General features: G+C 45.1%; 5 protein-coding genes, 1 long non-coding RNA gene and 1 pseudogene across 9 annotated transcripts; 2 read left to right on the forward strand and 5 right to left on the reverse strand.

Moving 5' to 3' along the window:
* The first annotated feature begins 3,424 nt into the window (after positions 1 to 3,424).
* LOC123451858 (mucin-1-like) lies at positions 3,425 to 7,070 on the forward strand. 3 transcript variants are annotated; one of them, XM_045128402.1, is made up of 4 exons: positions 3,425 to 3,569; positions 5,049 to 6,105; positions 6,184 to 6,267; positions 6,372 to 6,464. In XM_045128402.1, the coding sequence occupies exons 2-4, from the start codon at positions 5,079 to 5,081 to the stop codon at positions 6,374 to 6,376; spliced, it is 1,116 nt and encodes a 371-aa protein (XP_044984337.1). In that variant the 5' UTR covers positions 3,425 to 3,569; positions 5,049 to 5,078; the 3' UTR covers positions 6,377 to 6,464. The 3 variants fall into 3 exon arrangements, with proteins under 3 accessions (XP_044984337.1, XP_044984335.1, XP_044984336.1); XM_045128400.1 differs by having other exon boundaries at positions 3,430 to 3,569; positions 6,412 to 7,070; XM_045128401.1 differs by lacking the exon at positions 3,425 to 3,569 and adding an exon at positions 4,314 to 4,427 and having other exon boundaries at positions 6,412 to 7,070.
* LOC123451859 lies at positions 6,807 to 8,838 on the reverse strand. Its single transcript, XR_006632506.1, has 2 exons — positions 8,654 to 8,838; positions 6,807 to 8,129 (listed from the first exon to the last, which is right to left on the reverse strand). It is a non-coding gene; the product is annotated as an uncharacterized LOC123451859 (long non-coding RNA).
* Positions 8,839 to 12,081: 3,243 nt separating this feature from the next.
* On the forward strand, positions 12,082 to 16,981 carry LOC123451857 (annotated as a pseudogene).
* A 2,149-nt stretch (positions 16,982 to 19,130) lies between these two features.
* On the reverse strand, positions 19,131 to 20,194 carry LOC123451860 (U11/U12 small nuclear ribonucleoprotein 31 kDa protein). Its single transcript, XM_045128403.1, has one exon. It carries the CDS (start codon positions 20,054 to 20,056, stop codon positions 19,238 to 19,240), a length of 819 nt encoding a protein of 272 aa, XP_044984338.1. The 5' UTR covers positions 20,057 to 20,194; the 3' UTR covers positions 19,131 to 19,237.
* A 3,724-nt stretch (positions 20,195 to 23,918) lies between these two features.
* On the reverse strand, positions 23,919 to 27,574 carry LOC123451861 (50S ribosomal protein L18). 2 transcript variants are annotated; one of them, XM_045128404.1, is made up of 2 exons: positions 26,990 to 27,574; positions 23,919 to 24,282 (listed from the first exon to the last, which is right to left on the reverse strand). In XM_045128404.1, exon 1 carries the CDS (start codon positions 27,365 to 27,367, stop codon positions 26,999 to 27,001), a length of 369 nt encoding a protein of 122 aa, XP_044984339.1. In that variant the 5' UTR covers positions 27,368 to 27,574; the 3' UTR covers positions 23,919 to 24,282; positions 26,990 to 26,998. The 2 variants fall into 2 exon arrangements, with proteins under 2 accessions (XP_044984339.1, XP_044984341.1); XM_045128406.1 differs by lacking the exon at positions 23,919 to 24,282 and adding an exon at positions 25,687 to 25,707.
* Positions 27,575 to 31,894: 4,320 nt separating this feature from the next.
* LOC123397076 lies at positions 31,895 to 37,777 on the reverse strand. The gene is made up of 17 exons (XM_045091765.1): positions 37,756 to 37,777; positions 37,553 to 37,674; positions 37,163 to 37,426; positions 36,947 to 37,083; positions 36,402 to 36,475; positions 36,202 to 36,312; positions 35,980 to 36,110; positions 35,601 to 35,888; positions 35,301 to 35,437; positions 34,665 to 34,744; positions 33,790 to 33,963; positions 33,584 to 33,711; positions 33,232 to 33,507; positions 32,965 to 33,095; positions 32,530 to 32,571; positions 32,369 to 32,431; positions 31,895 to 32,277 (listed from the first exon to the last, which is right to left on the reverse strand). The coding sequence occupies exons 1-17, from the start codon at positions 37,775 to 37,777 to the stop codon at positions 32,148 to 32,150; spliced, it is 2,310 nt and encodes a 769-aa protein (XP_044947700.1). The 3' UTR covers positions 31,895 to 32,147.
* An 18,037-nt stretch (positions 37,778 to 55,814) lies between these two features.
* LOC123397819 lies at positions 55,815 to 62,239 on the reverse strand. Its single transcript, XM_045092351.1, has 19 exons — positions 62,204 to 62,239; positions 61,829 to 62,031; positions 61,612 to 61,710; positions 61,394 to 61,515; positions 61,037 to 61,300; positions 60,836 to 60,972; positions 60,271 to 60,344; positions 60,071 to 60,181; positions 59,851 to 59,981; positions 59,471 to 59,758; positions 59,176 to 59,312; positions 58,578 to 58,657; positions 57,700 to 57,873; positions 57,490 to 57,617; positions 57,133 to 57,408; positions 56,864 to 56,994; positions 56,440 to 56,472; positions 56,281 to 56,343; positions 55,815 to 56,192 (listed from the first exon to the last, which is right to left on the reverse strand). Exons 2-19 carry the CDS (start codon positions 61,902 to 61,904, stop codon positions 56,096 to 56,098), a joined length of 2,421 nt encoding a protein of 806 aa, XP_044948286.1. The 5' UTR covers positions 61,905 to 62,031; positions 62,204 to 62,239; the 3' UTR covers positions 55,815 to 56,095.
* Positions 62,240 to 70,576: the final 8,337 nt, after the last annotated feature.

Consider the following 70,576-nt stretch of genomic DNA (forward strand, 5'->3'; position numbering starts at 1 on the left):
GGATACAAGCATTGAGAATCTAAGTTTTTAAATTCAAAACATTAAAAAATGCTCTGAAATACATGAAAATATGCATGATTTCTCGACATGGGCCAAGATGTCGTCTTACATCCATTACCCACCACCCTTTGACAATAAGAATAGAAGATATCCTTTATATTTAGTAAACCATTTCAGAAATGTGAATTGCCCAGAGATTATTCACATTGAGCCAAAGATTTCCTTCTCACATATTTGGTTCTAATCATCTCCTGCCAATCCCCTTCCTCATTCTCTAATCTCCACAACCACTTACATAAGAGGCTCATGTTTATAACCTCCAGATTAGTAAACCCCAAACCCTCTGATCCCTAGGCTGGCAAACGTCCAACCACTTGACTAACTGATACTTTCTCACTCCCTCCCTCTCTTGCCAATCCATACGTGCACGGACAAAGTCCATTCTCTTATCTACACCTTTAGACAATTTTAGAAAACAAAGTAAATTGCTAGGAATATTACTCATACATGTTTCAGCGAGATAAGGAGCGAGCTGGGGCCGTGGGTGCACTGATTTAGATTTTTTAGAAGGGGGATAGCGAAAGAAGAAGAGGAAGAAGCATAGAGAATGAAGAAGATGAGGTCCACAAGAACATGGGCATTTCTTATGGGCCAGGCTACAATCACCACTAATGCAATGCATAAGTTTTTTTTTTGCAAGAATCCTGGGCGAGCAACTGACTGATTTGTCCCCTAAGTAGCTTCGTCAAAACTGACAAGGAGTGTGGAAAGTGCTCCAATGTCACCACATGTTGTGCTTTGGGCACATCAACACAGAAATGAGAGGTTTTGTGGGAATGAAGAAAGTTACATGTTTCTATTTCTAGTTTTTCTTGGTTTAATTTTGGTTTCCTGGGTTTTTAGTTTTTTGTGTGTACTCTACATATGAGGCATAAAACATGTGCTCTCACCCAAAGCTCAGCGGTGCTACCGCGGACAACACATGTGTGTCTCCTTACATAGCACATTCATGCTCCTTGTGTTTCTACATGCAATGCAGGTGTGCTCCCACACGAAGCACACTTGTGATCACAAAATAGTGCAGTTGTGCTCCTCATGCGGTGGAGCACAACTAAACCTGAATAGAAGAAAATAAAAGTGTGCTCACGAAATATATTTGTTCTTCCACATGCAGCGCAAGTGTACTCCCTACGATGAAGCACAAACAATAGAAAAGAGAAAAAAGATTATGGTTCATGTATTGGAGGACAACCACATCGGAATAGAAGAAAACAAAGGTGTAGTCTACATTAAAATACACTTGTGCTCTCAGACGCAACACAAAATGTACTCCTTACAATGAAGCAGAACCAAAATATTTTAAAAAGAAAGTTGTGTTCCATGCATTGGATCACAATCAAATCAGAATAAAAGAAAATGAAGGTGTGCACTGCACCAAATACACTTGTGCTCCCACATGCATCGCAAGTGTTCTCCTTATGGTGAAGCAAAACCAAAAGATAGAAAAAAATATTATGCTTCATGGGGTGGAGCACAACCAAAATAGCGAAATAGGAAAAGGAGGTGCGCTTCCACGCGAATCACTCATGTGCTCTCACCGACAACATAGACACGTCTCGTGCAGGTGAAGCACATCAAAACGAGAAAGGAAAAAAAGTATGCTTCCATGGGCGCCGCGTGTGTGTGCTCCATGCGGTCCAACACATCCAAGGAAAGGAAAAGGGGAAAAAATCTATGCGGTCACCTCTTCTTTCACCACTTGTTGAACACGCGTGCACCAGGGATCCCTTGAGGTTCCCCTTAATTAGTGCTTTTATATTTCAGAAAACAAAAAATCCCAATGATTTTGTCTTTTTTAAGTCGAACTAGAGTTTATTTTAGGGAATTAAGGTTGAACTAGTGATATTATCCTTTTTATTTAGCAGCCATTTCTCCACAAACGGGCTTCTTTGTTGCAGACCCAGGACCAGCAGGCCCATGATGTCCACAGGGCGCCCGACTGCCACACTCCCACGGAAAATCCTATTTGACTCTCTCTACATCCAAATGTCGACCAAACAAACCGGTGAGGGAGCCATCGCTTCAGATTGGGCTGGTCCATTAGAGCGTCCAGATTTCAGTCGATTTTTCCCCGGTTTTAGGAAACTTCTAGAAGGTTTCCTGAACCAGTTTTTTTTTATCTTTCTTTATTTTCTTCTGTTTATTTTTTTCTTTTCTGTTTTTGTTTCAAAAAATGTTCTGGATTCTTAAAAAATGTTTGAGATAAAAAAAATCTTCAAATTCGAAAAATGTTTTTCTTGTTAAAATAATGTTCTGGATTTTTTTTAAAATGTTCTAAATTTTCAAAAAAAATTCTGAGTTTTCAAAAATGTTCTTCAATTTCAAAATATATTTTGGATTTTTTAGATTTTTTTTCAGGATTTTCGAAGATTGTTCTTCAAATTCAAAAAATGAAATCTATATAGGAATTTGGAAAACAATATTCCTGTTTCGTAATATCGGTCAAAATATAGAAATGATTTGGAATTTAAAAAATAGCTCCTGTTTTTGTAAATTTCATCAAAAATATAAAAATGTTCCGGAATTTAAAAGATAGTAACTGTTTTTGTAAATTTGTACAACAATCCAAAACATATTTTCAATTTCGAAATATATTCACATATTTAAAAAATGTTCATGTTTCCTTTTTCTGTATTTTCTTTTGTTTGTATTTAGTTTTTTATTAATTTAAATTTGTGCACAATTCAAAAATGTTGACGGTTTTAAAATTTGTACACAATCCAAAAAATGTTCAAAGTTTCAAAATTTGTTCACAAATCGAAAAATGGTCATGTTTCAAATTTCGTTCACAATTTGAAAAATGTTCGTGGTTTCAGAAGTTGTTCACATATTCAAAAAATGTTCATGGTTTTTGTTCATGAATTTGCAATTTGTTTATGTTTATAAAAAAAACCAGAATTCGAAAATGTTCGCAATTTTAAAATTTTGTTCACGAATTTGAATTTTTTTCGCAATTTTAAAAATGCCCGCGGTTTCAAAATATTTGCGCGGATTTGAAAAATGATCATGGTTTAATAATTCTGTTCGCTGAATTTAAAATGTGTTCATGTTTCAAAATGTGCTCATAACTTTAAAAATGTCAGCGGTTACAAAAAATGTTCTGCATCTTCAAAAAGTATTCTTAATATGCGAAAAATGTATTCGTTTCAAATTGGAAAAGAAAGGGAAAAAAGAAAGAGAAATGAACCAAATAAAAAAGCAGAAAAGAAAGAGAAAAACATAAAAAAGAGGAACAACCGGGCGGCCCAGTCTGGGGACCCCCTTGTGCGTCCGCTCGGCAGTTGGCCGCAACGAGCGGCGCATAGGAGGTCCCCACTCCCACCACCTCCGCTCCATTCCCCCCCACAGCTCCAGTCTCCACCCCAAAAAAGAAAAAAGAAAAAAAAAAGCTCCAGTCTCCACTCTCTCCAGCAAGCCTCAGCTACTCTCCCCCTCCCCGCCGATAAACCCTAGCCAGCTCCCCCCCGGACCCGCCGACCTCTCCCCGACGCCGCCGCGCTGTCCACCAGGTGAGTCACGCGACCGACTACCCCAACCCCATCCCCTCCCCTCCCCTCCGCAACCCCACGACGCGCTCGCCGCCGGCCGGCCGGCCCCCGGCGGCGTGGTTCCTGCTGGAACGCCGCCGGTGGTGTGGTTCCCGGTCTCTCCCCGGGTGTTTTTCCTCATCCTCGGGACAAAAAGGGCACTTGCATTTTTGCGACACGGACAGTGGATTCGATTGGATTGGGCTGGGCGCTCGCCCTCACACGACTTGGTCTGCATTCGCTTAATTACGTTCTGCTACTGTTTCTACTCCCTCCGTTTCTAAATATAAGTAGTTTTAGAGATTTCATTAGAAGACTACATACGGATGTATATAGACATATTTTAGACCGTAGATTCACTCATTTTGCTTCGTATGTACTCCACTAGTACAATCTCTAAAAAGACCTATATTTAGGAACGGAGGGAGTATATGTTCCTGATTGATCATGCCTCGCCCGATGCTCTTCATCTTTGGGGCCAGAGACGACATGTAAAACCGGCGTTTTTTTTTTTTTTTGACACAGGTAGTGGACGATTGTATTGTGTATCGGATGCTCTTACATGAGTTGATTGCATTTGCTTCCTTACATTCTGGTGCCCTTAATCCTGACCGATAACATATGCATAGAATTGACCTGACTGTGGAGTGGGCAACACATCCTCTAGTTACCCTAGCCGTGGCCTACTTGTTTTCACATAAAAAACTAAAAGCGAGTCTTTTTCAGCTTTCAGGATATATGTATGGATGAACAGTTTTTTTCAGATATGAACTGGGATCATTCTGCGTAAACTATATCATTCGCCAGTTGCTATGTACAATCTGAAATTGCTAATCACAGGTAGGTAGTAGAGGGAAGCTGGGTTTTTTTATTTTTTGTACTGCAATGTACAATGATTTCCGTCCGAACTCTGCACTTAAACCACACTAGCATTTTCTGGATAACGGCACAAGTAAAGGTCGTGCTATCTTATAATGAGTATTCGACTGTGACTGGAAACTGAACAACAGATGTAAAGAAAATTGCAAAACTTTTAAGTGCCATGTAGATGGATCTTCCAAGTTTTTTATTTCTAACTGGGAACTGTGTGGCAAAAAGGCCTAGCAAGTTAATACGTGTTGGGTAACTTGTTGGCTGTGAACATCCGTAGTTATGTAGTGCCTGCTTTACGAATTCAGCACTGATGTGATGAGTAGACATTGGAATGAACCCAACCAGGCTGATTAGCTGCACTAGCATTTAACGGACAGCTGCATAAGCAGAGGTCCTGTAATCGTGCAATGAGTATTGGATTGTGACTGGAGACTGCACAACAAATGTAAGCAAATTTTACAGAATTTAAGTGGCGCGTAGACATACCTAGCAAGTTGGTACATGTTGATTTAATAGCTTGTTTCGCTGTTGATATTCGTAGTACCTACTTTGCAAATTCATCACTGATGAATAGATATTTGAATCCAGGTTGACTGGCTGCAGTTCTGCAGAGGCACCATGCCTGCTAGTGACAACCCACATTCGATCTCGGAGAAAAAGGCAGCACCGAGGGAGTCACCTAAGCAACCCAAGAATGATGTTAATCAGCAGGCCAGAGCTTCTACATTTCCTAAAGACAAAGTTGCTGAGACCGTTGGCATCAAGAGGCCGCAACCTAATGCCCCCCTGAGTCTAACCAACAATCATGTGCCAGGGAATCCCGGGGCAAATGGCCATCTTGTGTATGTGCGTAGGAAGCTTGAAACAGACCAAAACAAAGGAGGCGCATCTGCTGGTGCAGAGAGTGCCACTGCTCTAAGCTCAAACAAACCTGCTACTGGTGGACCGCAGGAACAAAGTTTGAAGCTTCAGAACAGTGCACCTCATGCTCAATCAGCTCCTGTTTCCACATCTCCTGCTGCCGTCAATGCGTCTCATGCTCAATCAGCTCCTGTTTCCGCTTCTCCTGCTGCAGCTGCTGCTACCCTCAATGTGCCTCATACTCAATCAGCTCCTGTTTCCATGCGTCCTCCTGCTGCTACTGCCCCTGCTTCGCACCCTACAAGTTTGCCGGCTCACCTTTCTCTTGCGAAACAGTCTCCAGGAGGAGTGGTTGCTGCTACTGCCCCTGCTTCGCACCCTACAAGTTTGCCAGCTCATCTTTCTCTTGCGAAACAGTCTCCAGGAGGAGTGGTTGCTGCTACTGCCCCGGCACTGCACCCTGCAACTTTGCCAGCTCACCTTTCTCTTGCGAAACAATCTCCACGGATGGCTACTGCCCAACCAAGTGTTGTTGTGACTGCTAGTCCACAGCACCGCAGTGTTGTGTCTACTGCCATGCCTCAGAACTTTACGGTTGCTAATACGTCACCTTGTAAAGTCGTGGCTACTAGTACAGCACCTCGTGATGCTGTGGCTACTGCTACGACACGTAACCCGACTGATTCCCAAAGATCAGGGGATCAAGATTGGAAAGCGAGGTTTATTCGGCTGCAGGCATTCCTGAGAAATAATGAGCAATCAGAGCAGGAAGAATACATCCGCAGTAAGTTCATTATCCTTAGTTGACAACAAATTTATCACAACTGTGATCTAAAACATGTGTCCTTTGTCTGAACTGTAGCGCTCCAGTCTTTGTCACCTGCTGGCCGGAGCAAGCATGCCATTGAGCTGGAGAAACGAGCAGTCAATCTCTTGATCGAAGAAGGTATTCTTCAGTCTGAACTTTTTGCAGCTTTGTGCTTGCATTTAAACATTGCACCAGTCATTTCTATTTTCAAATGCTGATCATCATGAATCTGTTTATGATAGCTTGAGCGGTTGGCTTCACTTATTCCCTTACCTCCTTCAGGAAAGGAGCTGCAAAAGATGAAATCTCTGAATGTACTCGGGAAGCTTCCGCCAACCGACCATCCATCACTTCCAACTCAGACCACTTTCGGCATGCGTCTGCCGTTCCAGCCATTCCCAGCCCGCCGCTGAAGAGCAAAAAAAACCAGACATGTCACCGCATAAGGAGTGTTCTGAAGCTTTTATGAAATCTCTGAATGTACTCGGGAAGCTTCCGCCAACCGACCATCCATCACTTCCAACTCAGATCACTTTCGGCATGCGTCTGCCGTTCCAGCCATTCCCAGCCCGCCGCTGAAGAGCAAAAAAAACCAGACATGTCACCGCATAAGGATTGTTCTGAAGCTTTCTCATGACGAAATCTTGCCACCCGAGTGCTGCAACATGGTCAGCATGTTTTTGCATGTGTGAGAATAATCCTTTCATGCATATCTCCAAGACTTGATGCTAGCTGAACAGACAGGCCCTGTCATGGTGCCGAGAGCGCATAATAGCGGCGCACCTTGCCTGAACTTTGATGGATCTAATCTACTGTAACCATGAACCCCATAGGTAGGTAAGACAACTGCTGTTGAACATGGGGCATGTGGTTCACAGTCTCCCCTAATCTCTGACCAGCATATTCAACGGGTTGCACTGACGTAGGCTGTGCCAGTATTATTCGTGTGTTGCATCTTGTTTAATTGCACGGGTGGGGGATCAAAGCCACCAGAGTAGGAACTCCGTCAGCAACGAATAAAAGAAATGATAATCTGACTAAGATGCTTCATTATTGATGCTTATATATACAAATGCACCATAACCATGACGACACCACGACCATTAATAACAAGTTTATCGTTTAAGTACAGATCGGGACAGGCATGCTCCCTCCCAACCAGCATATCATATTTGATCTTATGTTTATGCACAGTAGCAATGATACAGTTTTTGGTCTTCTCTCTATCTTCTCATCACTAGTTCCTACAGACCAACAACTTCTCAATGATACAGAGAAAAAGAAATTAAAGTTTATATGATGCCTTCTCACGCAGCGGCGAAAATGGGGCTGCTTTGTTTCACGTCTTACTTTGTTGTCATTTCTGTAACTTCACTGGCACATACTGAATCTCTCGGTCGCCTGAATTGAGCATTGCCAGTGGAATATCAGATATTTTCAAACCACATACAACCATTCTAAGACTTCACGCCATCGACACCGTCAAGGAGATCAAACTAAGCTTCGGAGCGTGCCATTGGCGCAACAAAGTCATGTGGGAATAAGCTTCCAAGCATGCCATTGGCGCAGCAAAGTCGACAAGGAAGAAAGTTTCAGCAGCGAGCTGAGCTCCATGGGGGGTACTTGTCCCGGTAATGGAGCGAAGCTAAAACTAAACCCATGCATGAATCATCTCCATTGACCTGGAATATCCAAATCCCCAGAGTTCGATGCAGTTCAGGCACAGCTTCCAGCCTAGTTGTCAGATTCCCAAGTATCCGTTATTGAGTGCATCTCCCAGTTGATTATGTGATCCAGCCAGCTTTTTCTTGAATAACCCCAAGGAAGAAAAAACACTATACATTAACAAGTGGCAGCCTCTGAAGAAATCACACACGCTTTAATCTTCTTCTCGGTAGCCCGCCATCGCCATTGGCAAGCGAAGCCACTTCTTGAATACCAGTTCCGAGCAAAAGAGCAAAGTCTATTCTTCGATGCCGGTTCCGAGCAGAAGTTTCCTGCTGTACAACGTTATTGAACAGCTTCAGCAAAAAAACACTACAGATACCAACAAGTGATGCAGCCTCCGAAAAGATCACACAAGAGAAAACTCAACGAACCCAGAGCGCAAACCATTCGCCGAAAGCTAATCGCTAAGCGACGATGGCACCAACACTAGTTTTACAGGTTCTGATGCCGAGATTGGATCTGTGTTGGTGGTGACTCGTCGCGGGCCCCGCGCGCATTAGGTGTCCACTGGCTCGGGGCCCGCCAGCCGGAGAATTTTAACAGCCAAGCCGGCATCTGATTGGTGGGAATTAACAAGACCTTCTCCATAGCTGGTGGAGCTGATGGTGTTGGCATGCCACTAAACAACAACAGGGCTTTTGGTCAAATATGAGACAAGTAGCAATTAGATCTATTTGCAGTGGGCTCTAGGCTAGTGACTGAACCAATATATAAAAAGGAGAAAGCAAGAGAAAAGGTGGGCACTGCATTTGTTTTCGTTTCTAGTGATGTCAGGGTAACAGGTAACTCAACTCACAGGTGAGCATTTGCGGTGCGGTGCCTTGCACTTTTAAGAATCGGTGTCACCTCCAACTAGTGTCTTCTCCGTGTTGATCCAAGGGCAATGTACACCTCCATATGCAGCAACAAATGGATGCTGACATAAACAAGCGCATGTGGGCAAAAGAAAACAGATTAGCTCATGAGAAATAAATATTGCAAATGGGCGTGCTTCCATGCTCCCCACAATTATAAATGAGGTTATGATTAAATGAAAATAGCAACAAAGTGAGCTAATCACAGTTCACATGGTTCTTTTTTTTTTTTCCTTTTGAAATAGCACATAGCACACTCCAAATGTAAAAAAATATCAGATAGCACCAGTTGTACCGTGTTGCCTTTGTTGCATTGCCAAGAGGCATCAAAGATTCCTAGACATGTCATGGAATAATGAATCAAGGCAGTATTTTAGTGCCTTCCTCCCTGATCAGGGCGCAGAAACACGTTCTCGTGGGAGGAATCAAGCAAATTGCAGTTAGCAGCACTTACATAGTAAGTTGTAGCAAATTAACATTCTGACAATCTTTAAAGCCCTCCCAAAAGGGAACAGCATTGGGAAGAAAAATCTATAGCCCTGCCATAATCAACCTCTCCAATTGGACTTTGGTATTGGGGATCACATGTATCCCCACCTAAACCACCATTATTTTGGCTCACTAATTGATCCTTGTTCTGAACAACTTCCTACCCTTTTAATATTCCCCAAGTAAACAGGCATAGAAAACTGAGCAAGGTAAAGATCTAATAAGAGGAAACCGATTAAACTAAAGCACTAACCAATCCCATATAGATACGTGACTGGCCGTACATATGTAGCTTTACAAGATGCAGTCCTGGGAGCAAGCACAGTCCATATTTAACTATGCAAGTGCATCTGGGATCTCTAGAAAAAGGAAGCTGCATAGCTCATAAAGCATCCACGGCTAAAATAAAATTTTGGTGCCAGACAGCCCACAACTCATAAACCTAATTAGGATCTGTGAAGTTTCCTCCCTGATAGAGTCGAAAAGATTTTTATGGCATTTCTTTATGATGCTATTTAAGCACTTTTTTTACGGGAAGGTACACAACCACTTTTAGCCTCTCAGGATATTTCTTGTACTTAATTTTTTGAAGGCTTTAGAGAATTTCTCGGGACACTACTTTTTGTGATGCAATTTGTTGGCAGAGGGAATCATGTGGCGTGTGTACGCAACGGTAGTGGGAACTGGGAAGATACTAAAACGCCTAGCTTTCCAGATAAGTACCCGGGAATCTGTGGTTTCCCGTTCGTTGCACAGTGGTGACAAATTTTATAGACCCTACACAACTATATACACCAGAATCTCCAATTAGTGCACCCTCCCGGATCCCCCTCTATGCAGTGACATCACTGATGCAAGACCTGTGGCCTGCATCTTAGTGCCCTTGCATGTGGCCTCTAACCACAAGGACTGGTTCACATAACAACAAACCCCCTTAATGGAGTGGTCACATCAGCAACTGTAGAACAAAAAGATCTCTAATGGCAATGGTCACTATAAAAATAAGGCGATGGTCCATTATTAGTTCCGTGAGCGAGAAAGCCTTCCTTAGTCTATCCCCCCCCCCCCCCAACATCCCACGTAACCACCCATGGTATATTGGTACCACGAAAGAGAGGAAGACGGCTTGACGCAATTAGTTCCGTGAGCAAAGGAGCCTTTCTTAGTTTATGCTCGTCATATAACCACCTATGGTATATTGGTATTGCGAAAGATAATAAGACAGCTTGACGCAGTTAGTTCCGTGACCAAAGGAGCCTTCGTTAGTTTATGCTCGGCATATAACCACCTATGGTATATTGGTATTGCGAAAGATAGAAAGACAACTTGACGCACTTAGTTCCGTGATCAAAGGAGCCTTCGTTAGTTTATGCTCGGCATATAACCGCCTATGGTATATTGGTATTATGAAAGATAGAAAAACAGCTTGACGCAGTTAGTTCCGTGATCAAAGGAGCCTTCCTTAGTTTATGCTCGTCATATAACCGCTTATGGTATATTGGTATTGCGAAAGATAGAAAAACAGCTTGACGCAGTTAGTTCCGTGAGCAAAGGAGCCTACCTTAGTTTATGCTCGGCATATAATCACCTATGGTATATTGATATTAAGAAAAAGAGGAAGACAACTTGATGCAATTAGTTCCGTGAGCAAAGGAGCCTTTCTTAGTTTATCCTTACCGTATAACCATTCATTCATGGTATATTGGTATTGCAAAAGAAAGAAAGACAGCTTGACGCAATTAGTTTCGTGAGCATAGGAGCCTTCCTTAGTTCATGCTCGTCATAAAGCCGCCTATGGTATATTGGTATTGCGAAAGAGAAGAAGACAGCTTGCGTAATTAGTTCCGTGAGCAAAGAAGCCTCTCTTAGTTTATCCTCGTCATACAACCGCCTATGGTATATTGGTATTGGTGGAAAAGAGGAAAACAGCTTGACGCAATTAGTTCCGTGAGCAAAGAAGCCTTCCTTAGTTTATCCTTACCGTATAACCATTCATTCATGGTATATTGGTATTGCGAAAGAGAGGAAAACGGCTTCGCATATATTCTTGTTAAAATTAGAAGGGTTTATGAGGGACAACGCGCCCGAGCGCCATTTCTTTAGCTTTATCTAGATGATATAAAAACCCAATAAGCACAACTTAGACCATTTTTTTAATTTTATGATGAAGCACAACCTACACAGCTGATTGGAGGAGACGCTGCAGGTAACCCTTCTGAAGCCAGGCCACACAAGTAGCCACAGAGTTGACTTTAACAGGGAAGTGGGCATAGTTGGAATCCTGTGTGGTGCTGGGCCCCCCAGTGAGAGGGAAAGATTCTAACAAAATAAAGAAATGAGAAATTAAAAAACGCAGTGGTGGGCCCCACAGGCTTTGTTCTTACGACAAAGCCAGACAATGAAAGGCAGAAGCAAAGCGAGGGCAGGGCCAAACAAGGCCAGGACAAGCACAGCAAATTTCCAGTTTTCCTTTTTCCATCTCGCAGCAGCGGCAGCGGCAGCGGAGAGAGCGAGCAGGCAGACAGGGGCGCCTTTGGAAAGGAATGGTGGGGGTGCGGCGCTCTGGTGGAGCACTGAGCCTTTTCTAGAGCTGCTACTTGCCGGCGGAGGAGGCCAGCGTAGAGCCAAGGAGGAAGAGGGAGGGAAGAGCAGGAGGGGGACACACCATACGATTACCAGTGAGCAGCTACCAATCTCTTTCTTTGCTTCCTTTCTGCAGAAAATGATGTCTTCTCCCCTACAACCACCCTCGCCCCGCAATCCAAACACAAACGCAAACGCATACGCATACGCAAAGATCTTCCCTCCCTCTAATACTTGGTTCGCCCAAGATGCGCTTCTTGGTTTCGAGCAGGAGAGCACAAGTATTGTTTGTGACTTGCATCCTCTCTTGCTTTCAATTCCAAGGCTATCTATCTATCTATCTTTCTTTCTTTCTTTGAGGATGTAAAACTGATGCAGTGTTATGGTGTCAAATTGTGTGATCAGGTTCTGAAGGAAGCCTTACCTGTATGGAAGGGGGAGACGCCCAGCCCGGCATCTCCGTGGGGCGCGCCTTGTCGTCGGAGGGCGACCTGGACCTCCTGGAGCAGCTGCTCTCCGGCGACAACGCCTGGCTTGAAGTGGCGCCCAACACTTCACGCTCACCCAACTTTTTTGCTTCTCCCTCCACCTTCCTCTCAGATGCCACAACCACCACCACGATGCCGGCAGGTGCAAGCAGCGCCCTGTGGATTCAGCCACCCTCCTCCACCGTCCGGCAAAGGTTCGAGCAAGCCCTGGATCACATCAAGCAGATGCAGAGAGATGCCGGCATGCTTGTGCAGCTATGGGTGCCGCAAAAAAACAGTGATGGGAAGCTGGTGCTGACAACGAGCGGGCAGCCGTTCACGCTGGACAACACCTCAGATAGACTCATACAGTTCAGGGACGTGTCCACGCATTACCACTTCTCTGCAGATGCTGGGTCTGAGGCCTCACCGGTTGGGCTCCCCGGGAGGGTGTTCATTGGCAAGCTACCTGAGTGGTCGCCGGACGTTCGGCTCTTCACCAGCTACGAATACCCCAGGGTAAAATATGCACAGGATTTGGACGTCCATGGGACGATGGGGCTGCCGGTGTTCGAGAAGGGGAGTTACTCGTGCTTGGGTGTCATGGAATTGATCATGACCAGGCAGAAGCTCAACTTCACCTCAGAGATCAACAACATCTGCAATGCTCTCCAGGTATTCAACTATTGATTCCTCACTTAACCTGAAAGTTTTCAAACATTAGTCTGCAGCAAGTGTAGTTGCACAGAAAGAGAGTGTTTGGTGTCATCTCTAAGACACATGACAAATGCCTACAGTAGGGAACAATCATGTTCCTTTTCCTAGATGTGAGATCTCTTAATGGCAATGCTCTTTGCAGGCAGTTAACTTGAGAAGCACAGAAGTTTCAAGCACTCCACGCGCCACAAAGGTAGGCAGCAAGAAAAAACTCAAAGATTTGTATCACTGCTGAGTTTTGGTTTCATTACAACTGAACCTTTAATACCCACATACTAGTGAGAAAATTTACTCCTCTCATCAAAGTCTAGATCTCTAGTACAAACTACATACCCAGTTATTTAAACTCTCAACCCAGTTGTTTAAACTCTCCAACATCGGAAACTCGGTGGTTACAGAGCGATTTTACCATGTTGTCTTCCTACATGGCATTCCAATCAGTGTCGGATAACCTAGTAAAGCAGGACCCACCAGAGAGGACAAATGAGAAAGAGAGGAAGAAAAATGTTTTTTTCTTTGTTTTTCAGTTAAGTTAATTACTATGTGAGGCAGCTTCCTGGGATGGCTCATTGTCTTGTAAAATAATTTATCAACCTAGTGTGTACCACATCTCACAGTACTAGTAATTGTAGATAAATACCTTCAAATGAAATAACGGTACTGATATCTTCTCATGACTTCCATGGCTGCTCTTGCTGATTATCAATCAGTTCAACAGTGCTTCCTACAGAGATGCTCTACCAGAGATACTAGAAGTCCTAAGAGCAGCCTGCGTCACCCACAATCTCCCATTAGCTCAGACCTGGGTCACATGTGCTCAACAAGGGAAAGGGGGAAGCCGCCACACCGATGAGAACTACCCGTACTGCATCTCCACCATCGACACAGCATGCTACGTCAATGATCCCCAGATGCAGAACTTCCATGACTCCTGCTCTGACCACCACCTTCTGCGTGGACAAGGGGTTGCAGGGAAAGCCTTTGAAACAAACCAGCCATGCTTCTTACCAGACATTGGATCTTCAGCTAAAGAACACTATCCATTGTCCCACCATGCCAAGATCTTCAACTTAAAAGGTGCCGTGGCAATTCGGTTGAGGTGCACACGGACTGGGACAGCGGACTTTGTGCTAGAGTTCTTTCTGCCGACCAACTGTGAAGCCCTCGAGGAGCAGAAGGCAGTGCTGGACTCCTTGTCAGGCACCATGCGCAATACTTGTCGAACTCTACGTGTGGTTACAGACAAGGAGATGGGTGATGAGGCAATGCTGGACAGGAATGAGCTGAACACATTCGGTCCTCAAGGGAAGAATAAAGTTGAAGAGTTGTCCTTTGGAGATCAAGCAACAGAACATAGAGAGGAGGCATCATGGACAAGTCTAGCAGGGACTTCAAAAGAATCAGATTTAGCTGAATTAAGTATGCATGGTATGCTATCACCTGAAGGACAAGGTCTATCTCTAGCTGGTGCTCAGACAAGTGCACAAGGCAGCAAAGGAAAAAGGCGCACAAAGACGGAGAAGACTGTGAGCTTGCCAGTTCTTCGGCAGTACTTTGCTGGTAGCCTGAAAGATGCAGCAAGGAGCCTTGGAGGTTAGTAACCGTAACTTGTCACGTAAATGCAAGATTCAGCTATGAATAGTTTACTGTTTTAGTAGATACCATCAGTCATTAATCTATGGTGGCCCAAGCCATGGACCCAGCATGCTAAATTGAATGCTCAATAAGAAAATGTTGTCTCCACATTGTGATTTTTTTTAGTGTTGTCTCAACAAGAAAGTCAACCTCTGCATGCACCTCATAATAAAATACGAACATTCTTATCACCTTTTGTTGTGTTTTGTGCTGTTACCCTGAAGGGGAAAAGAAGGCAAATCTTCATTAATCACAATAAATTGAACACAGTGAGAACTAAAACAGGTATAGAGCAGTATAGCCGACTCTCAAGAGCTGCCATAACATGTAAATTACTACTCCCTCCGTAAAGAAATATAAGAGCATTTAGATCACTAAAGGAGGGGATAATTGACGATAACCCCCTTTGTTGGCCTAGAACTGATCAGTATCTCGTAAACTTGCATTCATCCTCCGCAACAGATATTGTGCAGTGTTCTGTCGCACAGACAGGCATATGTAAGTCATACCAGACGAAAAATAGGACTCTGAATTCATCATGTTGACATGCTATGCTGCTTTCTATAAGTAGTACAGCTAGCATTGAAGTTCATGAGTCAAACATAGCTAAACTATTCCTTTCAGATAAAAGAAAGAAGACAAACATTGTGTCTCCAAGGTGTGATCATACGTTTTGTGTGAAAGAATACTTGTACTGTCATGTACACTTGATCTACTGTCAAACAATGAAAAATAAGAACCCTATTTTAGCTTGGGTGGATACATACTCACCACACTTTTTTGTCTCTTACAGTGTGTCCTACCACCCTCAAAAGAATATGCAGGCAGCATGGCATAAATCGCTGGCCATCACGAAAGATCAAGAAGGTAGACCATTCTCTAAGAAAGCTGCAGCAGATCATTGATTCAGTTCATGGAGGAGAGACAGCTTTCCAGCTTAATACCCTGTACAAGGATCTCACAAACACCTCTGTATCATCTGACAACAATTTATCAGGGAGCATCACAGTTCCTCCACATAAGCAGAGCAATCTTACTGATTTTGAGAGGCACGGACACCACAGGCTAAGCAATAATGTGCCATCAACCTCACACTCACACTCATCATGCAGCCAAAGTTCTGATTCAAGCCCGTCATCGTGCAGTGGTGGATCAACAAAGTATCCACCTCAGGCTGGAGTTGATTTGCTTATGTCAGGAAATCCTGTAAATCACAGCCCTGTCCAGACTCTGCAAACAGAAAATGCATCAATAATAGGACATTTCCCAGTTCAGGAGGCACCAGATCTGTTACATAATCTGAACCAAAAGGCTTTAGGTGGGCAGCATTCTTCTCGAAGCCCATCACCCCCGAAACAGAATGCAGATACAGGTATGAGAATAAAGGCCGCATTTGGCTCAGAAAAGGTCAGGTTCAGATTGAAGCCTGAGTGTAGTTTTCAAGAACTGAAGCAGGAGATGGCAAGACGTTTGAGTATAGTAGACATAAGTTTTTTGATTGTAAAGTACCTGGATGATGATTTAGAGTGGGTCTTGATGACATGCGATGCAGATTTACAGGAATGCCTTCATGTATATAAACTAGCAAATCTCCAAACAGTGAAAATTTCAGTTCATCTAGCTCCTATTCCAGAGGCGAGGGTCACTGTTGGTCGCACTGGTTTGTCATGAAGACACCGTAGGCCTCATCAGCTTGTGGGATTTAATCAGAAATCTATGAAGAAACAGTGCTTGGTTTTACCAGAGGGCAGTCCAGAACCCATGATTGGCAGTCCATGCTAGGTAGCAAGTAACATCACTGCTTCCAGTTTTGCTGCTAGCTGGATTAGCCTTTGATTTGATTATCAGGCTAGGAGCTGCTGATGACACTAAAGCCAGTTTCAAGTATTAGAATACACTGAAGAAAACATGCATTGACTTGTAAATACTCTCACTGATGTACCGCAAACTCTGAGCGACAGTCCAACTTGATTGTGTTGATAGGGTGGATATCTCGAATAAGGTTTGCTCAAGATATATTTTGGTTCTTGGAATGTTGATGTGCAATAATCCCCAATGGCTTCATCTGATTATTGATCAACTGAGGATATGACGGCATTCGATGGCCTCACCCAAGTGACCAGCACCGAGGCTTCCAGTGTTCAGTGTGTTTTGTCATTCAATGGACATGAAGCTCTATTTTTGTAACAAAAATTCTGCAGTAATTATTCTGGATTAGTTCTAGACATTGGAGGATAGGATACTTTGTTCAATTTTGTTGTCCTTACAAAACTAAATATCAAAATATGTATGGTACACTCGTACCACAGAACTGTCTCTTTGCAAACACTGTTTGTTGCCGTAGACAGTGTTTTATTTAAGAAGCTTTCAGTTTGGTGACTGTATCGTCAAATGTTATGCAGATTGAATTATATCATCGCTCAAATAACTTTGAACATGAGGTAAGGTAATTCTGTTAATATGCCTAAAATGCAACTAACACCAATTAATTTCAGTTCATGCTAATAGGTAAACATGTGCTTTTGTAACGATTGATGAGGAATTTTTAAATCTATATGGAGGATGAGAATGAATACTTTTCAGTTTGCCCTTGCTGATGACACAGACTACACAACAACCAGCAAACTATGCAGCTTACAAGATGGAACATAGTAGAAGCATAAGTAGATGAACAATAATAGAACAATAACAAATACAAAGAACAGAATTATGTCACAGCTACATTTGGCACATGGAACACAGATCAAGCACAGATCTAAACGCTATGTTCACTGAAAAGTTATCGAGTTAAGAAATATACCTCTACATAATCTACCAACAAGGCCAAACAACAGACAGAACATCATACCGTATCATATAATGTAAGACTTACAGTCTTACACTAATGTAATATATCTCAAATGTGCAGAGGTAGTATATCTCAAATGCAGTAATTACAAGATGTATTCTACAACTGAGACGATGAATGTATTCCAGAGCTGAGAAAATGGTTTCAAATGATAAATGTACAAGGTATGCAACTATTACTACACAACTACACAAGTAGCAAACATTTAAATGGCTAAGATTGCTTCCAAAAAAGAAGACTATGATTTACTTCTCTGCTGGATTGTCATTGATTGTTTAGCCGTCTCCTCACGCTTCAAAGATATCGCCCAAGACATGTTAAACTTTTGTTACCCACCCTCTGATGCTTGTGACAGACATCCATTGCAAATCCCAAGAGATCACCAAACACACTAACATGAGAGATTGAGTGAAGGACAGCTGGAAGCCATCCTTAAAAAGTTAACTTAAGCTCCTCCAGATGAGGATATCTGCAGATCCTTTCTGACAACAGAGAGTTGCCTGTCAAATTAAATGCCATGGGCCCAAGGGTAAGGGACCATAGAAAGGATGCGGCCTGCCATTATTCTCAATATTTCCATCAGACTCAACATCAGGTCATCTTCAATGCAAAAGGTGCCAAACCATTGATTCCTTGAAAACAGGCTGCTTGTCTTCACAAGTTAGCAGCACGACAAGATGATGTTACATCCAAGTATCAATACTACAGCGAGCAGGATAACATAATGCCCTCAAGTGCCCTCCATTGTAGCCATGACTTAGCCTAGCCATAATTTTTCAGGCATAAGCCTGGGAGCCAAATGCCTTGAAACCACAAGGAACAACTCAGTCTTGCCATATCCTAGTAATTGATCTTGTCCCAAGCTCAGCACAAAAAAAATTATACTTTATTAGAGAGAAGGCAGACCATGTTTATATGCCAAGCTCACAGTTGGCATTCAGGTGCATCTACATGGATTTCAGAACATCAGTATCGAAATAAAAGGGAGAACATTCCAGGACAGACATCAAAATGGACAGCAGAGACACATTTATCAACAAAAACACTAGTGTGATCGACTACAACAATCAAGAATGGGCAACAGACAAGATTAAGGTAAGAGCACAAACTGTTTTTCATCAACTGCTGATTAGTAGCATGACTTTGATAGACAGACTGTACATTTGCTTCTTAAAATCAAGAGATATATCCAAATAAGACTCGAATTGAAGAATGAGCTTAAATGTATCTCCACGCTAGCTGCTATGGCCCTAACAAAAATTAACATATATAATTCTGCCTCTATGTTCTTAGATTATTTGAGTCTTAGCACACAACTTATTGCTGCAAATAGTTCTTAATGTAATATATGATTAGGGAGAAGAGTTCACAGCACACAGAATGAAAAGAACACATTAAGGTTGCAGGGGAATGCATATCACATATGGGTTCACCAAGTACACACAGGTAACAACACCTTATAGTCTGCCACAACCCACAAGTAACAACCAGCAATATATCGAAAAACGCTGTAATGAGGACACTGGCAGTAGGCCGATAGCTCATCGATCTAAACCCTACATGACCCTAAACAGAACAATGCAAGCGTGTTCACTATGAGCGATGAGAAAGTAAACCAGGGAAATTGTTCATACTACCTGATAATAAGCACGATAACACGGCAGGGATAATGAGACCAGGTTTGCAACAAGAAATTATTCATAAAATTTCTGGGAACAATTATCTTAGAATACACAATACAGACACTATAACTTAGAAGCGCGCTAGAAGGAAGGATACGCTGAAGCTCAGTCATCGTCCTCGTCGCTCTCGTCGCTGAAGTAGCCTTTCCGCTTCTCCTTCCTCGCCGCCTTGGCCCTCCCCTCCTTCTCGGCGGCCTTCTCCTCCTCCCCCCTCGTGTCCACCACCGACGCCCACCTGTCGTCCTCGAACGCCGCGGCCACGGCGTCCTCGTCCTCGTCCGACTGGCCCGCGGGCTCTTCCCCGTCCCCGCGCCCGCGCCCGCGACCGCCGCCACGGCCACCAGCAGCCCCGCCCCCGCGGCGCGACTTCTTGGAGGGCGGCGGCCGCTCGCGGGGCCCGAGCTGGTTGCGGGGGCACTCGTAGGAGAGGTGGCCCTCCCCGCCGCACTCGTAGCAGTGGGACTTGTCGCGGTACTCGCGGCGGCGGATGAACTGCGCGGCGCGGCCGTTGTCCTCGGCGATGGAGGCGGCGAGGGTGCGGCCGTTGAGCACCTTGCCGTGCATCTCGGCGGCGGCGGCCGCGGCGTCCTCCCGGCGGACGAAGAGCACGAAGGCGACCCCTCGGCTGCGGCGGGACTCGCGGTCCTTGAGGACCGTGACGCGGGCCACCTTGCCGAAGCGGGAGAAGAGGGTGTGCAGGTCGGAGTTGGTGAGCGCGAAGTCCAGGTTGGAGACGTACACCGTGGACTTGGACGGCGCGAGCCCGCCCGAGCCGCTGCCCCCGCCCCTGCCGCCCCCGCCGTGGCCGCCCGACGCGGGCGCGCTGGAGGGGGCGCCCGCGGAGGAGGAGGGCATCGGGTAGCGGTAGAGGAAGCTGTCGTCCTCGCCGTCGGAGTCGGAGCCATGCCGCCGCCGGCGAGACATTTTCGCCTGCCTGCCTGCGGCTGTTCCCCCCTCTCCTCCGAGAGGCGAGAGGAAAGCCTATGCCTCTATGGGCCCATAACAGAGCAGAATGGACCCGCAGGGGGTAGCTACGGGCCTTCGCAGAAGAGTGGGCGGACTCGTGCTACCTTACATTTCAGCCCATGGTATATTTTCTCTCTGTTCTAAAAAATAAGAAATCCTCTTTTATTGATCCATCCATCCATGGCATCAGACTATTCATTTATTATTAGTCTGACGGATAGTTTAAAAATATCGAAACGGCGAGGCTGTTGGTTCAGGTTTTCATCGGTCGGACCGTTGGCTCAGCGGTTCCTTTACGGCAAAAAAACAGTATATTTAAGTTATTTTAAAAAATGCCCTTAAATCAAATGAGTACACATAATATTGGATGTAATCTATCAATGAATCACAAGGTGTTGCTAGCCTAGTTGATTATTTGTCCTTTAGCATGCCTGAGCTCATGGTCAAGGGTTCAATCCAAGTTCGAGCCCTGGCGCCGTCGGCCAGACATTTTCGACTGGCTGCCTGCCTGCGGTTGTTCCCCCCTCCTCTCCTCCGAGAGGAAAGCCTAGTCTCTATGGGCCCATGACAGAGCAGAATGGCCCTGGAGGTGGTAGCTATGGGCCTTCGCAGAAGAGTGGGCGAACTCGTGCTTATATTTCAGCCCATGTTTTATTTTCTCTTTGTTCTCAAAAGTAAGAAATCCTCTTTTATTGATCCATCCATGGCATCAGACTATTCATTCATGGACAGTACTACGTAACGGCACCGCACCGATGCATTGCCGTACGGCGGCTACCTAATCAGTTTCCAACGAATAAATAAACGTCGCGTGTCCCCGTTTAATTTCGTTTCTACTTGCGCACATCATCGTTGTCCTAGGCCATAAGCACGTCTTTTATGCATGTATGCAAATCAACACATCAGCTTGATGTAAGCAAATATTCTCCTAATTTTGAGTTTTTAAATAGTTTTATCTTTTAAACCATTAATTTAATTAATGAACTGCTTTAATAATTAGGTTTCACGCGACAAGATCTTCGAATCCAGATACCATGTTGATATGTTTCAACAGCTTTTTTTTGTCGTTAATTACCAAATTACTATCACTTAGTTATCGGTATATTACCAACTTAGTGACCAGTTTAAAAATTAACTTAGTTGCCATCTATTTTTACATTTTAGTTGTGTCAAGTTACCATTTTTATTTCATGCAGCTTGCCAAAAAAATAACATTACACACTAGTTTTAAAAATATAACTTGATTGACACTTAATAATGTTGTTTCGTACTAAGTTTTGTAGCAGTTTTTATTATGCATGATATAGAAAACATGTCATAAGTTGTTTGTATTTGTCAGTTTGATTATGTCTAGATGTCATATTTATACGCAATTTCCAAAAATATGGCAATTAAGTTATTTTTTATCGGACAAGTAAATACTTACTAATATGACAAGTAAGTGCAACAAATGTGGTAAGTACGAGCAAAAAAAATGTTGTCGAAACATGTCGACATGGGATCTAGTTTTGAAGATTTTGTCGAAACAAAGTCAACAGCGAAAATGGATCATCGTTCGAATTAACGGTTTAAGAGAAAAGATTTTAAATTTTGGCCATAGAAATGAAATCTAGCGTGAGCCCGCCGCATGGGAGCATCCGTGTACGCACGCTTTTTCTTAGATTTTCCCTTCATTCATTATTAGTTTGACGCATAGTTTAAGAATATCGAAACGACAAGGCTGTCAGTTTAGGTTTGGCTCAACTGTTCATTTCCGATAAAAAAACCAGGATATTTTACGGACATTCTCTCCTCTTTTTTAACTAAAAGACCGGTGCATCTTATCTTAAACAAAATTGACAAGACATCGGTTCTTGTTTTTTTCTTCGATCGGACCGCCGGTGATATGCTCCAATTTTTGAAACTATGGTTGGACGAGGTCGGGTTTCTGTACCCCCCCCCCCAACCCCCTCCCCCCGGACCATTTGGTGTTGAAATAAAGTAGTTCTTTTCTTTGGAGAAGTTGCCAAAAAAAAGTTATTTTTTCAAGGGTTACTACTTACTAGTCCATGGATATATTGTTGCTAGCTTGTATATTGCCAAAAGAAAAATGAAATGAATACTACAAAGAAGGGAATTCGTGCTTCCCCGAAAGGGGAATAGCTTGACTGATCCCCCTCGAAATATAATGGGTTTCACGTAATTCATCTACATCCATCTATATTTGTATTTCCATTCATTCATACCCCATATGGCCTGCTTTTCGCCGTCGGGTATGGCATGCCATGAGTCTAGGCCCATGCAATGCAATGCAATGCAAGAGGAAGCCATTATCCAAGAGAGGGGAGAATCATCATCATCATCAGTGAAGACTGAGAGGGTGCTTGGATCCAAGGGATTAAAACTAGTCTGACTAAAACTAGTCTCTTTAAAAGGCTAAAGTTCCAAGCACCCCTGACTAAAGGGAGGCTAAAACTAGTCTTGAGGCTAAAATCTTTTAGTCAGGGGTACCCCTACTAAAATGTGCATTAGTCCTCTCTCTCCTCATTTAACTCCTCATGCAAGTTCTGGATTGGAGAGTTTGGAGGATAATAAATGCTTATTAACTTGGTTTTAGTCTCTTTAGTACTTGGATCCAAGCATGGATGAGGCTAGCAAATTTTAGTCTCATTACTTTTAGTCATGGGACTAAAACGTATCCAAGCACCCTCTGAAGAAGGAGAGCCAATACGCAGTTCTTCTGCTACTGGAAAGGACAAGTTAATTTGACGACTACAAGAACACTGATTTATATTCCTCGCAGAAAAAGAAGAAGAGCACTGGCTAATAAATATGAACGGGGTGGAGATCCAGGGCACGCGCATCGGCCTCTTGTCATTCGCCCATTCACGCCGCCGCATGGAACTTGGCGCCCTTCAATCCGGTTCACTGGCACCGAGACGTACGACTGGCTATGGCCGCCTTGACCACACGCCTACTACTACTACTACTTAAACCACCCCTGACCTCCACCAAACCCCACGCGATCCGTCACCAGTTCACCACCGGCCGGAGACGAGCTCTGAACCCCGCCGGCCGGCCGCCATGGCAACGGTGAGCAACCAATCTCACTCACCTTCACCTCCTCCGCCTTCTTCTTCTATGATCCATCCATGGATTCCGTCACGTACCCCCATCTTGCTCGGTGCCGGTGGGGATCACCTCCTTCAGTCGACCTGACAAGCATGGCCTCACTTAACCCGGTTCGTCTTCGCAGGAGGGAGCCAAGCACGAGCACGAGCACGCGCACGCGCAGTTCAGCCTGCAGGTCGACATGCAGTGCCGGTGCATGGGCTGCGTCGGCAAGGTCGACAAGGCCATGGCCTCCATCGCCACCTTCCCGGGTACGCACGCACGCACACACATTCTTCGATTCCTGACCCCCCCCATCTGTTCTTCCTGACAATGCTTAATTTGCCTGATTTTTGGTTTTGATATGTAGGGGTCGAGACGTCGGCGGGGGACGTCGAGGCGGGGGTCATGGCCGTGGCCGGGAAGGTGAGCCCGGCCGAGCTCTGCCAGTGGCTCAAGAGGAAGACGAGGAAGGACGTCAAGATCGTCTACCCTCGCCCACCGGCTGAGAATCGTATGCAGGTATGTATGTGTGTCCCTCTGCCTCTTGTCCACAGTACTATCTTCAGACTGAAGGGCTCTGTGGTGTTCTGTGCAATATATCTATGTAATATCCAGACGATTGCACTTCTATATAAATCTTCATATGTGCTGTACTTTATTGGCCTCTCTGAATAGCAACAAGGATCGTGTGTAGGCTGGAAACACCAAAACTGCATGATGAACCATGTAAAAGAACAGATAGAATCTACAGGTCCAAACAGTGGATTTGATTCACACATCATTTTACATGTTCAGAGACTGGCTTTTTTTTTCCAGTTTCCACAATTAATTCCACGACTCAGACTAAACCTACTGCTACTTGTTTGCAGAAAATGATACTGGTTCTGGGAAGCAGTTCAAGAACCGGGGACGCGACGCCTTCAGCTCCGCTGCTACCGCAACATTTCTCCAGCGCTCTGGCGCCATTAGGAGTCCTGTCAGACAACGAGGATCTGGATCTGATCGAGGAGAGGATCAGGGACCTCGAGAGGGCCAGGGACACGTTGAAGATCAGGAGCCTGAAGGACGAGCTGACTGCAGCCAGGTCCGAGCTGAAACAATCAAGGGAAGTCATCAGCAACAGTAAGAAGGCTCTGCTAGATAGTGCACTGAGCCAGCTTGACGCGTTCAAGAAACTAGAATCACTCACTCAGATCTCCATGTGACTGAGCCTATTCAGTCCATGGTTTCGCCGTTATACTCTATGTATTATCGGTCGGTGTAAGCCTGTTGTTATCAAAACTTAAGATGTTTTCGTGCTTCTCTGAAGCCTGATGTTGCTGTATTGCCGTCTGAACTCTGAAGTGACAACAAGACATGGGGTGTAGATTTCCATGCCGGTACAGCAGTTACCCTGCTGGATGTTTTGGTATATCTGTCACTGTGTTTCATTTCATTCACTGAAATATGAACAAGGAACACTGCAGAGTTACCTCTGTTGAGATATAAGTTAGGTTTCAGCGGTGACCTTGTAATAAATCAAACTAAATGTGTCATTTTACTCTGTAGATGTTCACTGGTTCAGACTTAATAACACGATTACACGAGTATCAAACTAGCTGGCAGCTGAGAACTAGGGCAGTGAGGCAAATTGCAAATGAAAGCGCGCACACACACACCCAGATGACAGGCACCGAGGCAGAATTCAAGATCTTTGATTGACGGTGACACTCGGAGATCCATTTGCCTGGTTTTTGGTTTGACAGGGGTTAAAATGTCGGTGCGAGATGCCAATGCACGGGTCATGGCTGTCGTGGTGAAGGTGAACCCGGTGGAGCACTGCCAGTGGCAGAAGGGGAAGACAAGGAAGGATGTCAAGATCGCCTGCTCTCACCCACCATCTGAGAATCATAAGCAGGCATGTGTCCCTCTTGTCTACTACCTTAAGATTGAAGGGCACTGGTGTTCTGTGCAATATATGTAATACCCAAACGTTCCACTTCTAAATTTTGATCTCTACTAAAGTTAGTGCAATGTCGAGTCACTTATTTTGGGATGGAGGGAGTACCTTATTAACCACTGTGAATGGCACGAAGGATCATGTGTGCCCTGTACTTGCCAGAATGAGAATACAAACACCAAAATTGCACGAACCATGTAAAAGAAAAGATAAATCTACAGGCCCAAACACTGAATTTGGTTGACAGTTTTTAGAAGTTCAGAGAGTGACTTCTTTCCTGTTTCCACAACACGGACTAAACCACAGTACTTGTTTGCAGAAAATGATATTGGTTCTGGGAAGCCGTTCAAGAACCGGGGACACGATGCCGTCAGCTCCACCGTTACCGCAACATTTCTCCAGCGCTCTAGCACCATTAGGAGTTCACTCTGACCATGATGATCTGCACCTGACCGAATAGAAGATCAGGCACCTCAAGAAAGCCAGGGATGGGTTGAAGATCACAGACCTAGAGAAAGCCAGGGATGGCTTGAAGATCAGGAACATGAAGAAGGGACTGACTGCAGCCAGGTCCGAGCTTAAACAGTCAATGGAAGTGATCAGCAATAGGAAGAAGGCTCCGATGACAGTGCTCTGAGCCAGCTCGACACACTCAAGAAACTAGAATCACTCGGTCAGGCCACTATGTGACTGATCCTATTCAGTTTCATGGTCTCGCTATTATACCATACAGCATGGTCCGTGTAAACTTTGTCATGTCATTACCTAGCATGAAAATTAAACCTTTCATTCTGAAGCCTGATGCATCGTGTGAAGTGCCACCAAGCCATGGAGTGTAAATTTCCATGCCACTATAGCAGTGATCCTGCTTGATCCTTTGGTGTATTTCTCACTGCATTTTGTTCGTTCTTTAGTGTAAATTTTGCTACAGCAATTTAGTACACCACGCAGGGTAGGATAACATCTGTTCAGAAATGCCTATTTAGACAGAACACACAAGTTAATTTTCAGCTATGACCTTGCAACAAGCAAACTACATGTATCATGTGCCTCTGTAGGTGCTCAATTGTTCCTGCTTAGCAACTAGAGAGCTGAGAACAGTTCATGCTTATCCACATTAATATGTGAACTAGTTGAGACCTGAGAACTAGAACAGTTCAGTGGCATGAGGCAACATCAAAGTAGAATGTTAACACTTTACTTTTTGCCCCTTACACATTTGCAAAGCAACCCATGGTAGTGCGGTGCGAAGGCAGAGAATTGAAGGAACGCAGTGAACACTGATGCCTGTCTGACAGACATGCCACCTATGACCGCCGTGAGTCGGAGGTAGGCGCTATTATAATAACAGCATGCCCGGTGTAAACCTTGTTGTTAGCTAGTATGCAAATCAAAACATTCTTGAGGTTTTCATGCATCTCAGATGCCTGATGTTACAGTATTGTTGCCTGGGGTGAAAACAAGATATGGGGTATAAATTTTCATGCCAGTACAGCAGTGACCCTACTTGATCTTTTTGTGCATTTGTTACTGCATTTCATTTCTTTTTACTGAAAAGTGATTCAGAAACACTGCAGAGTTGCCTATGTCTAGATACAAGTTATGATTCAGCAGTGACCTTGTAACAAATCAAACTAAATGTATCATTTTCCTCTGTAGATGTGCACTGGTTCAGACTTAATAACATGAGTATCAAACTAGCTGGGAGCTGAAACTAGGACAGTCAAGCAATATTGAACAGCATGCTACCATCAAAGCACTAAAATTTCTGAACTTTTTTAATGGCCTCCTGCACATTGCAAATCAACGCACACACGTAAACAAATGACAGGCACGGAGGCAGAATTGAAGAGACGCACTGATGCTCGTCAGACATGCCGCCTATGGTCGCCGTCATCGTCGACGTGAAGGTTGACGCCGTGGCTGCGGAGCGCGTTGAGGATGGCCCAGACCTTGGTGCGGTTCTTGAAGCCCTTCTTCTCGACCTCCTTGGCGGCGTCGGCGTGGATGGGCTCGCGCGCCAGGCCGTCCACACGGAGGCGCATGGCGAGCACCTCGCCGACGGCGGCGGCGGCCTTGGCGTTGCAGGCGCGGCCGCACTCCAGCCCGTCCCGGAGGGGCTTCTCGACGGTGGAGGCGGTGACCACGACGCGGCCGCTCTGCCGGTCCACCACGTTGGCCGTCACGTACTTGAGCGAGATGAAGAGCCGCAGCACGTACCGCTTGGCCTGCGCCATGGGACCGCGAGAGCAGCCGGGGACGCGCCTAGCACGCACGGAGGCCCTCTGCGGCGTTTCGACGAGCAGCTGGGGGACGCCCGGCGCGACCGGCCGAAAGAGGCGACCGTGGGACGGGGAAGGACGGCGAGACTGGGCGGGGAGGACCGCCGGTGGGCGAGGCCGGATGAGGATCGACGCTGAAGGAGGAGGAGGGAGGCGGGGGCGGGGGCGGGGGCGCGGTGTAGCCGGCCGCGCACGAGAGAGCGAACGGCACAAGTGCGGAAGTGCCTGTGGTGTCTCGTCGTGGTAGTGGTACTGCAGTTTCTGACTTTGAGCGAGGCAGAGGATGTGAAAGGCTAGATAACAAAATAATAATAGTGAAAAAAGGGAAACAAAAGAAAATAAACCCCACCCCAAAACTCTACAAGCAACTTTCAGATTCAAAATGAACAAAATTTATGTTCAACTAAGATCTAAGAAAAATATTGTGCTTTTCCTTGCCTGTTGTCACTGAAGCTGGTATCAAAGATAAGGGGAACCTATGAAAACTAAAATATGAACTTCGCTAGGATTGTAGTTCTTCGTGTGTTTTCTCGCGCATTAGTCTCATTTTATACATAAAGCAACAACCATCAACAAACAGGATCGATACAAACCACAACATACAACACGAGAAACCACACTCTCCCAGGGCCAGATACATAGGTGCCAAAGGGCTACAACAACACCACACTGACAGATTCGACGTAGACAACAAGAGAAGACATTAAGCATCACTACGAAGCCGCCGGCGCCCTTCCGATGAGATCACGAACATGTGAAGTTGAGAATCGTCGACACCGTGCGCTCCAAGACGATGCCTTCACGAAGGACACGACACCGTAGCACCGCCACCGCCCGATCCAGAGATCAGATTTTCATCCGGAGCACGACGAAGGGAGGGAGCAACCACAACAGAGACTTCAGAAAGATGACGACGCCCACAGACGCCGCCTCCATCAGTCTGGCCTAAACCCGACACGGTTTTCACCCCGATAAGCATACTCTGTCCTCGGTAGGACGACGAAACGCCTGCTACCACACCGTCCACACGACCATGGCTGATAGCCGCCCATACCTGAGCCGCGGCCTCAGCCCATGAGCATCGCAGCTCCCACCACCTGGGGCGTCGCCCAAGAAACAAGATGCCCGAAAGGTCCTCCATGGCTACAGGTGATGAGCCGACCGGCAAGCTCCGACCACCGGCAGAGCCGCCAGCGACCGGTACGTCATTAAAATTGCCTATTAATAAAGCATCTATTGCTACTATGATACGTCATTAAAATTGCCTTTAAAATTGTCTAATATTACCCACCAATACCACCTATAAATTATAAAGAACGTTTTGCAGGGAATTCTCGCATGGGCCAGCCTAAGCATAGGGATCAGCTATGTTGGGGAACGTTGCATGGGAAACAAAAATTTTCCTACGCGCACGAAGACCTATCATGGTGATGTCCATCTACGAGAGGGGATGAGTGATCTACGTACCCTTGTAGATCGTACAGCAGAAGCGTTAGAGAACGCGGTTGATGTAGTGGAACGTCCTCACGTCCCTCGATCCGCCCCGTGAACAATCCCGCGATCAATCCCACGATCTAGTGCCGAACGGACGGCACCTCCGCGTTCAGCACACGTACAGCTCGACGATGATCTCGGCCTTCTTGATCCAGCAAGAGAGACGGAGAGGTAGAAGAGTTCTCCGGCAGCGTGACGGCGCTCCGGAGGTTGGTGATGATCTTGTCTCAGCAGGGCTCCGCCCGAGCTCCGCAGAAACGCGATCTAGAGGTAAAACCGTGGAGGTATGTGGTCGGGCTGCCGTGGCAAAGTCGTCTCAAATCAGCACTAAAACCCCACTATATATAGGAGGAGGAGGGGGGAGACTTGCCTTGGGGTCCAAGGACTCCCAAGGGAGTCGGCCGAGCCAAGGGGGAAGGTCTCCCCCTCCCAAACCGAAATCCACTTGGTTTGGAAGGTGGAGTCCTTCTTCCCTTTCCCACCTCCTTCTTTTTTTTCCTTTCCTCTTTGATTTTCTTTCCTATGCGCATAGGCCTCTCTTGGGCTGTCTCACCAGACCACTAAGGGCTGGTGCGGCACCCCAAACACCCATGGGCTTCCCCGGGGTGGGTGGGCCCCCCCGGTGAACTCCCGGAACCCATTCGTCATTCCCGGTACATTCCCGGTAACTCCGAAAACCTTCCGGTAATCAAATGAGGTCATCCTATATATCAATCTTCGTTTCCGGACCATTCCGGAAACCCTCGTGACGTCCGTGATCTCATCCGGGACTCCGAACAACATTCGGTAACCAACCATATAACTCAAATACGCATAAAACAACGTCGAACCTTAAGTGTGCAGACCCTGCGGGTCCGAGAACTATGTAGACATGACCCGAGAGACTCTTCGGTCAATATCCAATAGCGGGACCTGGATGCCCATATTGGATCCTACATATTCTACGAAGATCTTATCGTTTGAACCTCAGTGCCAAGGATTCGTATAATCCCGTATGTCATTCCCTTTGTCCTTCGGTATGTTACTTGCCCGAGATTCGATCGTTAGTATCCGCATACCTATTTCAATCTCGTTTACCGGCAAGTCTCTTTACTCGTTCCGTAATACAAGATCCCGCAACTTACACTAAGTCACATTGCTTGCAAGGCTTGTGTGTGATGTTGTATTACCGAGTGGGCCCCGAGATACCTCTCCGTTCACACGGAGTGACAAATCCCAGTCTCGATCCATACTAACTCAACGAACACCTTCGGAGATACCTGTAGAGCATCTTTATAGTCACCCAGTTACGTTGCGACGTTTGATACACACAAAGCATTCCTCCGGTGTCCGTGAGTTATATGATCTCATGGTCATAGGAACAAATACTTGACACGCAGAAAACAGTAGCAACAAAATGACACGATCAACATGCTACGTCTATTAGTTTGGGTCTAGTCCATCACATGATTCTCCTAATGATGTGATCCCGTTATCAAGTGACAACACTTGCCTATGGCCAGGAAACCTTGACCATCTTTGATCAACGAGCTAGTCAACTAGAGGCTTACTAGGGACAGTGTTTTGTCTATGTATCCACACAAGTATTGTGTTTCCAATCAATACAATTATAGCATGGATAATAAACGATTATCATGAACTAAGAAATATAATAATAACTAATTTATTATTGCCTCTAGGGCATATTTCCAACAAGCTATACTACGCTCTGCTCGTTGGAAAATAAACAGCACGCCCATTTGGGCCCCCCATGGCGTAGGCCTGTTTTTATAGTTTTTTAATTATTATTTATATGATCCTTTTTATTTTTTATAATTCAAATAAATCAAAAAAAACTTTCGCAATTCAAAAAATTATATTTACATAAATGTTTGATAAAACATAAAGTATTTGTGAATTCAAAAATTGTTTGGGATTTTTGTAAAAATGTTTGCATATTTGAAAAATCGTAATTTTGGAGAAAACATTCGTATATCAAAAAAAGTCCATCATTTTGAGCAATTTCTTTAATGCAATTAAAAAATGTTTGATAATTCAGTAAATAAATTATTCACCAATTCACAAGAAAATACTTGAAAACAGTTTGTAATATAAAATATTGTTTGGAATTTAAAAAAAATGTTTATAAATAGTAAAAAAAATCTCGATTTCAAAAATGTTCCCAAATTTGTAAAAATGATCATGAATGATTGAATGTATGCAGTTAAACAGTAATGCTTCTGAGTCTTTCTGATTATATATCTGAATGAATTTTGAAGAATTAATTGTCGGGTGGATCGAAATATTATAGTATATTTAAAAAAAATCTTGAAATTCAGAATAATTCTTTGAGTTACCAAGTTTTTTGACAACCATGATATTTTTTAAAAAATATGAACATTGTTTGAACTTGTGAATTGTGAATAAAATTAAAAGAAGAAATATTTTCTTGCATTTGTGAACAAATTTTCGAAATCATGCGATGAGATATGAACATAATGTGATCATCGTCATTGAAGATGATGAATTTTTTTTCTTCCGTTGCAACGCACGGGCCCTTTTGCTAGTTCCTCCAATCCATTGTACGTATATCTGTTTGGCAACCATATCGATCGATCCACATTAGTTGTGTGATGATCAGATCAATCAGTGGTCCACATTGTGCTTTTCGCCTGAAAAAAGCACAATAATCGTATTACCAATGGTAATTACAAGTCATGCAGCTTGCTTCTTGCTGTCTACTGCTGCGGCGGTGGAAACCCTAGTTCTATCGCCTTTACATCAATGATGAAGTGCAACATGTTTCCTCCCCCTTGCAACAGGTCAAGACGGACAACGGTGATTATAAAGATTTTCATGCACCAAACTACTCCCTCTAGTTTAGTTCTCTCCAACTACAATTATTTCGGTACGGAGAAAGTACAATCGTAATATAACCACAAGCAGATCAACAAAATGGGTGATGGTTGATCGATACCGGGGAGACGAGTCAAGAACATAAATCACTGGACACCACTATGTTTAGAGCACATGGGCTTGTGACACGGTTTACCCATCTACACATACACAACACCATAACATTAATTGGTTTCGATCATAACAGAACTCTAGCGGCACAAAGCGAACGGTTCAGAATGGAGGACTAAACAACCAGCCACCAACAAAACACTAGTCATACTACAACTAGTACTAGCAGGAGTCTGTCATAGAGAAAGCGATGTTAATACTACTAGTACCAGCGGACAAGAAAACAGCATCAATACTAGCAGTGATCATCGGCTCTACGACCAATGTGATCTAACATATGCACAGGCCTTCCGCGACGAAGCATAGGAAATCTGTGAAGTGGCTTGGCTCTACGACCAACGTCACGTGGCTCAGGCAACGGCCATCTGTCATGAGCAAGAAAGTACAAGTCAATGAAGAGATCAATTCTAAACAATGTTATAGATTGATAGTAGTAACATGTGTAAGAAATAATACTTGTTTCCATCAACTGCTGCAATACGTTCAGGGTTTCTGTGTGTCTCGCCGGGCAACAACCATCTGTGTGGTTGACCAGCCACATTTCAAAAGGCATAAGAGTTACATAATAAATTATTTCAAACAATATGTACATATATACCGTACTTAAGAAAGAATACCTGTTTTCAACACCCTCGACAATAGTATCATCTGCACTAGTCCTGCAAGTACACCCAAATTCAATTTTACCATGAGGAAACGAGTTAGTTTAAACCAATGGCATACCAGCTTAGTGCATTAAAAAACAGAAAAGGGTAAGAGCACAATAATAGGGTGCGGTTAAGTATGGTATCAAGTATGATAATGGTAGATAACAACAGAACACACCGATGAATTAAGTCACCGGAATCATGTACCCTACATCACTACATCATTGCACAGTATTACACTTTGGGGCACACACAAGTTGTCATATCAGCCCAAACCCAATTGGGCCAAAAATATGCTTAAGTGAAAATGACTGAACAATGTGAAAACTAGAGATGAATATACAGACAGGACAACTTTCTTAAAACCTCCAAGCTTCTTTTATTTATTTATTTTAAAAGACATACCATTTCTTATTCAAGTTCAATAAAAGGCGGTGAATAACGTCCCTCGGCAGGAATGGAGTTTCTTCCTCATCATAAAAGTTCATTCCAACAAAATTCCCATCACTGTCAATAAGAGGGCCCCCAATCCCAGCCTAACAAATAAAGAGGAATAACATACAAGAGTTACACACAGATATTGTTTGATAGATGTAGTGATAGCTTATGTTAGTATTCCAATGCTAATAACTTTTTGGCATGTTAGAGGTAGGGGAAGTCCACAAGAAATACCTTGGTGATTTTACAGGTGGAGACACAAAGTTCTGCGCAATCAAGTTTGCTTTGTTTGCCAATCAACACCTTCCCCTCGACAGCCATTAGTTGGCGATGCGCAAAAAGACTACCCACAGCTATTACGTCCATAGATGAGGTAACTGGATGCCCACGGATTTTTATTGTCTGAGGACGCCAGAATCCCATGATGTCAACAAGGGCAACATTGTAGTGTAAATTATAACAGTTCAATATCCCCACGACTCGAAATTGGTTTGGAAGGCAAACTTCAATCTGCAATGATAACATACTGTTAACCAGCATCTCAAATGAAAATAAAATAAAATTCATAGCAGTTAGCAGTAACAACCCTCAAGTTATCATCGATCATGTGTGAACTGCCAGGAACTCTAACCAAACTTGCTGAAGTCAGAATTGTTGCAGAGCATGCTTTGCCCTTTATAAATATACCTGAGCAAGAAAACTTTTTTGCAAATCCTACAGAGATAATCTTTTCAGTTATCAATCATTAATCAATTAAAAAAATGGACAAGTACTGTGTAACAGAGTCATCACCATTGAATGAAGCAAGTGAGACAACACTTTGATCCATTTTTGAAGCAAGATGTTTGCTTGATTGTGAAGCAAGTGAGCAGGCACTTCGATCCATTTCTAAACAAAAACTTCCCAATGGTTTCCTCAAGATATCATTCTTGAACGTATCATCGAGAAAATTTATGAATCGCCCGCCTAGCATGATACAACAGTTAAAAGTGTTTGAGAAAGTTTTTGAAGTGTGTGTGTGCAACATAAGGTACTCGGCAAAATAAGTAAAAATGTATTGGCTGCCAAGGGTTCAACGTAGGCCATTGTAGTTTCAATATGTGATCCAAGAAAAATGGTGTGATGGTGATGATCCATCTTCCTTCTTCCATCGCACCATTTCCACTTATTGTTTATGGGTCTGCCAATTATGTCATATGAGTATTCCTCACAGTTTTGATATTTCAATGTTATCTTGTTTTCCTAACTCCAAGTCAGTTTCTGTGCCCCATGGATTTGCCAGACTGATGTGCCACATGCATGATTAAATTTATTTTTATGATTTCCATAGCAACAAGCAGGCGTTCACCTAGTTTATCAAATAAATAAAATTGTGAAGACATAATGCCAGTACTAATCAGTCAGTATGTTTTTGCTATGTACTAACAGTATGTGACCACACACCAACTTAGTGGATAGGATCCCCTCCCAGTTAGGTCGTTTATCACATAAAAATGGGGAAGCTACCATTCAGCTTGACCATGGACCCAGTATGACACAATCTAAGCTCCTATATCGTGTTCCTCCATGTGGTTCAACGGCTGTCAAAGGAACAGTCGCGCCTCTTGGGTCCAGGCTTGTCTCAAGCTGGCCTTACAGCCAATATCCTATGAAATAAATTTGCTCACCTCCTGCCATGAGTAAACCTGTACCTCCATAACGACATTTATTTCTTGCACTTACAGCTTCATCAACCTCTTCCTCAACACTGCAGCACAATGTAGAAAACTCACCGTGACAAATCCACAAAAAGAAGATATCAAGAGACACAGACCATGCACAAAATGAGAGTATTGAACAAGGGAAATTTAGAGAACAAGAAGGGAGCGCCAAACAGTTGCACATATATTACAGCAGATAAATTTAATAAAACCTAAAACAATTTCTCCATGGGTATGTTTAAATGCAAGTTTAGAGTGTGGCAGAAATATTTATTAGCGCCAGATTAATAACAACCGTAATCTAGTACACATTGCAAATGCAGCTTGTTGGGCTATAGGAAGAGAAGGCCACAAATGCAGAGCAACAGGAAATATACAAAAAAAAGGTAAAGAACACACAAGTACAAAATAGCCAATGAGGCAGTTTTGGGGATAAATTTGTAAACCTAGGAAGCTGCTCTTTTGCTTTCAGAATGATACACCTTATACAAACTCAAATAGAAATAGGGCAGGGAGATGTAGTGTAAGTCTGTAGGATGCAGTGGAAGAGAAAGCATGGGTAAGGCAAACAGTGTTATTCACCAATACTAAAAGTGCGCATACCTGACCATCCCGCGAAACCACATGAATCTACGAATTGAAGGCCTTCGTACGTAAGGGGTCTTTCTTTCTTTGGTACCAGAACAGTTCATCCCAACAAGGTTGCCATCAAAATCAACAAGCGGGCCCCCAATCCCCACCTAGCACAAACATGAGGATGAAGTTATGCATGACAAATGCAATTCATAATTTCAGAAACTAAGCATATGCATCAGCACATACAATGATGAAATATAGGTTCAGCCATTCATATCATCATACAGTTATATATTTGAACTGTACAAACTAAAGCAGCTAGCTCACCTCATGGATTCGGCATGTGCTTAACATCTCCTCATCTGTATGAGCGCATACAGAGGCAAGATCTACTCCACTTGTGGTCTTTAATTCTCCTGAATCATAATAGCGCCATACAGCTGCTACCTTCCTATAAGGCTCAAACTGCGTGGCACGATCAAGACTCAGATGATGTAGATGGGTGGGATTAATAACATCAACATTCTTGATTTTGACGATCCAAAAATTAACATATAGCTCAGGCTTCTCTATCCACCCAGTGACAATCTGATCATCAGGAAGGCGTACTTTAATCTGAAATGAGCACAGGGCAATGGCTGTACTGAATTAATCATTACAGCTGCAGCATATACATCAGCATAATTAATAATCCAGAAAAGGTTACCGTCAAACTTTCAGTGATCTTCTCAAGGTGCCAAGTATACGGAATCAAATTTATCGATGTCAGGAAACACGTGGCATCAGGACATGAGCTTTCGATGCATGTGCCTGTGCATTCACGTAATTGGGTGTCACCTGGAGAGAGAGAGAGTCATACGTGCAAACTGAATAGCTGATCATCAAAAACAAGGTAACATGAAAAATCATTAACAGTATAATCACCAACCATCGAATGAGGCCAGCGTCACAACACTCGTGCTTAATCTGGAAAGTACTTGCTTACTCAAGGCGCCTTTTCGGGATTTACTCAATTTCGCTACGGACTTAGCACTCAAACCTAGTCAATTGAAATAAAATCATGTGCAATACAGTTAATAGAACGGTCTACTATGAATAGTCAGGAAAAGGAAGCAGAAATGGACTCACTTGGCCTAATTGCTTTCATCTCACTGTTCATTCTTGCCCCTGAAGCATCAACAACCCCTTCCTTAACTCTAACACTGCAGAGTAACGCAGAAATCTCAAAGTGATAAATCAACAAAGGCAATATATCACATCCACATAGACAAAATGAGCTGGTATTAAACAACGGAAATTTACAACAAGGGAGCCAAATAGTTACAGATATTTCAAAGAAGAGAAATTTAAGAAAATCTTTAAAAAAAATCCCCATGGGTCTTCTTGTTAAATGTATTAGCGCTGGCATTGAAATAACAACCTTAATCTAGTACAGTGCAGATCTAAACAATTTAAGAAAATAAACACATGAGTAGAAAAATAGCTAATGGGTGAGTTTTGGGGATCTAAACTCGTAAACCTTGGAACCTGCTGTTTAGCTTTAAGAATGATATGCCTTGCACTCAAACTCAAATAAAAATAGAAGGGATATGTAGAAAGGATGCAGTAAGAGAGAAGCATGAGTAAGCCAAAGAGGGAAGGGCAGTTCATCAGTACCGAAAGTGTACATATACCTGACCTTCCCGTGAAACACCAAAAATCGGAAAATTCCCTCCCTTCGCATGTAGGCAGTCTTGTCCATTTTGGTACGGGAGGAGTTCATCCCGACAAAGTTGCCATCAAAATCAACAAGGGGGCCTCCTATCCCCGCCTAGCGCAGAAGTGACAGTGAAGTTACACAGAAAATTCATGCAATTCATAATGCCTGAAACTGTACAAAAGCAGCTCACCTTGTGGATCCGGCACGTGCTTACGATTGTCTCACTGGTCGGAGAGGCAAGATTTAGTCCGCTTGTGGCTGTTAAAAATCCAGACCTGAAACAGCGACATACGGCTGCTACCTTCGTATGAGGCTCAAACTGCATGTCACGGTCAAGATTTGTGGCATCAACACCAGACACATTCTTGATGTTGACAATGAAAAAATCAACATATATCATAGGATCCTCTATCCGCCCAGTTACAATCCGATTATTCGGAAGGCGTACTTTAATCTGAAATGAGCGCAAGGTGAATTAATGATTACAGGTGCAACATATATATATATATATATATATATATATATATATATATATATAAGCACAATTAATAACCCAGGAAAAGAGCAGAGAAAAAGTTACAGTCAAACTTGCAGCTGGGCGAGTAGGTGGAATCAACCGTCTCGATGTCAGGATTGTAGCTTCAGAATCAGAACATGAGGTTTCAATGCATATGCCTGTGCATTCACGTAACTTGGCATCGCCTAAACACACAGAGAAAGTCGCGCGTGCAGACAAAATAACTGGTCACTAAAAACAGGCAATATATATGAGAAAGTATTAACAGGAAGCATAATCACCAACCATCGAATGAAGCAAGCGACACGACACTCCTACGCAATCTTGAAACTACTTGCTCACTGAGTTCACTCGGGGCGGCTGGACTGGATTCAGGAGAGCTGTCCAATCTCACTACAAAGGTATCATACAAACCAAACCTAGTTAATTGAAAATAAAAATCATGTGTGATGCAGTTAACAGATTTTACTACGTATTGTGAATATGTAGTTGCAGGAGAAGGGAAACAGCATGGGCTCACTTGGCCTAGCTACCCTTTTGTAAGGGCGTTGTTGCTCTTGATGGCCTCTCACCAGCCGGCGCTTGTTTTCCATGATGGATCTTTTCAATCCAGCCTGCTGAGCAGCAACGAATGAAATTGAACTAACACTGAATGATGTGATTATACACAACTAGTGGATCGGGATCGGTATGGTTGCCAGACAAATGGGGGGATTGGGCTATCCGTTTACAATAGATCGGAGGAGGAAACTAGGACAAAAATACCATAGAAACTGCGTCAGATTACTGTGGTGGAACCGCTCTAAGAAAGTGGGTGGGTTAGTTGAGGTATCCGTATAGAACCAAGAAAGAAAGATTTTGAATTAGATCAAGCGACAGAAATTCTACCGGAGGTGGAGAAGGGATACCTTTGAAACAAGCCGCCGCCGGAAGGACCTCTGCTAGTCCCGCAGAATCGATTTCCTGGGGAAGGAAGTGGAGGAGGATGCTGTCACGTTCCAAGTTCGTCTCCTTTTATCTCTTCCCGGACAGCCACTAGAGGCCCACTACTACACGAACCGCCCAGCCCAGCTGAGACCCAGCCCGAAACATCAGTTTCTTTTTTTTCTTTTTTTAGCTTTTCGATAGAACATCAGCGGCATTTGGCGAAATCACTATCTGTCGCTCTTTGCGGCAGACTGGCGGGGCAACGCATAGGCGGCCGCCTTATTGACCGGCCCACTAGTGCACGCATCGAAGCGGGAACTCAGACCGACTACTTTGACGGTTCGTATCAACTAATGTAGCGAACCATCGCTCGAAGAAAAACTAATGTAGCAAACAGGCATGAGTTACTGTTATGAACATTCAAGAAAATTTTAGAAAACAATTAAAAGCCAATGAATTTTGGATTCCCAAACATTTTTTTATTCCAAATGTTTCTAGAAACTTGAAACTTTTTTATAAATCCTGAATAATTTTAGTGGAGTTTAATCCCGTGCGGGAACGGCACTGGCGACGGTAAGAAGGTGGCCCGGGTTCATTCACTTCTTTGTCCTGCCCGTTTTCATGTCCGCGTTCGTCTACGCCCCACGGTTCCTGTTACCCGTTGTGCCCGTCGACTTGTTAGGGCTGCGGCCGCCGTCACCGTCGCCCGTCGGGTCGCGCGATGGAAGGTGGCCAAGGCAATGAGCGCGACGCGCGATCAATAAGGGTAGGTCTCTCATCTATACGCCATGTTATACATGGTATGGTGGCTAGCCTGTCCGCTCTGGCGTTAAAGATCGTGTGTTCGAACCTCAGTGGTGCTATTTTTGCGTCATATTTCCCTTTGTTTTATTGTGTTCTGACAAGTGGGGCCCAACTATCATAGTGACGTTTCAGGGTTATTTTAAGAAACAATTGTGGGTTTTTTGACAAAAATAAAATATCAGGTTTTTTTGCAAAACAAATCAGGCCACACACCTGTCCGCGCCTTCTAGTCATTGACATTGGGTCCCACACCACTTTGACGCATATACAAAACGGGATTAGCACTGTAGATGCACAACCTAGTTAAGTTTTATCACTAGTTCAATGAATGTCGCAAGTTTTAGCACTGAACTGATTTTTTTATTAAGTTCAGACACTTGTGTAATTGACTTTATTTTTTATGATACTGCTAAAAAATGTTTTACATTGTACTCCCTCTGTACGTAAATATAAGATAATAAGATAAGATTTTTTAAAGATTTCATTATGAACTACATATAGATGTATATAGACATACTTTAAAATTTAGATTTATTCATTTTGCTTCGTATGTAGTTCATGATGAAAACTCTAAAAAGTCTTATATTTTAGAGCGGAGGGAGTAGGAGGCAGGGTTACATCCACCTCGTCAAAACATCGCAAATCAACCGACCATGTTCTTGGACGCCATGCAGAATTAGATTCGGCTTGGGTTATGGTCATGTTAGGTTATTGGTTGCATGCATCTATGTATGGCAAGTCACGAGGCAATTGCCGTGTTTTTGTATCGGTTTCCAATCACAGGGAGGATTTTATAGGGCGAACTACTCGTGAGTCGTAGGGGGTGTTTCTTTAAAGGGATTTTTTGCTTTAGGGACTAAAAAAAGTTTCTTTTAATCTCATGTGAAAGAAACAAGAGGGACTAAAAGGAACTAAAAGGGGGTATTGGAAACTAAAGGAAGAAGTCCCTATGAAAGGGTCTTTTTGGAACTTTTTTGACACTTTTTTCAACAATGCCCCTACTTTTAGCATGTCATTTAATAACTTGTAGTACATTACTAGGGGTAACATGATCTTTTTGCATGTCATTTAATGACCTCTAGTCCCTGTTTAGTCACTGAAAAGAAACGGATAGGGACTAGGGACTTTTTAGTTGGGACAAAAAAACATAGGACTTTTTAAAGAAACAGAGCCGTAATCAATCCAGATCAACACGCGGGCCAGGATGTCGACGCAGACGGCCCCCGAAGACGGCAGCATCAACCGGCCAGCCGCCCGGTGGTCCGACCTCCTCGGCATGGTTATTCTCAGGATCGCCTCCCTACACAACCGCGTGCGCTCCGCCGCCGTCTGCAAGTCGTGGCGTGCCACCGCGTCGCAGCAGCCGGCGCCTCCCGCAACGCCGCTGCTGCTCCTCTTGCCATGGGCAGGCGGGAAGTGGAAGAAGCACCTATGCGGCCCCGATGACAGTTCGATCTTCCGTGTCCCACCCAAGACGGTGGATGGGTCGCGGCGACTGACTTTAATGAGCTCACTGTCGTGAACCTCTTCTCTGGAGTCGAGGTGCCGCTCTCCACCAAGCAGAAAACGATCTTCTCAACAAGGTATCCCTGGCCAACATTGAAAGAACGGGCGAACAACTTGCATAAAACCAAATTCTCTCAAGACCCAACCTCCTCGAACGGATGCATCCTCGTCGGCATCAAGGAAGATCGGTCAAGTATTATGTTGTGCAGAGTTGGCTGCATGAAAGGTGAGCTGAGCACATACCGATGGCAAGGGGAGAAGATCTCGGACATCGCCTTCTGCAATGGCGAGCTCTATGGCCTTAGGGACCCCAATGAGTCATTGATTAAATTTGAAATAGGAATGAAAGAAGATGGTACGCCGATGATAACGGCGACCCACCAGCTCGTGATCCAAAGACCCCGTAGAGACGACAACCCTCCACCGCAAGCCAGGTATATCTTCGAGCTGCATGGCAAGCCGTCGATTGCGGTGATGACCTCTTGGTTACCCAATTGTGATCCTTTCTTTAGCATCTTCAAGCTCGTGGGCACCGACGCCAATGAAGTTTGTGAGTACAAGTGGGTAGAGATGACAAGCTTCGGCGACTACGCCTTGTTTTTGGGAAGGAAGTGCTCTAAGGCGGCGCACGTGCCGGTGGGTGTCCGGCGACATGGCGTGGAGAGAAACCACATCTACTACTCCACTATGTACGCGCCATGGTATAAAGAGTACAAGCCGCCCTTGGGAGACGAGGTTTACTCGGGGGTCATTCCTCCTTTTCAAAACAAAAAAGACCAAAATGTCGAAGATGGTGTGGGCAGAACAGGGTACTATGTGGGGACTTGGTATGACGATATATGGCTTCTTCCTCCGGACTTGTAGGCACTTGGTATTACTCTATAGTGCTTGGGGAACACGTGATTGAAACCCGGCTATCAGTGATGCTTACATTTCAATTTCAACCCGTTCTCCTTGTCTTCAATAGAAGTTTCAGAGCCAAGAGGTTGAGAAGAATTATGATTCACATATATAGTCAGATACCTTATTTGTGTGGTTTATGTGTCCTTGACGGTGGATGTGTTGTTGCGGATTAAAGGTATCCAACACAATTTAGTCCTATCACACAGTTTTCGTGTAGCAAGTGATTCTCATGGCTCCTAGTCTCGTGCTTCTAAATTCTAATTTTGTCCATCATTGATTTGGCTACCAAGCAACAGTTTGACAGCTTGATTACGGCAAACACTTACCGCTCTAACAAAACAGTTATCTTATCAATAGTGAAGACGTAGAATACAAAATAAATCATGTAAATAAAACTCAAGTGCTTCAAATAAAACCCCTATTTACAAACAGGGACTTACACTACCAGAAAAACCTACTACGTCTACGGCTTATTTTATGCCGACGGCTTTTTGTCGGGGCCGTCATCATAGTTGGCGTTATGCTACGGCTTTCTAAAAGCCCTCGGCACAGAAAAGCTGTAGGCATATCTACATCTACGCCGACGGCCTCCGTCGGCATAGAAAAGGCCGTCGGCCTACAGAATAGTATGCCTACGGCCATCGTCGGCGTACATAGGCCGTCGGTATAGATGTGGGGCCGGTGACAGCCCCCGGTACGGGGCTAACGCCGTCGAATCTATGCCGACGGCTAGACGTCTGGCCGTCGGCATAGATACACAACGCCACGTCATCGATCCGGGCCGCACCGACCAGCAGCTATGCCGACGGCTGCCGTCAGCATATTTGCCACGTCATCGATCCGCAGCGCGTCGACCACCGGCCCTGGCCGTATCTATGCCGACGGCCTTGCCGTAGGCATAGTTATATTTTTTTCTTTGCACCATGTGTGTGTGTATATATAAATAAATAAAATATATATATATATATATAATTTAATTAACTTACATGTGCATGTGTAAATATAAATGTATTATTGTTTTTTATGAATATATACGTACTTTGTACTTTTTTCGAATACGTTAATGATGTGTCGTCATTTTCTTTAAATATAGGTCTTTATATTTTATTAAAATCAAAAACAGCTCTGCCTACAGAAATATTGTGGTGGTTGCAAACGCCCTAAACACGTCTCCGGGGTGTGACCCCCCTCACGTCCGGGGTGTGCCCCCCTCACGGAAAATCAAAGGCTAGATCTCGTGTTCAATCGTTACACGGTTAGGCGGGACGGGGGCCCTGGGGTAGCAGTGGGACCAGAGTGTCGCACCGGGCCCTCATACATGTCGTACGGTGTGGTGACATGTCCGAAGAGGCGACACGCGGTGGACGAGTCCACTGGTCAAAGCCTGTCTGACGCAAAGCAAAGGCCTAGATCTACAGGTCAACGGGGCTAGGGTTAGTCCGATCGGGTGGCTGTCGTGGGTAGCTATGCCACCGAAACATCGCGTCGGGTCCTCATGCATGTGTGAAAGTGATGTGACATCGACAAACGCCCGTCGCGATGCTCGGGGAGTGTGTCCCCCCTTCATGGACGGCACTGCCGCAATCACTTTGAGGGGGGAAATAGCCGTGTCGGGTCAACATGGAGGGAACCTAGTGATGGGTTGTACTGAGACCATGTTCTTACATGTTCCTATGGGCTGACCTATCAAAATGAGGTGGAAGAGTCCACTGGTCAAAGCCCATCCGACACAAGTCAAAGGCCTAGATCTACGGGTCAACGGGGATAGGGTTAGTGCCATCGGGTGGTTGTCGGGGGGTAGCTATGCCACCGAAACATCGCTCGGGTCGTCATGCATGTGTGGAAGTAATGTGACATGTGTAGACGCCTGTCGCGGCTCTTCGGGGTGTGCCCCCCTTCATGTACGGCAATGCTGCCGTCACTTTGAGGGGGCGGGGGAAATAGCCGCGTCGGGTCGACATGAAGGGAACCTAGTGATGGGTTGGACCCAGACCATGTTCTTACATGTTCCTATGGGCCGACCTATCGAAACGAGGTGGAAGAGTCAACTGGTCAAAGCCCATCCGACGCAAGTCAAAGGCCTAGATCTATGGGTCAATGGGGCTAGGGTTAGTCCGATCGGGTGGCTGTCGGGGGTAGCTATGCCATGGAAACATCGCGTCGGGTCCTCATGCATGCGTGAAAGTGATCTGACATGCGTAGACGCCCGTCGCGACGCTCCCGTGTGTGTCCCCCTTCATGTACGACAATGTCGTCGTCACTTTAAGGGGGGAAATAGTCGTGTCGGGTCGACATGGAGGGAACCTAGTGATGGGTTGGACTCAGACAATGTTCTTACATGTTTCTATGGGCTGACCTATCGAAACGAGGTAGAAGATTCCACTTATCAAAGTTCGTCCGACGCAAGTCAAAGGCCTAGATCTACGGGTCAACGGGGCTAGGGTTAGTAGGCTCGGGTGGCTGTCGGGGGGTAGCTATGCCACCGGAACATCGCGTCGGGTCCTCATGCATGTGTGAAGGTGATGTGACATGCGTAGACGTCCGTCGCGGCGCTCCCGTGTGTGTCCCCCTTCATGTACGACAATGTCGCCGTCACTTTGAGGGGGAAATAGCCGCGTCGGGTCGACATGGAGGGAACCTAGTGATGGGTTCGACTCGGACCATGTTCTTACATGTTCCTATGGGCAGACCTATCGAAACGAGGTGGAAGAGTCCACTGGTTAAAGCCCGTCTAATGCAAGTCAAAAGCCTAGATCTACGGGTCAACGGGGCTAGGGTTAGTCCGATCGGGTGGTTGTCGGGGGTAGCTATGCCACCGAAACATCGCGTCGAATCCTCATGCATGTGTGAAAGTGATGTGACATGCGTAGACACCCGTCGCGGCTCTTCGGTATGTGCCCCCCTTCATGTACGGCAATGCCGCCGTCACTTTGAGGGGGGAAATATCCGCGTCGGGTCGACATGGAGGGAACCTAGTGATGGGTTGGACTAAGACCATGTTCTTACATGTTCATATGGGCTGACCTATCGAAACGAGGTGGAAGAGTCCACTGGTCATAGCCCGTCCAAAGCAAGTCAAAGGCCTAGATCTACGGGTCAACGGGGCTAGGGTTAGTGCGATCAGATGGCTGTCGGGAGTAGCTATGCCACCGAAACATCGCTCGGGTCCTCATGCATGTGTGAAAGTGATGTGACATGCGTAGACGCCCGTCGCGGCTCTCCGGAGTGTGCCCCCTTCATGTACGACAATGCCGCCGTCACTTTGAGGGCAGAAATAGATGTGTCGGGTCGACATGGAGGTAACCTAGTGATGGGTTGGACCCAGACCATGTTCTTACATGTTCCTATGGGCTAACCTATTGAAATGATGTGGAAGAGTCAACTGGTCAAAGCCCGTCCGGCGCAAGTGAAAGGCATAGATCTACGGGTCAACTGGGCTAGGGTTATTGCGATCGGGTGGCTGTCGGGGGTATATATGCCACCAAAACATTGCTCGGGTCCTCATGCATGTGTGAAAGTGATGTGACATGCGTAGACGCCCGTTGCGGCGCTCCCGTGTGTGTCCCCCCTTCATGTACGACAATGTCATCATCACTTTGAGGGGGGAAATAGCTGTGTCGGGTCGACATGGAGGGAACCTAGTGATGAGTTGGACTCAGACAATGTGCTTACATGTTTCTATGGGCTGACCTATCGAAATGAGGTGGAAGAGTCCATTGGTCAAAGCCCGTCCGACGCAAGTCAGAGGACTAGATCTACTGGTCAACGGGGCTAGGGTTAGTCCGGTCGGGTGGCTGTCAGGGGTAGCTATGCCACCGAAACATCGCGTCGGGTCCTCATGCATGTGTGAAAGTGATGTGACATGCGTAGACGCCCGTCGCTGCTCTCTAGGGTGTGCCCCCTTCATGTACGGCAATGTCGCCGTTACTTTGAGGGGGGAAATAGTCGCGTCGGGTCGACATGTAGGTAACCTAGTGATGGGTTGGACTGAGACCATGTTCTTACATGTTCCTATGGGCTGACCTATCGAAACGAGGTGGAAGAGTCCACTGGTCAAAGCCCGTCCGACGCAAGTCAAAGGCCTAGATCTACGGGTCAACGGGGCTAGGGTTAGTCTGATCGGGTGGCTGTCGGGGGTAGCTATGCCACCGAAACTTCGCGTCGGGTCCTCATGCATGAGTTTTGGTCGGGCCTATTCCGCCCGCGGCCAGACAAGGAGCCGGAGCTGTGGGTTTTGGCCACGAGGTGGGCCCACTTCGAGGCTTCCAGCCTCGCGGAGTACGGGACGGCCGCTAAGGCCGTGATCACCAAATTTTGGGTAAGTTCTCTTCTGAATCACTTGTCTTCAGTTTGAGTCATAGTTTGTCATTGAATCACTCAACTCATGCCTTGTTTACTTCTGATTTTATGCATGATTGCAGGAATTCTATAGAGTTCTTGACGAGCACAAGGCCATAGCCGACGGGGTCTTGCTGGCGGCTGTGAAGAATAAAGCTCGTCAGTTCCTGTACGAGGTGCGTTGGGTTGCCGTCTCGCACTACTATCACACCTACCTTAATCAAAAGATGAGTAAAACTGAAGCGCAGAAGCAACGACTTACCTTGAAGAGGGAGCGGTACATGATGGTAAGTATTAGAGACTTTTCAATCCAACGTATAAGCAGTCAATTTCATTGTTCTGTGCTGACATGTCATGCTTCCATTTTTTAGGTTATTCCTAAATAGTGCTTGGGAAAGGATGATGGATGGGCTAGGTTGGTGGATAGGTGGCTCAGCGACGATGCAGAGTTTGCTGCCAAGAGCAGCAGGGCCCGAGCTAACCGGGGGAAAAGACGGGACACACGGCCAAGGAAACAGGAACCACTTGGGCTTCAAGGCAATGAAGGTATATCTATATGCATGGTTCATTTTTGTTCTTCTTTTTACAGTTACCGTCATGTTTTCTATGTATGGCTAACTTCCGTATGATGTTGCAGGAGGCCAAGTTGAAGAGGTCACTCTCAGACATACAGTCATGGGTGATGGCCCATGCTAGGACTAATCCCAAGGAAGGCGAGAGCAAGTACTATGGCAATACAGAGGAGCACATGGAGTCCTACAAGCAACAGTTTGAGAGGTTGCATCCGCCTGGTCCGGATGCTCCTGACGTGATCGAGTCTCAGATTGATGAGACGGCGGTGGTGTCTATTCAGGGGAAGGCCCGTGGCCGCTATCCGTGTTTCGATGGCTTGATCACTCCTTCAGTCTCTTACACACAACTGCGGGCTACCAATCCGAGCCCGTGCATGAGTAAGGGGCGTTCGCAATCTCCCTCAGACCCCCAACGTGATGTAAGTAATTACCCCCTTATCATCTTTCTTTCTCACTTTTTTAGTTTATTTTCAACATTGTTCACTTACAAACAACCTAATTTTTGTAGGCATACATGGCCTTTGTCGAGCTTAGGAATCTCGAGGTGCGGGAGTACATGCGCCTAGTGAGATGATGGCGGTTAGTTTTGCCCTCTTCAAACGAAGCTAAAATTTGCACTTTCATTCCTTCTGACCTTCTAGTTTGCTTGGTTAACTAACATCCAGGCTATGGTGGCGTCTTGGAATAACCGCGCGGAGCCACCACAAATGGGACCCCACCACCACCTGCTGGAGAACCCCCACATGTGCCCACGTTCGATGAATGGGTGGCACTACATAGTCAAACTCCGGTTAGTACATTTACCTAACTATTGACAAACTAGCTCTCGTTCAATCAACACAATCATATTATATATATCATTACAATCTTTTCTCAAACATGTAGGGGACTGGTGACTCGACTCCTGCTTCGTCGAGTTTTGATGATGTTCTTTAAGTTTCTACTTGTGTTCATTAGATGATGTTCTTGAGATAATCATGATATGTGTTGTCATATTGAACTTTATGTGATATTTGTGAGATGATGATGTTGAACTTTATGTGAGATGATGATGATGTTGGACTTTATGATGATCTTAGTGTGATGGCATATATGAGCCACGTGTCGTTCCGAAGGACGGCCGGCGCATGACATCTACCATCTATGCCGACGGCCTGGCTGTAGGCGTAGATGCACCACGCGTCACTCTGCTGGACGGCGGGCGGAGTAACGGCGCCGTTAGAAACCGTTTCATGAAAAAATATGCCGAGGGTCAAACTACGCCGACAGCTGTACGAAAGCCGTCGGTATAGATACCTATGCTGGCGGCCTTTCTATGCCGACAGCTGTGGCATCTACGCTGACGTGTTCTACGTCGACGGGGATATGCCGACGGCAGCCGTCGGCATAGAGCTATGCCGACGGCATCTGGCTGTACGCATAGTTGAAAATTCTAGTAGTGTACTTTAATGATATCCAAAATTTTAATCTGATTAATAATTAAAAAAAGAAAGGATGTTCCACTATAAGAAGAGTGTTCACAATCCAACTCCTCTGTTAGGCCTAAATTAAGCAAAACATTGCTAAGGCTGTGGCGCATGACCTAATGCCTTAACCACCCTGCCCTAAAAACCAGTTGATCAATACCAGGTCAATCTGTCTCTAGAACTGGATCCAAACCTTAGATGTACCACAAAGTGTGAAGCAAGTACCACAACTCTCTCCAACAGCTGAACAGCATAGCACGATATCCGGAGAACCAAAAGAAGTGTGGGTAACGAGATGGGATGCTGATATGTTTTGTTCATCTATAGTGATCGTGGCCACGCTCATTGCCGCCCCACTCCCAGCTTCTGTCGCTGCCATGGTCTCTGCCCCTGCCCCTTCCACGTTCCTTCTCATAGTCTCCGGCTTCGGCTTTGATGCCGCTCTCTTCCATGACCACCTCCTTTCTCCATGTTACTGCTTTCCCTCTCATCGTAAACGTCCTTGTTCCGGTTACTGCTCCTCCCGCGGCTCTCTTTCCGTGGAACCTACAATGATATAGTACGGCAGTTCATGTACATTAGTCACATGGAAGTCTTCCCTCCTCCCTCGCGTCGTCTCTGTCCGCCTCCTCTCCAGCCGCCTCCGCCCCGCGCCGCACGCCGCCGCCCCGCTCCGGCCACCTCCGCCCCGTGCCGCATGCCGCCGCCCCGCTCCGGCCGCCTCCGCCCCGCGCCGCACGCTGCTGGCCCGCTCCCCGCTTGGCCGCTGCCCTGAATCGCGCTCGGCCGCCCACTCCCCGATGGCGTCGAAGAATACGCCGAAGGGCAAGTCCGGTTTCTTCGGCGTGAGGGCGAAGCCCTCTGGGAACTTCGGAGTGGATCTTCTCCGACGCCGGGCGGCGTTGCTGGCTCGGCACGTATCCCACCATCGATGAGGCCGCGCATGCCTACGACGCGGCAGTGTGGCGTGCCAGATGGCCGAAGACGGACCTCAACTTCCCGGAGGTCGAGTCCCAGGCGGTGGCGGAGTGGCTAAGGGCATTCAGATGGAGGAGATGACGGCGAAGAAGGCGAAGAAGAGACCGACGGTTGTCGTTGCTCATGGCGAGAGCGATGAGGCGGCGATGGCTCGGTTTGCGCGAGAGCATCCGCGGTACGTCTAGGCCGAGCTGGAGCACTACTGAAAGCGTGACGTCGACACGAAAAAGAAGGGGTGAAGAAGGAGGACGAGGCCTGCCCCTCGACTGTGATCCCTAACGAGTTGTCAGATGAGGACTGGGGTAACTCTGAGGAGGAGGACGAGGGGTGCGATGACCCGACTAAGGACAAGTTCTGGAAGCAGTTCCGCAGCTCCAACGACGAGGAGTAGTTTCATCTAATAGTTCGAATAAGTAGTAGTTGAATTTGTGTATGAAACTATGTTGAATTTCATGTTTGAACTATGTTGAGATAGAGTAGTAGTTGGTCGTTTTAATCTTGTTTTTGGACCATCTGTTGAAGTTGTTCTCTTTTTTACATCTTCATTTTGGACCATCTGTTGGAGTTGAGCCTTTTTCGAAGATGTAAAAAGCACTTTTTGGTGCTCCAAATTTGGACCATCAACGGTTTGGACCACCAAAATTTAGACCATCTATTGAAGATGCTCTTAGTCCAAAGTCATGTAAAGGCCTAGGTGTTGGAAATATGCCCTAGAGGCAATAATAAAATGGTTATTATCATATTTCCTTGTTCATGATAATCGTCTATTGTTCATGCTATAATTGTATTAACAGGAAACAGTAATACATGTGTGAATAAATAGATCACAAAGTGTCCCTAGCAAGCCTCTAGTTGGCTAGCTCGTTAGTCAATAGATGATCATGGTTTCCTGATCATGGGCATTAGATGTCATTGATAACGGGATCACATCATTAGGAGAATGATGTGATGGACAAGACCCAATCCTAAGCATAGCACTAGATCGTATTGTTCGTATGCTAAAGCTTTTCTAATGTCAAGTATCTTTTCCTTCGACCGTTAGATTGTGCAACTCCCGGATACCGTAGGAGTACTTTGGGTGTATCAAACGTCACAATGTAACTGGGTGACTATAAAGGTGCACTACGGGTACCTCCGAAAGTGTCTGTTGGGTTGGTACGAATCGAGATCGGGATTTGTCACTCCGTGTGACGGAGAGGTATCTCTGGGCCCACTTGGTAGAACATCATCATGAGCTCAATGTGACTGAGGAGTTAGTCACACGATGACGTGCTACGGAACGAGTAAAGAGACTTACCGGTAACGAGATTGAACAAGGTATTGGTATACCGACGATCGAATCTCGGGCAAGTTCTATACCGACAGACAAAGGGAATTGTATACGGGATTGATTGAATCCTTGACATCGTGGTTCATCCGATGAGATCATCGTGGAGCAAGTGGGAGCCACCGTGGGTATCCAGACCCCGCTGATGGTTATTGGTCAGAGAGGTGTCCCGGTCATGTCTGCCTGTCTCCCGAATCTGTAGGGTCTACACACTTAAGGTTCGGTGACGCTAGGGTTATAGGGAATTGTTATACGAGGTTACCGAAAGTTGTTCGGAGTCCCGGATGAGATCCCGGACGTCACGAGGAGCTCCGAAATGGTCCGGAGGTAAAGATTGATATATAGGACGGATGGTTTCGAACACCGGAAGTGTTTCGGGCATCACTGGTAACGTACCGGGACCACCGGGACCACCGGAGGTGGCCCCGGGGGTCCACCGAAGGGGGGCAACGACCCCAAGAGGCTAGATGGGCTAACTGCGGGAGGGAACCAGCCCCTAGGTGGGCTGGTGCGCCTCCCACATCCAGCCCAATGCGCAAGTGGTGGGGAGAGGGGGCAACCCTAGGCGCAGGTGGGCCTTAGGCCCACCAGGTGGTGCGCCACACCCCTCCCACCCTAGCCGCCGCCCCCCTTTCCCATCTGGTGGCTGCCGCACCACCTAGGGGGGAACCCTAGGGGTGGCGCACCCCCTCCCCCTCCTCCTATAAATAGAGAGGGGTTTTGGCCCTTGGGAGATACACTTCTCCCTCTCCCTCGGCGCAGCCCTGCCCTTCTTCCTCCTCCTCTGTGTCGGTGCTTGGCGAAGCCCTGCCGGGAGACCTCGTCTCTCCATCGACACCACGCTGTCGTGCTGCTGGAGTTCTTCCCCAACCTCTCCCTCCTCCTTGCTGGATCAAGGTGTGGGAGACGTCACCGGGCTGCACGTGTGTTGAACGCGGAGGTGCCGTAGTTCGGCACTAGATCGGAATCGCTGCGAGTACGACTCCATCAACCGCGTTCTAGCAACGCTTCCGTTTAGCGATTTTCAAAGGTATGAAGATGCTCTTACCCCTCTCTCGTTGCTGGTCTCTCCATAGGAAGATCTGAATATGCGTAGGAAAATTTTGAATTTATGCTACGTTACCCAACACTAGGCCCAAGTAACCCTCTACTTCTTCCCGAGAATATCGCGGGGCAAGTAACAATACTTCACCTCAAAAACATTGTTAAGCAGGTTGTCTTCCATAGGGATCACAAAGAATGCAGCGTAAAGCACGGGAGGTCTTGACACGAGCCATTGTCCTTGTTGACACACCTCGAAATTCTTGTATCCATTGCAACGTCGTCACAAGCACAATAGCTCGTGTCAAGACCTCCCGTGTTTTATGCTGCATTCTTTGTGATCCCTATGGAAGACAACCTGCTTAACAATGTTTTTGAGGTGAAGTATCTTCTCTGCACAGCCAACACTCTCTTACACGATATCGAACAGTTTTTACTTCCAGTCCTGAGTTTTATGTAGCACAATAGTAATTAATTCTTTTTCTTAGGTTTTATGTGCCATTAGTCCTGCAATACACCCTTATATTAAAAAAAATCTACTACCATATGGCATGATGGCTTTTGTGTTTACATGTCAGTCACCATGGTCAGGCAGGGTTCCTTGCTATTCTCTTTATCCCATGGGGCAAGGTAGATAGTAGAATATTAGATACTAGTCCACCACCAGCAGAGCAAAGGTAACTAGTTAAAGATCAACGTTGATACGGTGCTCGCACAGTAGGGCCATTCTCTCTTTATTTGGTGCAGCTGCTGGACAACATATGAAATTTGCCAAAAGCTCTCCTTATTGCCTATTGCATGTGACGGTGTGCATCTCCTTCACCTTGCGACAACCTTTGTATGCCAAATTGCTGAATTTCCCTGAACCTAATAGTTTGTTGGCTGATGCATGAGATTCCTAAAGCCCGACCTCACTCAGCCTGCCATACAGGAATTCACAACCGTGTGTGGCACAAGATCAGCTCTGTGAGGCTGCGGCATGGCACCGTGGATAGACTCACTTGGCGATGCGCAGAAAATGGCCAATACACTGCAACATTGTTTCCTCCCCCTTATAACAGGTCAAGCCGGAGAAGGGCAGTCTTAAAGCTTTTCATGCACCAATCCCACAGTTGTAATATAACCACAAGCAGATCAACAAAATGGGCCATGGTTGATCGATACCAGGGAGACGAGTCAAGAACATAAATCAGTGGACACCACTATGTTTAGAGCACATGGGCTTGTGACACGGTTTACCCATCTACACATACACAACACCATAACATTAATTGGCTTCGATGATAACAGAACTCTAGGGACACAAAGCGAACGGTTCAGAATGGAGGACTGACAGCAAACCACCAACAAAACACTAGTCATACTACAACTAGTACTAGCAGGAGTCTGTCATAGAGAAAGCGATATTAAGGACAGTAAAACTGCACCTATTCCCAGCCCTCTCAGGCCATCAAATGTCTGAACCGTTTGTTTTCAAGATTCTACGGTTTTTGGCCGTTGGATGCACCTGAATCTCTCTTTGCTCTGAACGTGACCACGACCTGGGCTTGCTGTCCGAAGGGCAGCTATTCCCGTAGCTTTTTCGGACCATTGTGGTTAATTGGGCCAGGCAGCCCATCTAGCGAAGCCGTCGAAACAAAATAGCGCTGGAAAAAATCTGCTGCGAACAATGTAGTCGTGCTCCTTTCTCCCTAACCCTAACCATCCCAGGCAGCGTCGGGGAAGTTCACGTGGACTAAAGAGACAGGAGCGTACATGACAGAAAGGTCGAGCGAAGCACTCCAGCGCACGACGTTGACCTCGACGAGCATGTCGATTCGTCGTGTGATGTCGTTCGCTAGGGTGCGGAACGATGGGATCTCCTTGCAGGCAACGACAACGGACGCTGATAGGGGAATCCAATCGTCGCTTGTAGATTCGACTCCAATCGCCGTCGGTTTAGGGATAACTCCTGACTCCGGCAGCTATAGTTGGCCCTTTAGTCCTTCGTCTTCTACATTCTGCGAGTGTTCCCTCCTTTGAAAAAACCCATATTTTTCAATCCTTGTCATTTTTTATCTTATTCATGATGTTATTTGTACTCCCAATTCCTAAATGGATGCAGTTGTCTATGGATTCAATTTCGGTTCCGCTAGGTTCTCTTCTCCCTTGTAACAAATTATGTGAATCTCTTATATCGCTAACAGACATGTTAATATCCTTGTGTAGTTGTGTTGTTCTGCCTCCATGAACTGCTTCATATATCTTCCTGTAGATGCTTTCCGGAAACTTTGCAAGATTAACAGTGAAGAGAGGTCAAATTGTTGTGTTGGTGACTATACGATCCAAGAGAAATAGAAAGGGCATACCAAGATTGATATTAGCATAGTACTATTTGCATTCTTTTAGGCTATTTCTTCATCTAATTTTTGTGTCTGATTTTATGATTTTATATGTCTTATTCTCATATAGTATGATGCTTTGTAAATAAATACAAGTGCTATACTAATATCTAGATTAGCATAGGACTATTCACATTGTTATAGGTGTATTTCCCCATCTACTTTTTTGTGACTTTTTTTATGCTGTGATATAATACGATGGTTTGTAAATAAACATGCACGCTATTTTATTTACTCTAATGTATGAGTCAAAATCTAGGTGCAGATCTCATTTACTTGATATGATCTTTAGATGGAATTTCCATGTGAGAAATTTGTTTTGACAATTGCAACGAAGCATGATAGACAATGATCTGGAATCGCAATGTAAACTCTTTCATTGCGTAACTCTAAATAAAACATGCAAAGCAGATGGGGAGGCAGGGTTAACAACAAACCAAATGGAATTCATATGTATTCCATTGGAAGCAACCAAACTTTGGTTTGTGTTCTTCACATTGTTTCTTTATTTACTCCTTCCATCGCATGAATAAATCTTTCTCTCCTCTCAAGCAGCAGGGGACGAGCACAGTATGGCCAGGATGATGTCGAGCCATTGTTTTGTGTTGCTTGCTTGGATGCCGTTGTCCACTGCATGCTCGCGTCATTGATCGGCCTCTATTTATGTGTGTTAAATTGGTAACATATTTTTATTTTCTCTCTGGTCTGCAGCTTCTTTCCAAAGTCAATTGTTTTGTGTTGCTTGCGTGGATGCCGTTGTCCACTGCATGCTCGCGTCATTGATCGGCCTCTATTTTTGTGTGTTAAATTGGTAACATATTTTTATTTTCTCTCTGGTCTGCAGCTTCTTCCCAAAGTCATCAAATTCGAGAACTCAGTGAGGTCCCTCTTATTGTTCCTTTGAAAATAGGTACTTTTACTTATTTTACATGCCTTTTGTTTTGGTTTTAAGCTGGATTAAAGATCACACATAGAATGCCACTTCAGTCAGTTGTCAATATGAGCATATAAGGTACATCGTTGCCTCAAAATAACTATATGTTCAGTAGATGTATCATGGTATCTTTGTAAGTTTCTTCCATCTCTTCAACTGTAGTTGATTGTGCTAATTTATACTGCAACTTCAATTTTTACCATTGATGAAAGTCTTCACGTTTGCTTAGGACTTGCATTACTTACGTTGGACTCTATTTCTGTTGGCGACTCTCATATGTTAAAAGAAGCCTATTATACTATCATGGAACCTCTAGAAGTTTGCTAACACCTCAAAGGTATGTTGTTCCATGAACTTTTTTTGACATCCGTTTTCTCTGAATTGTACAGAGAATTCTTTTGAGATGTAGCAGTTGGTGTATCATATAGTTGAGAAACTACACACCTGGTTTAGTCTCTGTAAAAATGTGTGGTCACCCATCCATTAACCATTATACGTAACAGTAGTTGATTTAGGTCATTCATGATTTGTTGCGACATTGAATCATTTCAAGTTCGGTTAGTTCAGTTTTACATTTTAGTTCAATAAAAATCAATTTTTGTCTTTCTCTTTTGAGCATGTTTATGCCTTTTGTCACTTCCATTTTTTTGTAATTTGGGAAGGGAAATTATTCACTTAGAACCTAAACTTACAAAGTCATCTGGTCATGCATTTAGTAGTTGATTACAAAAATATAGACAATAGTGAAAAATAGTTGCTCGATAACAAAACTAGCAGTTCTGTATAACTATGCAGTTATGTATTACGACTTCATTTGTTTGTAGCTTTTCAAGTTAGCATGCTACATGCATACATCTCTATCTTGCTATAGTTTACAAATCTGTATTAAAATATTAAATGTAATTGTCCATTTCATAAACAACTACTCCATTGTGTTATGCAGGATGATAGTTGATGCCACTACAGAACCAGATGAAATATAGCTCCAGCATCTCGCCATACCACCCTGACTTGATGTGATTTCTCGCCCAATTATACTTCTAGCAATGCTATGCTCTCCAGAGCGAATAAACAAAGTAATTGTCTTAGTACACATCTTTTTTCTTTGGTGATGTTATCACTTGTATGTTCCACACTTTATATGGGTTCATTTTATTAGCATAACTATATTTATTAAGTATGTATACATATACTCATTCTACATATTGCACCTTTGATACTTTTTGCATTCAACTTTATGTCACTTCATATTTACAAAAAAAAAATCTATCAATACATTGAGAAATGGATGGGCGCAGCAACGCGCGCCTTCATGGTCTAGTTAACACTACTAGTACTCGACCAGCTCGGAATGGAGGTCCAAGCACCAGCGGACAAGAAAACAGCATCAATACTAGCAGTGATCATCGGCTCTACGACCAACGCGACATCACAGAGGCCTTCGGCCACCACGAGGCATAGGCCATTTGTGAAGTGGCGAAGAGTTGTCTCTACAACCAAGGAAGCGTGGCTCAGGCAACGGCCATCTGTCATGAGCAAGAAACTACAAGTCAGTGAAGAGATGTATTTTAAAAAATGTTACAGATAGATATAAACATGTGTAAGAAGGAATACTTGTTTCCATCAATCGCTGCAATAATTTCAAGGTTTCCGTGTGTCCCGCCAGGCAACAACCATCTGTGTGATTGATCAGCCACATTTCAAAAGACATAAGAGTTACTAAATAAATTATTTCAAACAATATGTACATATATCGTACTTAAGAAAGAATACCTGTTTTCAACACCCTCGACAATAGTATCAGTCCTGCAGGTACACCGAAAATCAATTTTACCACAAGGAAACAAGTTAGTTTAAACCAATGACATACCAGCTTTAATGCATTAAAAATTAGAAAAGGATAAGAGCATGATGAAAGGGTACGGGTAAGTATGGTATCAAGTATGATACTGGTAGATAACAACAGAACACACCAATGAATTAAGTTATCGGAATCATGTACCATTACATCACTAGTTCACTACACCAGTGCACAGTATTACACTTTGGGGCACACACAAGTTGTCATATCAGACTAAACCAATTGGGTCAAAATTATGTTCAAGTGAAAATGACTGAACGATGTGAAAACTAACGTGAATATACAGATATGACAACAACCCTAAAACCTACAAGCTTCCTTTTTTTTTAAACATACCTTTTTTTATTTAAGTTCAATAAGAGGCGGTGAATAACATCCCTCGGCAGGAACGGGGTTTCTTCCTCCTCATAAAAGTTCATTCCAACGAAATTCCCATCATTGTCAATAAGAGGCCCCCCAATTCCAGCCTAGCAAAACAGAAGGAACAACATACAAGAGTTATACACAGATACCGTTTGATAGACGTAATGAGAGCTTATGTTAGTATTCCAATGCTAGTAACTTTTTGGCATGTTAGAGGTACAGGGGAAATCCACAAGAAATACCTTGGTGATTTTACAGGTGGAGACACAAAGTTCTTTGCAATCAAGTTTGCTTTGTTTGCCAATCAACACCTTCCCCTCAGCAGCCATTAGTATGCGACGCGAAAAAAGACTACCCACAGCTATTACATCCATAGATGAGGTAACTGGATGCCCATGGATTTTTATTGAACGAGGATGCCAGAATCCCATGATGTCAACAAGAGCAACATTGTAGTGTAAATTATAACAGTTCAGTATCCCTACAACTCGAAATCCACCTGGAAGGCAAACTTCAATCTGCAATAATAAGGTTATGTTAATAACCAGTATCTGAAATGAACAGGGAAAAAAATGATGATAGAAATTAGCAGTAACAACCCATAAGCTATTATCAATCATGTGTGCACTGCCAGGAACTCTAACCAAGCTTGCTGAAGTCAGAATTGTTGCAGAGCATTCTTTGCTCTTTATAAATACACCTGTGCAAGAAAACTTCTTTGCATATCCTACAGAGATAGTCATTTCAGTTATCAATCATTGAACAATTAAAAAAATGGAAAAGTAAGGACTGTATAACAGAGTCATCACCATTGAATGAGGCAAGTGAGACAACACTTTGATTCATTTCTGAAGCAAGACGTTTGCTTGATTCTGAAGCAAGTGAGTAGGCACTTCGATCCATTTCTGAACCAAAACTCCCCAATGGTTTCCTCAAGATATCATTCTTGAACATATCATCAAGAAGATTTATGTATTTCCCGGCTAGCATGATACAACAGTTAAAAGTGTTTGATAAAGTTTTGAAAGTGTGCATGTGCAACATAAGGTACTCAGAAAAATAAGTAAAAATGTATTGGCTGCCAAGGGGTCACCGTAGGCCATTGCAGTTTCGATATGTAATCCAAGAAAATTGGAGTGTGATGGTGGTGATCATCTTCCATCGCACCATATCCACATCTTGTTTAAGGGTTTGCCAATTATATGTCATATGAGTATTCCTCAGAGTTTTGATGTTTCTATATGATCTTGTTTTCCTAACTACAAGTCAGTTTCTGTGACCATGGATTTGCAGACTGATGTACGATATGCATGATTCAATTAATTTTTATAATTTCCATAGTAACAAGCAGGCATTAACCTAGTTTATCAAATAAATAAAATTGTGAAGACATAATTCCAGTACTATTCAATCAATATGCTTTTGCTATGTACTAACAGTATATGACCACACACCAAGTTAGTGGATAGGATACCATAATCTCCCAATTAGGTCGTTAATTACATAAAAATGGGGAAGCTGCCTTTCAGTTTGACCATGGACCCAATATGAGGAACACAATCTAACTTCCTGTCTCGTCTTCCTCCCTGTGGTTCAACGTCTGTCAAAGGGACAGCCGCGCCTCTTGGGTCCAGGGCTGTCTCATTATAGCCTTACAGCCAATATCCTATAAAATAAATTTGCTCACCTCCTACCCTGAGGAAAGCTGAATCTCCATAACGACCTTTAATTCTTGCACTTACAGCTTCTTCAACATCTTCCTTAACACTGCAGAACAAGGTAGAAAACTCACTGTGATAAATCCAAAAAGAGTAGATATCAAGAGATACAGACCATGCACAAAATGAGAGTATTAAACAAGGGAAATATAGAACAAGAAGGGAGCACCAAATAGTTGCATATATTTTACAGCAGATAAATTAAATAAATTTAAAACATTTACTCCATGGGTCTGTTTAAATGCAGGTTTAGAGTGTAGCAGAAATATGTATTAGCACCAGATTAACATAACAACCGTAATCTAGTAGTACATTGCAAATGCAGCTTGTTGGGCTACAGGAAGAAATGGTCACAGATGCAGAGCAATAGGAGATGTCAAAAAAAAAACAAGTACAAAATAGCTAATGAGGCAATTTTGGGGATAAGTTTGTAAACCTCGAAAGCTGGCATACAGAATGATACACCTTACACAAACTCCAAAATAAATAGGGCAGGGAGATGTACTGTAGTACGCAGTCAGAGAGAAGAAATAGAGTGCGGTTCATCAATACTGGAAGTGCACATACCTGACCATCCCGCGAAACCACATGAATTCACGAACTGAAGGCCTTCGTACGTAGGGGGTCTTTCGTTCTTTGGTACCAGAGTAGTTCATCCCAACAAAGTTGCCATCAAAATCAACAAGCGGACCTCCAATCCCCACCTACCACAAACATGAGGATGAAGGCATGAAAAATGCAATTCATAATTCCTGAAACTAAGGATATGCATCAGCGCATAGAATATACAATATAGATTTAGCCATTCATACCATCAAACAGTTATTTATTTGAACCGTACAAACTAAAGCAGCTAGCTCACCTCATGGATTCGGCATGTGCTTAAAATCTTCTCATCGGTATGAGCGAATACAGAGGCAAGATCTACTCCACTTGTGGTCTTTAATTCTCCTGAATCATAATAGCGCCATACAGCTGCTACCTTCCTATAAGGCTCAAACTGCGTGGCATGATCAAGACTTAGATGATGTAGATGGGTGGGATTAATAACATCAACATTCTTGATTTTGACGATGAAAAAATGAACATATAGCTCAGGATTCTCTATCCACCCAGTGACAATCTGATCATCAGGAAGGCGTACTTTAATCTGAAATGAGCACAGGGAAATGGCTGTACTGAATTAATCATTACAGGTGCAGCATATAAATTTTGCATAATTAATAATTCAGAAAAGCTTACCGTCAAACTTTCGGCGATCTTCCTTCTAGGGTAAGTATACGGAATCAAATTTATCGATGTCAGGAAACACGTGGCATCAGGACATGAGCTTTCGATGCATGAGCCTGTGCATTCACGTAATTTGGTATCACCTGGAGAGGGAGAGAGTCATACGTGCAAACTGAATAGCTGATCTTAAAACAAGTTAATATGAGAAATTATTAACAGTGTAATCACCAACCATCGAATGAGGTCAGCGCCACAACGCTCATGCTTAATCTGGAAATTACTTGCTTACTCAAGGCACCTTTTCTGGATTTACTCAATGTCCCTACGGACTTGGCACTCAAACCTAGTTAATTGAAACATAATCATGTGTGATACAGTTAATAAAACGTTTTACTATGAATAGTCAGGAAAAGGAAGCAGAAATGGACTCACTTGGCCTAATTGCTTTCATCTCACTGTTCATTCTGGCCCTTGAAGCATCATCAGCCCCTTCCTTAACTCTAACACTGCAGCGCAACGCAGAATAATCAAAGAGATAAATCCACAAAGGCAACATATCACAACCACATACACAAAATGAGCTAGTATTAAACAAGGGAACAGAACAAGGGAGCCAAATAGTTATAGATATTTCACAGCAGAGAAATTTAAGAAAATCTTAAATAATTTCCACATGGGTCATCTTGTTAAATGTATGTTCAAGTCTAGCAGAAATATGTATTAGCACCGGCAATGAAATAACAACCTTAATCTAGTACAGTGCAGATCTAAACAATTTAAGAAAAGAAACACATGAGTAGAAAAATAGCTAATGGGACAGTTTTGGGGATATAAATTCGTAAACCTTGGAACCTGCTGTTTGGCTTTGAGAATGATATACCTTGCATACAAACTCAAATAAAAATTGAAGGGATATGTAGAATAGGATACAGTAAGAGAGAAGCATGAGTAAACCAAAGAGGGAATTGCAGTTCATCAATACTGAAAGTGTACATACCTGACCTTCCTGTGAAACAACAAGAATCGGAAAATTCCCTCCCTTCGCACGTAGGCGGTCTTCTCCATTTTGGTACGGGAGGAGTTCATCCCGACAAAGTTGCCATCAAAATCAACAAGGGGGCCTCCAATCCCCGCCTAGCACAGAAGTGACAATGAAGTTACACAGGAAATGCATGTAATTCATACAAAAGCAGCTCACCTTGTGGATCCGGCATGTGCTTACGATTATCTCACTGGTTGCAGAGGCAAGATTTAGCCCGCTTGTGGCTGTCAAAAACCCAGAACTGAAACAGCGGTATACAGCTGCTACCTTCGTATGAGGCGCAGGCTGTATGTCACAATCAAGACTTGCGGCATCAACTCCAGACACGTTCTTGATGTTGACAATGAAAAAATCAACATATATCTTAGGATCCTCTATCCACCCAGCGACAATCCGATTATTCGGAAGGCGTACTTTAATCTGAAATGAGCGCAAGGTGAATTAATGATTACAGGTGCAACATATATATAAGCATAATTAATAGCCCAGGAAAAGAGTGGAGAAAAAAGTTACAGTCAAAGTTGCAGCTGGCCGAGTAGGTGGAATCAACCGTCTCGAAGTCAGGATTGTAGCTTCAGAATCAGAACATGAGGTTTCGATGCACATGCCTGTGCATTCGCGTAACTTGATATCACCTACGCACAGAGAGAAAGTCACGTGTGCAGCCGAAATAACTGGTCACTAAAAACAGGCAACATGAGATATTCTTAACAGCAAGTATAATCACTAACCATCGAATGAAGCAAGCGACACGACGCTCCTACGCAATCTTGAAACTACTTGCTCACTGAGTTCACTCAGGGCGCCTGGACTGGATTCACTCAAGCTGTCTACGAAGGTAGCACACAAAGCTAGTTAATTGAAAATAAAAATCATGTGCGATACAGTTAACAGAAGCGTTAATTGTGAATATGTAGTTGCAGGAGAATGGAAACAGCATGGACTCACTTGGCCTAGCCACCCTTTTGTAAGGGCGTTGCTCTTCATGGCCTCTCACCATCCGGGGCTTCTTGTTTTTCATCATCGATCTTTTCAATCCAGCCAGAGCAGCAAACACTGATTGATCTGATTACACAACTAGTGGATCGGTATGGTTGCCCAGACAAATGGAGAGATAGGTTTATCCGTACACAATAGATCGGAGTTGGAAACTAGGACAAAAATAAAATACACTGCGTCAGATTACTGTGGTGTGGAATCAATCTAATCTAATAAACTGGGTGGTTTAGTTGATGTATGTATCCGTATACAACCAAGAAGGAAAGAGATCTCGGACAATCCAAACAATCAAAATTCTACCGGAGGCCGGTGGTGAAGGGATACCTTTGAAACAACTCACCGGCCGCCGCTGGATACGTCGACGGAAGGACCCCGCGGAATCGGTTTCCTGGGGAAGTGGAGGAGGATGCTGCCACGTTGGGTTGCGTGGGCCGCTCCAAAAATTGGAGCAACCAAAAAAAAAGTTAAGGTGTAGGCTTTCTACGGGCTATAGACTTCCACAAATCGTTCAAAACGGAGCATAAGGTTATTTTTGAGGCAAGCCCAAAAGCGAATATAAGATTCTATAAAAAAGGAGCTAGTGGGCCGATCCAGATAAAACGATCCCTCTCGCGGCTGGACTAGTTTTTTTTTCAGAAGACGCCTGGACAAGTTGGAACAAGCAGAGGTCCCAGCGGCGGCCGTTGAGATTGTTTCCAAGGTATCCCTCTCCTTCTCCACCGACGGGGGCACATTTTGGCTGTGTATGGGTTCAAAATCTTTATTTCTTGGTTGTGTATGGATTGTTCAACCCATCCTATTTCTTAGAGCTATAGATTCCGCCACAGTAATTCACCCTACTTGTGTGATCAGAATCAGATCAATCAGTGCTACCTGAATTTTGTTCCTTGTTCGATCTTCAGGCTGTCATCAAATTAAAGACCGATGACGAAAACCAAGCGCCGGCTGATGAGAGGCGATCAAGAGCAGCAACGCCCACGCAAAAGAGCAACCAGGCCAAGTGAGTCCATCCATGATGCATGTTTCCCTTTTCCTGCAACGTACAAACCCATGCTATTATAATAAAGGGAATCGTTTCCCACCCGTGCGCCGGCCGAACCGACGCGCCGGTCGCCCCCTGGCGCGCGCGAGCCTTGCAACATTTTTTCCAGCCGCACGCTTCTCCGGTCAATGGATGCAACATTTTTCGTCTAAAAATGTTGCAACCTGCGTTATTTTTACTATATTTTGTCTCAGTAAAAAAGCTGCATATAAGTTTGGTTGCAACTCTAGTTCGTCGGATTTTTTGTTACAATCGATATTTTTTACTTTTTGCTACAACCGTGTTAATTTTTGCTACAACCGGCATCATGTTTTGCTGCAACCGTTCACTAAAAAGTTACATACACGTCACGTAAATTTTTGTTACAACCGGTGTTTGACTTTTGCTACCACGTACCATCAGCTTCTTTTTTTGCTACGATCACGTAGATATTTTTTTTGCTACAAATTTTGTTTTTTGTTGCAACCGTTGAAAAATTTACTGCATGACATCAAAATTTTGCTGCATAGGGAGAAAAATGTTGCATGCGGATCCAACGGTGCGAACAACGCGGGGTTGGTGGATCCTGCGGCCCGTGCGCGGCCGGCCGAAAATCTGGGCCGGCGCGCCGGCGCAGATCACCCCCCTATAATAAAATGGATGCTTCTGTTAGAAGTATATCACATACTGTATAATTCTGTTTTAGTTCGAGTTAAATGTATATAACCCCTAAACTTTCAGATTTCAACCGCATCACCCCCTCAACTTAAAAACCGGTTACTTAACCCCAAAATTTTAAAATACCAGACAAAACACCCCCAAGGCACTGCTTAAGTGGTTTCTGATGGAGGTTTTGGCGACGTGGCGTGAGGCAAGACACGAAACACCGCTCATGCAGTCTCACCCACAAGGCCACTCCTCGTCGTCAGGGGCAGAGCCAGGATTTCATCATAGGGGGGCGAAGAACACATTAAAACACACAAGAGACATAACACACAAATATTTCAACTCTTGAATATTATAGAAATTTCAAACATGTAACAGTAAAAAGCAAATATGTAATTGACCTGACAAATATCAAAATATGTAATTGTGTGTGGGCAGTGAGATATCAATCAGGCTGGAATAAGACACATATATTGTAACTGATCGATTACAAAGTGAAATACATGTGTTTGCTGGAAAGATACAGACATACAGTTAAAGCATCTGAATCTGATTAAGACGGCAACTCAGCGAGACCTGCGTTCAGCCAGGCTCACCTGGAGTAGAGCAGGCTCACCTGGACTCAAGAGGAGGCTCGGACGGATCAACGAAAAATCTGCTTCGAAAGTTCCAATCCCTCCTGCCAGAGCTGCTTAGCCTGCGCATGCGTGTATGTACTCTGTATACTCACGGCAGCACGGTCGACGACGGCGGAGCACGGCGGGTCGGCGGCAACGGCGCGGCAGCCGGCGCGGCGGCGTCAATGAACCCTAGCGTGTCGTGGAGGAAAAAGTCTTGCTCAAATCGAACGTGTGGATCGATTAACCTAGAGTCAATCATCAGATTAGTCAATGGATGGATGGATACTACGTAGAGAGAACATGCAGCCTTGGGCTTGGCCTTGACGTCTCGGCCTGATAACTGGGCACTAATTAAGCCCATGTATAATTAAGCAGGCCTGTAATTAAGCCTAGTCCCCGCTGAAGTTTCTTGGGGGGGGGGGGGGGGGGGGGGGGTCTGGCCCCCGCTCGCCCCCCCCCCCCCCCCCTCTGCTCGTCGTCGAGGTCGTCGCGCGGGGAGCCCTGTCGCTGCACGGGCGCCATCCACTTCCGCGTTATCCTACGCACGAGCACAAACTCCGGCGACCGCGCGCGCCTCTTGTGTGAGACTCGGAGCCACCGGTCCTCGTCGTCGCGGGCTTCACGGGGCACTGTAGGTAAGTTAGCCTTCACAAGGAATCAATCCGGCAGCACCCGTACGTAAGCTAGCCTTCACAATAATCCATCCAGCAGGTTGCTTGCTTGTTTACTAGTGCATCCCATCAAGTTCTAGTCTTTCCTTATTAATTTCTTTGTGTTGGAGAAGGAGCGAACAACACCACGGCAAAGTATAAGACCAAGACTGCGTCAGAGAAGGTGGCTCATGGGATAACTTCCAATCCAGCAGGGTTGTACTTGTTCTTAATTAAGCAGTTAAGCTTCCTCATCTCATGTGTCATGGCGTGCTGTTCCTTCCGTTTCGCATGCCCTGGGAGCAGTGTGAGTTGTGCTCGTAGGGAAAACGCCATTGGGAACAAAGAGGCGCAGGACTGGACTGCTTGCTGCATGCACGCGCCATGATGGCAAGGGTCGGCGGCGTGCCATCCTGTGGTAGATAGCGTGGGCCGGGAATGGACGGGGCATGTGTGGAAGCAGCGCTCCCAGCGCGACCACCACGACGATGAGGAATGGCTGGGCGAGACCCAAAGCAAGTCCTTGATGCGGTGATGTTTTTCGTCTTGCCTCGTGAGTCGTGACCACGTTAGCGAAACCGCCATCAGAACCACTTAGCAGGGTATGAGGGGGTGTTCTGTCTGGTGTTTCAAAGTTCAGGGGACTGAATAACTGGTTTTTGAGTTGAGGGGGTAATGTAGCCTAAACCTGAAAGTTTAAGGGGTTATTTACATTTAACTCGTTTCAGTTAACTAGTTTTGGATGGTATATCCCCTTTAGCAGGCACCTTGAGTGGACTCAGTGAGCAAGTAGTTTCAAGATTGCACAGGAGTGTCGCTCGCATCATTCGGTGGTTGGTGATTATACTTACTGGTAATACTTTCTCATATCACCTGTTTTTAATCATCAGCTATTCAGTTTGGGCGTTGTATTTTCTCTCTGTAGGTGATACCAAGTTACGGGAATTCACAGGCATATGCATCGAGACCTCATCTCCTGATGTTACAAGTTACCTGACATCAAGGCATTTGATTCCACTTACTTGTCGTGAAAGGAAGATCACTGAAAATCTGACGGTCACTTTTTCCTCTGCTCCTTTCCTGAATTATTATGCTAATATAATGCCCCTTGTAATCACTAATTCGCCTTGCGCTCCTTTCAGATTAAAGTGCACCTTCCGAATGGTCGGACTGTCAATGGATGGATAGAGGATCCTGGGAGATATGTTGATTTTTTCGGGCCAATAGCTCCTGTGCGATGTCTTTCCTGAGAATTGGAAGCAGTGCGACATCTTTCGATGAAATAGCTCTCGTGCGACGGTTTGCAGGAAGAAAATAGCTCACGGCCACACATGCGATAAAACCTTAGTCAACTAGTCCAATTTGCGTTAAGTTATGTCTTACCTAATTTGGGCCCAAATTAATTAGCACCGCATCTCGTGAAACTGCCCGACTAGAGCTGTCTGAAACTGCCCGACATCTTCAGCTCCGGCGGCGGCTACGGCGGAGGAGCCCTCTTTCTCGGTGTAGCCCCCTTTCGGCGACGGCGGCGGCCATGGTGGTGAGTGAATTCGATACTCTAGTCCCAATCCCCTCCGCCTTGTAGATCTGAGCTCTCTGTTTTGCTTGGTGAAATCGATAGAAGGTGAGAGGGGGCGGCGCGGTGAGAGGAGCCCGTGGTCAGGTCGAGAAGGAGCCGCCAGATTCAGCTTCGAACAGGTAATGCGCCTCCCTTCCGCCCATTTTGTGAGTGCGATTGAAGGCAATCTTTGCTCTGTCTCACGCTGCCCGCCCGCCTATAACAGAGGGAATGCTGCTGAAACATTTGAATTTGTAATCAATTTCTTTCCATCGACGGCAAAATTAGTTGATGGTAGCATTGAGAACATCCAGAGAGACACAATTGTGAAATGGGAGGTTGATTGTGCAGAAATTGATCCCAATGAGATACAGTCGATGGAAGAGAAGGCAGTGAGGAAATTGGTGGAGAAAATTGGGGAAACTGTGCTTTGGGGTCCAGAGCAAGAGGTTTCACTATTGCGGTATGATGATTTCAAAGGAGAGTATGTCAGAATTGAAGATGGTGAAGATATTGTTGTTGAAATCGATAGGCAAGAGGGCTGGGCAAGCCTCAGGGCTGAATTTTTTGCTGAGCTCGTTGATCTGAATATTGACTCGAAGGTAGGTTATGTGCCGTCACACTTGGCTATGCAGAAGGCAAATGATGATTGGGCTTCGCAGAGGCATATCGTTCCCATTATTACGGATCTAACATTAATAGCCGATGGAGCTAATGCACATGCAGAAGAGGGAAATGTTAATGTTGTTGATTGGAATGCAGTTGAGTTGGAAGAGCCTACTGATTTGGTCATTGCACCAATTGCTGACACTGAGATGGCCAAACTATTTGGCATTCCAGTCGATGACAGAGATGAGGAGGAGAGGGATGAAGCTAATACAAGTGATAATGATGACAGAGAATTGAGTGATGTAGATGAACAGTTGATGAAAGATGCTGCAGATGATGTAGATGATGCACATGATGAAGAGCTAGTGCATGTGTATGACAAGGAAAACCCTGTCATTCGAGTGGGGAAGTTGTGGCCAAACATGGATGAGTTCAGGTTGTCTTTCAAGACTTATGCAGTCAGACATCAGTTTGATGCCAAGACAGTTTTGTAACATCCTCGACTTTTGCTACAGTAATTATTGTAATTAAGCTACAGTGATCACCCGCTAATGATGCCACGTCATCGAATTCCCATCTCAGACCCGCGTTGATTCGAGTTTTGTCCGGATTCAAAATTTGAAGACAAACGAAAAGTACTTTATAAATTCATGTTAAGTATCAAAAGAATATATATAAAAAGGAAAGTATTAAAAATAATAATGATAAAATAAAGTATAATAAAAGAAAGTATTTAAAAAGAAAAATCAGTTAGTGGAAAGAAATTAGAAAGAAAGAAATAATAAAAAAAGGGAAAAGGTAAAGTAAAAAAAATGAAAAAAAGGGGCAATCCCCCCTGGCCCAGCTGGGCCAAAAGGCCCAACCGGCCAGGCCCCCGCGCCCCCTGGCTCAAACCCTAGCCCCCCTGGCGAGGGGAGCCGCCTCTCGCTCCCTCCCTCCCTGAGCGCCGCCGCCAGCCACCCCCCTCGTGGGGGGCCCCACCCCCCCACCGACACTCCCTCCCCATCCCGTGACTCTCTCCCTCGGCCACCCCATCTCGCCCCCTCCCCACGACCCCCTCTCCCTCCCGCAGATCCCCCTCTCTGCTACCGTCGCCCCCCTCCTTTCCACCTCGCCCACCTCGGCCGGCGCCCCTCCCTGGCCGGCGCGCCTCCCCCCCGTCGGCGAGCAGCCCCCCCCCCCGGCGGCCTCTCCCCCTCCCGCCGGCAGCCCCCCCGGCGGCCTCTCCCCCTCCCGCCGGCAGCCCCCCCGGCGGCCTCTCCTCCTCCCGGCCGGCGAGCCCCCACCTCCACCGCGCCGGCCAGCCCCTCGGCCTCCACCCCACCGACAGGGGGGCCCCGGCTGCCTCGGCCCCCACCTCGCCGGCCTACCACCCCGGTCCCCGTCGGCCTTCTCCCACTCGGTCCGGGAGGGACCGGGCAGGGAGACACCTCCACCACGCCGGATCCGGCCGGCTCCCCCTCGCCGGCGCGGCATCACCATCATCACCGTCCCCTCCACCACCGGAACCACGCCGTCTCCACCATCACCTTCGTGCGAACTCCGGCTTCACCGGTCCGTCTCGTCACCGTCGGTGAGCCCCTCCTCGGGCTCCTCCCACCATGTCGATCTCCTCGCCGTCCCGGTTCCGTTCCGGCAAATGGGACCTCGATCCGTCGACGGTAGACTCCGGTAGGAGGATTTGAACTTTCGGTTCTTCTAGGTGGAGTTAGCACAGAGTTCTCTGTCTCTGTTAACACAGAGAGAGATGAGAGTTTTGAGAGAAAAAAATAAAAAGAATAAATGATGTATTAAATGTGTATGTATGTATGTATGTATGAGATGTGATGTATGTATTTGCGTATATGGATATTTAGAGGAATACGGTATTTGCACGGTTAGGTATCTAATAAAAAAGATGAGTAAATGGCCTAGGGTCACTTACCGGTGGGGCCAATGCACCCGCTGTCTATGACAGGGAGGCCCCACGCGAGAGTTAATATAAATTATAAAAATAATGTTTTTCTTAAATAAATAAATAAATAGATATATTAGTTAAAATAATTAATTAACATAATTAGAGTATGACACGTGGGTCCCTCGTTGAATTAATCTGATAAATAAATAATTAATCTTAATAAAAACTTGTGACTATGACGTTCGGGACCCGCTGGTCAGTTGACCGGTCAAATGTTGACGTCAGCATGACATCGCGATGATGTCATAATAGGATTTTATTAAATCTTTTAAATCTGTTTTTAATTCCTAAATAATTAATAAAACTTTGAAAATTAATATTAAATAATCCGTAAGTCAGACCAAAATATTTTCAACATGAAAGTTGATCAGCAGAACGAGACGAACCCGGATACACGACCCGTTCGTCTCTCACGCGTCCCTAACATAGCAAACATGGAACTTTTCCATCGTTTCCAGTATAACCGGTAGTAGCCCGAGACCTGGAAAATATCGTCAGATATTCTTCCGACCCGTCTATGACGGATGTTGCTGCGTTAGCTCATGTCTAGCCTGCATCTTTCCATGTCATGCTTTGTGTTGCATCGGTGCTATTATTTATTGTTTCTTCCCCCTCTTCTTACCGGTAGACCCCGAGACTGACACTGCTGCCGGGTACATCTACGACCCTGCCGATCAGTCCTTTGCCGCAGAGCAGCAAGGCAAGCAAACTCCCCTTGATCATTCCTATATCGCCTATGTCTTTCTTCCTACTGCTTGCATTAGTATTTTGCTACTGTTGTAGTTAGCTCCTATATCTGATGCATAGCCTGTTTTTGATGAACTGCTACTTTCAGTCCTGTACTTTTAATATGCTTAGTATAGGTGGAGCAGTCATCCCCTCTGACCCCGTAGATCAGTTGCCCCGCTTGTTTTCAAATCTCGATCTCTGATCGACGAGCCAGACCCGACACAGCACATTCACCCCCCCCTTGTTGTACGACGCTACCGAGATACTATCGGGTACCGAGGGTGACACCTCGCTAAGTACTCGTGATGATATCTCTGTAGTATAGCTAGTCGGTCGTGGTTATCGAGGGTGATTCCTCTTTCACCATTCCCGATGATGCCTCTGTCGTGCAACCCCGCAAGTGTGGGACCCCCGAGGGTGATTCCTCTAAGCCCACCTTGACGGGTACATCGTTCGGGATCCAACGAGGGTGATACCTCGGATTCCCCCCGATGTTACGACCACACAGTTACTCGACCATGTTACTGGGATCATTGGTGATTAGTTGTAAGACGGGTGGATTCCCGTGAGACTGTGTTGCTGGCCTAATTAATATGCTAATGGATTTGGGTATTTGATCTGGGTTGGTCGGAGACCTTTTCGCACTAACCGGCTACGCGGGAAGAATTATGGGTACTCGACGTCGCGGTATCAGCCGAAGCTTTTCAGATGCCAGCAATGTAGCGGCGCGCGCCCGAGTGGTCCCGAGATGCATCGCGCTTGTGATTAAGGGATGCTAGGACTGACGTCGGCCGACCACGCCACGTGCAGGAGCGGGAAGGGGAACTGGGCCCACGAACCCTTTGTGCTTAGGATTTAGACCGGCGGGCTGGCCTCTCTGATTAGTC

This window comes from Hordeum vulgare, chromosome 5H (assembly GCF_904849725.1).
Source record: "Hordeum vulgare subsp. vulgare chromosome 5H, MorexV3_pseudomolecules_assembly, whole genome shotgun sequence".
NCBI lineage: Eukaryota > Viridiplantae > Streptophyta > Magnoliopsida > Poales > Poaceae > Hordeum > Hordeum vulgare.

Excerpts from the sequence above, each read along its gene's own strand:
- LOC123451858 (XM_045128400.1), top strand. The coding sequence starts at position 5,079 with ATGCCTGCTAGTGACAACCCACATTCGATCTCGGAGAAAAAGGCAGCA. Across the intron at positions 6,106-6,183 it reads GCAGGAAGAATACATCCGCA|CGCTCCAGTCTTTGTCACCT; the intron begins GTAAGTTCATTA and ends TCTGAACTGTAG. Across the intron at positions 6,268-6,411 it reads CAATCTCTTGATCGAAGAAG|GAAAGGAGCTGCAAAAGATG; the intron begins GTATTCTTCAGT and ends TACCTCCTTCAG.
- LOC123451860 (XM_045128403.1), bottom strand. The coding sequence starts at position 20,056 with ATGTCTCGCCGGCGGCGGCATGGCTCCGACTCCGACGGCGAGGACGAC.
- LOC123451861 (XM_045128404.1), bottom strand. The coding sequence starts at position 27,367 with ATGGCGCAGGCCAAGCGGTACGTGCTGCGGCTCTTCATCTCGCTCAAG.
- LOC123397076 (XM_045091765.1), bottom strand. The coding sequence starts at position 37,777 with ATGGTTGGTGATTATGCTTCCT. Across the intron at positions 33,096-33,231 it reads CCACCTGTAAAATCACCAAG|GCTGGGATTGGGGGCCCTCT; the intron begins GTATTTCTTGTG and ends TTTATTTGTTAG. Across the intron at positions 32,432-32,529 it reads GTCGAGGGTGTTGAAAACAG|ATGGTTGTTGCCCGGCGAGA; the intron begins GTATTCTTTCTT and ends TCAACCACACAG.
- LOC123397819 (XM_045092351.1), bottom strand. The coding sequence starts at position 61,904 with ATGATGAAAAACAAGAAGCCCCGGATGGTGAGAGGCCATGAAGAGCAA. Across the intron at positions 58,658-59,175 it reads TGGTTTCGCGGGATGGTCAG|TGTTAAGGAAGATGTTGAAG; the intron begins GTATGTGCACTT and ends CTTGTTCTGCAG. Across the intron at positions 57,409-57,489 it reads TGATTGATAATAGCTTATGG|ATTGAAGTTTGCCTTCCAGG; the intron begins GTTGTTACTGCT and ends TTATTATTGCAG.